General features: G+C 36.5%; 3 protein-coding genes and 1 pseudogene across 18 annotated transcripts; 2 read left to right on the forward strand and 2 right to left on the reverse strand.

Annotated features, from left to right (window-relative positions):
* The first annotated feature begins 1,986 nt into the window (after positions 1-1,986).
* On the forward strand, positions 1,987-2,679 carry LOC120008782 (anti-sigma-I factor RsgI-like). Its single transcript, XM_038859154.1, has 2 exons — positions 1,987-2,124; positions 2,275-2,679. Exons 1-2 carry the CDS (start codon positions 1,987-1,989, stop codon positions 2,677-2,679), a joined length of 543 nt encoding a protein of 180 aa, XP_038715082.1.
* Positions 2,680-11,493: 8,814 nt separating this feature from the next.
* LOC120009647 lies at positions 11,494-22,487 on the reverse strand. Of its 16 annotated transcripts, none has more exons than XR_005470725.1 (5): positions 22,091-22,487; positions 14,416-14,496; positions 14,163-14,308; positions 13,164-13,236; positions 11,494-12,772 (listed from the first exon to the last, which is right to left on the reverse strand). XR_005470725.1 is itself a non-coding variant. In XM_038860303.1 (3 exons), the coding sequence occupies exons 1-3, from the start codon at positions 22,403-22,405 to the stop codon at positions 14,240-14,242; spliced, it is 387 nt and encodes a 128-aa protein (XP_038716231.1). In that variant the 5' UTR covers positions 22,406-22,487; the 3' UTR covers positions 11,494-14,239. The 16 variants fall into 16 exon arrangements, 2 of the variants coding, with proteins under 2 accessions (XP_038716231.1, XP_038716233.1); XR_005470721.1 differs by adding an exon at positions 13,548-13,611 and having other exon boundaries at positions 11,494-13,236; XR_005470723.1 differs by having other exon boundaries at positions 13,548-14,308.
* A 301-nt stretch (positions 22,488-22,788) lies between these two features.
* LOC120009646 (acyltransferase-like protein At1g54570, chloroplastic) lies at positions 22,789-31,924 on the forward strand. The gene is made up of 13 exons (XM_038860302.1): positions 22,789-23,475; positions 23,627-23,678; positions 24,434-24,489; positions 25,321-25,479; positions 25,588-25,692; positions 25,854-25,960; positions 26,434-26,555; positions 27,724-27,832; positions 28,941-29,074; positions 29,955-30,324; positions 30,537-30,650; positions 31,199-31,284; positions 31,402-31,924. The coding sequence occupies exons 1-13, from the start codon at positions 23,052-23,054 to the stop codon at positions 31,700-31,702; spliced, it is 2,139 nt and encodes a 712-aa protein (XP_038716230.1). The 5' UTR covers positions 22,789-23,051; the 3' UTR covers positions 31,703-31,924.
* A 1,021-nt stretch (positions 31,925-32,945) lies between these two features.
* On the reverse strand, positions 32,946-36,266 carry LOC120008783 (annotated as a pseudogene).
* Between the last annotated feature and the right edge of the window lie 35,823 nt (positions 36,267-72,089).

Genomic DNA, 72,089 nt, shown 5'->3' on the forward strand with positions numbered 1-72,089 from the left:
TATTCATTGTGTCTAGACCGAGTTTAGCAAATAAGAACGCAATTAGATCTATGGCAACCTATATAGCGATAACATGAATCATAGCATATTGCGTCTATGTCTACGCAGTCATGGTATTAAAATTGCAAGATGCTCTTCCGAATTTGAGCATGACATATATAAATATGCTTATAACATTGTATTACTATTACAAGTTTTATTCACATTATCATCATAAAAATTAAACTTAGGACATTAGACTTTGGTTTAATTATCAATGAAAAAGAGCATATGCTTGGTTGTTTGTCTAGTAGATTTTGATGTTATGTCCTTGTGATGTTATTAAAGAGTTTAAAGCAGTGTCAAAACAATTTTATTGAGAGTTTAAAAATAGTTTGTCAAGATTTTTTTCACAAATCAAGCATATCATTAATTTAACTACACCACCTATTTAGTTGAAAAGCGTAACAACATCAATCATGATGAAACATGTTTAGCATGAAAGGGTTAGAGGATAAGAAATTTAATAAATAAAACAAAAAACTCAAATATAAATATTGCAGTCATATGTGACATATATATTTCCACAAACTGAGTTCTTTTATTGATTTATTCGAAGCATATAAGCTTACATGTATGTGTGTAACATGTTTATGCAATTTTTTCCCATATCAAACTTTATATATACTTTATCAAACATAGGAGTTTGCTCTTATCCCAAACTTGATCTTGAAAAACATGGGAGCAGCTGAAAAACAACACACTCCCAAACGGACTCATTGTCACCATTTTGTTTGGCCAAACAAGAGATAATGTACTTTGACATGCCCTTCTGTTAGGATTGAGATTGAGTCGGGTTGGTTGATTATCGGCCCGACCTGACCAATCGACCTTTTCCAAATATGAAAATCATTATCGACCCGACCTTTATGGGTCGGGTAATGATTGGCAACTGACAAAGTCGATTGCTCAATGGGTCAATTGATGGTAACAACCGACTTTCAATTCATCATATATACATATATAAAAATTAATAAAATGAGAAAAAAAAAAAAACTAAAAACATAAGTGCAGAACTGTGCTGTGCCACCCGATCACAAATAAGCATAAATATGCAATTATCTATTAATTGTATGAAAAATAAGCATACATGATAATTGATAGCTATCAAAATCAAATCATGGACATCAAAAATTCTGGAGTTCTGAACAATGTGGAACAAACCATGCCGTGAATATCGATACCTCTCCAAATCCAGATCTACAAAGAAGAGCAAGAATCCAAGAAGCCACAATTTTATGAGCTAATATAGTTTTGTTGGACAAAAAAATACATATGGGCCACGTGACAAAATAGTGTCACTTGAATAAAAGAGCAATGATCTGGTAAAACAGCCAGATCTGAACGATAAGTTGATGGCCGAGCCTGAACGAACGAAGAGTCCTGAGTACAGACAGATCGGCCAGTTAATTCCGTAGTGGCCGAAACGCACAGGAGCAGTTATTTAAATACCATATATGTGAGAGAATGTGGGTCATGTAGAAGTAATTGATTAAAGAAACCCAGTAATGACAGGACGTGGGAGATGCGTGTGAGGCAGAGATAAAGCGGTTACTCCACACTACTTCACAATTGATGGGAACATAGGACATGTGGCAAAAATCCAACGGATCCAACTGTAAATATCAGTGTCGACAATTTTGTAGAACATGTATATAAGCCTAGATTTTACATTGTACAAGGTGTTATCAATCAAAGACTCAAATCGAGCATGTAATTTTCCTTTCACAACTTTTAATAGAATTCCTTTTTCTTTTTATTTCCTTACTCATGTGCTTGTGCCCCTTAGACGCTAATCTCTTTCTCGTTTTTGTGCCTCTTTTTGGGACTTTGTTCCAAGAGGTTTGTTCCTGCACACATCGTCTCATCTTATTTGTTTGTAACATTCAAATTCCGTCGTAAACAAATTGGCACACCCGGTGGGACAATTGGTGTAAGAAGCGAGAGATGCCTCCGAAATCAAGCAACGAAGTTGCTGGTAATGTCGGAGAAACTGAGGAGAGCCGATATGACAACATGCAAGTGCTCAATCCAAGAGTGATATGCTGCCTCCTCAGTGATACAACCAATGATGTGGTTGAACAGGTACGTACTCAGAATGTGCACAATGTTGATAGAATTATGCGTAGTAATAATGTGCATTTCGAAGGTTTAGCCAAGCATTTAAATACATTAAATGAAGGAGTGGCTAAATTGGTGAATGTGTTGATAAATTTTCCCATAATTTACCCTTAGGATGGTATAGGAAGTTATCAACACAAAGGAATAGATGCGCCTATAAGCTCATTACCATTAGGTACAATAGGGTCTATATTCGAACATGGCCAAACTAGTAACCAGGTTACTGCAGGCCAAAATACTAGCAACATAGGTCAAAGTGTAGTAGAGCAAAATATAGGCAATCAGGGTCTTACTAACCAGATTGGGCAAGTTGGAGATAGCCTTGTTGGAGTTGACCGAATCGGCCAAGCTAGAGAAAGGCAAAATATAGCTGGCCAAAATGGAAATAGCCAAAGCACAAATGACCAGAATATTAGAAATAATAATGGCCAAAGTCAAAACAATTATGGCCAGGGGTTCGGCCAAAATAGCTATGGTCAAAATCTTGGTCAGAATAATTATGGCCAGGGTCTTGGTTAGAATTACTATGGTCAAGGAATCGGTCTTGGTTAGAATTACTATGGTCAAGGAATCGGCCAAAATCACTACAGTCAATGTAATTATGGTCCTGGGATCGGTCAAAACAATTATGGTCAGAATTTTGGCCAAAATAATTATGGCTTAAATAACACTAGCCAAGGGTCAAGGGTTTGGTCAAGCTAACAATGGCAAAGGTTTTAATGGTACAAACATTCGTCCAATTAACGTAGGAAATCAAAATCAACGCATACCATTAGTTCCACCCGTAGATATCTCGTACCCTCAAGATAATTTTAGGAAACAAGTAACTGAAATTCTATAGGAACAAATCGGCCTAGGATTGAGGCCCACCATTATGCCTATATATAGGAAATTGTATCCTGATTGGATCGACCAAGCATATCCTTCTCCCGGGGGTTTCAAAATACCAGAGTTTACCCTCTATAATGGATCGAAGGAGGTCTCTACGATAGAACATGTAGGACAATTTATATTGCAATGCGGCAAAGTAAATGATAATCATAAACTTAGAATGTTTCATAACTCACTATCAGGTGCTGAATTTTCATGGTATATAAATCTACCTATGAATTCGGTCCAAAATTGGCCATAGATGGAACAGTTGTTCCACACTCAGTTTTATAAGGCAGAATCGGAAGTCACATTGGCATATTTAGCTAACCTTAGACAACTACCAGAAGAATGGGCTGAGGCCTTTTTACAAAGGTTTAAGATAGCTAGATCCAAATGTTTCGTCCCCTTGCCAGAGAGAGAATTCGTTAAGATCGCGTAGAGTTGCTTAAATTTTGATTTGAAAAAGAATTCCAAGATCGAGAGTTCCCCGATCTTTTTCAACTTTGCGCGAATGTGATTAAATATGAGCAATTGCCAAGAGAAGAAGAGCAAATGAAAAATTCAAGTAGAGGGACCTATTATAAGGACCCAAATTATGAAATGAATGAAGTAGATGTAAAAGACGACTTAGAATATGAGAAGGCTTAGGCCGATGTATGTTTGGCCGAATTAGTACAAGGAAAAGCTTATGTTCGTAAAGCTTTAATTAAGAAAGAAGATGTTAATAAAGAAGAAGCGCCAAAAGAAAAGAAAAATAGAACGTTTTCTTTTGACTTGTCAAAAATTGACAAGATATTCGACCAGATGTACAAAGATAAACGGATTAAATTGAGCGATAAACATAAGCTCCCCAATCTTGAACAAATTCATGGGGAGCGATATTGCAAATGATATAATGCATGGTCCCACACTACTAACAGTTGTTTGGTTTTTTGTAATCTCTTATAGGATGCCATTAAGTCTGGATGAATTGCGTTCGACAAAGGGAAAATGAAGGTACACGAAGACCTCTTCCCAAAGACAACTGGGATAAACATGGTCACACCTGATTTGACCAAATTGAGTCTACCGAAGTTCAAGTTAGTATTAGACGAGGAAATGGATGAGAAACGTCGCAGCGTTTCAGACAGGATCAAAGCTAAAGGAAAGACCACATACGATCCTGACAAGGCAGAAGATTTATGCATAAGATACGGCAACAACATAAGATTAATTCAAAAGTTGAACGATGAAATGCGATGTGAAGAAGATTACGAAAAAAGCAGGCAGCCAGTCGATTGGCAGTCAATGGTGATGCAAGAAGAAATTTTTATGCCAAAGAGACAACCAACAATGTGGCATCCAAGAAGCTATTCACCAAGATTCTATGCAGAGCATTCGAACTTCGTGCAGAACGTCAGAACTTTTCAGCCTCAGCTACATAAGGCCGACACATGGCATTCCTACAACGCTCAGACACAAAAGTCAATTCCCTTCGATTAGTGGTAGGTTGGATCACTCATGAATAGATAGTGGGGCAGTTACTGAAACTACTAAAACCACTGCTGAGAATCAAGAAGAAGAGACTGGTATGGAAATAGACGTTCCTCAAAAGTCAACCAGCGGAAAGTATAAGTTCGATAGAAAGAAAGATGATAAAAGCAAAGAAATTACCACTCCAATCACTATACGTTTCGGGATGATGTCGCCTGTAGTAGCCAACAACTACCTCTTGTCTACCAAGTTTAAGAAGACAACATCCTCAGATGAAGAGGACAATGAGGGCAAACATGAGCAAGAAAGAATCGAGGAGGAAACGGTTGCTTTTGTCATAGATTAGCCCACAGTAGAAGATGATGGGATGATTGATGTTGAGGAGGAAATTGATATTGTAGTAGAAGCTCAGAAAAGACAAATATCCACAGATCGATTGCTAAACGAATTGTACAAGTCAGGGAATCGTACTGTAAGACCTTTAGGAGAATCAGGTTATGAGTTCCTCGTTTTGTATGGAGCACCCAAAGTCACAAGGTAGGTGCCAAGGGCTAGTGCAAGGAAGAATGCAACATCAATTAGCCAGTTAGAGCCTACGGGATGAGGAGAAACCGAAGAAGAACCCGCTCACCCAAAATCTTTGGACATCATGGAGATTGGAATGGAAAACAAAAGGCTTGTAGAAGAAGAGGAGAAATAGAAATTAATGAGGCTAAAAAAGTGGTACTTAGCAAACCACCCAGGAAATTGACCAAACACTTATGCCCTCTTTATGTACGAGCTACGGTCAATGGAGTTCCAGTCTCTAGGGTAATGGTGGATAACGTTGCCGCCATCAATGCCATCCCATATTGCATGCTTAAGAAGTTTGCTAAGTTAGAGGTAGACCTAATTCCAACTGAAGTAGTGTTAACCAGCTTTGATGGTGGAGCTTCATCGGCCAAGGGGTAGCGCTGTTGGATATTACCATCGGAAGTGCAACTAGGACGATCGTTTTCTTCGTCATTGATAGACCAACCAACTACAATATATTACTGGAAAGAGATTGGATACATGGCAGTAGATGTATTCCATCATCATTGCATCAATATCTAATCTTTTGGAACCAGAAGGACGAAGCCAAAGTGGTCCAAGCAAACAGGAAGCCCTTTACAGCTGAAGCAAACTTGGTCGAATATCACATGTATGAAGGAAACTAAGGGCCTATTAGATTGACCTAAGATGGGGAAAATTTTATAGTAATGGCTGCAAACGAAGATTACTCAGTTGAACAATTGATGAATTTACTCAATTCAATGAGGCCAAATTTAGTGGCCTTTGAAGGGCCAACCAATGGCTCACAAACTGGAAATATTTTTCAATGATAAGCAACCTAACAGCAAAATAGACCACAGTAACGGCCACCAAAGCCAAATTAATGGCTTATCACCAGGAATGGGAAGGAGAAATATGAGCTGCATAAGAAAAGAAGCTTGCCATGCAAGATTTTAGAGCTAGGCTCATGGCTCATCAAATGGAAGACCAACTCGCAAACTTATGCGAAACAGATTGCTTGAAGGAAGCCAATGTTATGGATGAGATAAATTTGGGGGGTACCATGGATGTGGCAGAGAAACAAGAATTTGCCAAAGCCTAAGACCCGATGATGGAAGTGGAGCTTGGACAAGGAGGAGAACGTTGGCCAACTTTTGTCAACAAACTACTCGGTACAGAGGTCAGAGTTAAACTTAGTGCTTTACTTAAAGAGTATATTGATTGTTTTGCTTGGGAATATGATGAAATGCCCGGGTTAGACAGACAGTTGGTAGAGCATAAGTTACCAATCAGGCCGAATTTCAAACCTCACAAACAACCTCCTAGAAGATTTGCCCCTAACGTAATCCCAAAAATAAAGAAAGAAATTGAACGATTATTAAAGGCCAAATTTATTAGAACTGCAAGATATGTAGAATGGTTGTCTAATATTGTGCCTGTGATGAAAAAGAATGGGAAATTAAGAGTACGCATAGACTTCAGAAATCTTAATTTGGCCATACCCAAAGATGAATATCCTATGCCCATAGTAGATTCTTTAATAGATGCAACTGCAAGATATGAAATTTATTCGTTCATGGATGGATACTCTGGGTATAACCAAATTTTCATTGATGAAAATTATGTGCATAAAACTGCCTCTAGATGCCCAAGGTCATTAGGGTGTTTTGAATGGGTAGTTATGTCATTTGGTTTAAAAAAATGTTAGGGCCATGAACCTAATTTTCCACGATATGATTGGCCAACGCGTGGAAGTATATGTAGATGACATAGTGACCAAATCGGTCAAAGTTGATGACCATTTCGGCAAGTTGCAGGGACTATTTGAACGAATGAGAACTCATAAGTTAAAATTGAATCCGCTCAAGTGCGCATTTGGTGTAAGCGCCAGGAACTTTCTAGGATTCCTCGTGCATCAAAGAGGAATCGAAATAGACCGAAATAAATCAAAAGCCATACTTGAAGCTCAACCACCCAACAACAAGAAAGAGTTACAACGATTTCTAGGGCAGGTGAATTTCCTAAGACAGTTTATTTCTAATTGCGCAGGATGAACAACAGTGTTCTCCCCTTTATTAAAGCTGAAAAGTGAAGACGAATTCATCTGGAATGAAGATCATCAAAAGGCCTTTGAAAGCTTGAAAGACTATTTATCACAACCACCAGTCATGGTCTCACCTGCACGAGGGAAATCATTAAAGCTGTACATATCAGCTGAAGATCAATCCGTAACAGGAATGCTCGCACAAGACAATGCTCAGGGCGAGGAAAAAGCCATTTATTACTTAAGTAGGCAGTTACTCAAATATCAATGTAATTATTCTCCACTGGAGAAATTATGTTTGGCTTTTTTTTTCACATGTACGAAATTAAGGGCTTATATAAGGCATGTGACTGTGTACTTATTTTCTAAACTGAATTTAATAAAGTACATGTTTTCTCGCCCAAGCATACATCAAAGGGTAGGGTACTGGGCGTTAGCCCTGTCTGAATTTGACATTCAATACATACCACAGAAAGCAGTAAAAAATCAAGCTTTGGTTGATCATCCATGTTTAACGACTACCAAAGAATTGGAACAAGATTTGTATATGGTGAATGTTAACCCATGGATTTTGTATTTTGACGGGTCAAAAAAGTCAAAAGGAGCAGGAGCAGGGGCAGGAATTGTTATTATAACACCAGTAGGTCAAATATATTGATTTTGCTTCACACTGGACGAAGTATGTACAAATAACCAGGCCGAATATGAAGCATTAATTATCGGCTTGGAAATCTTAGTAGAAATGGGTGTTAAGAATACAAAAATTAAGGGAGATTCACAACTTGTTGTTTGCCAAATAACAGGAGGTTTTAAGTGTCAAAGTCACTCGTTGCTTGCGTTGCACAAAATGGTACAAAACCTGTTGGATGAATTTGACCAAACTAAGGTACAGTTCATCCCAAGAATGTGCAACGATATGATAAATGATTTAGCACAAATAGAGTCAGGATTCAAGGAAGTTAGTATGCTAACCCATGATGTTGCTAAATTCGGTCAAATTAAATCAGCTTTAAAAAGGAATAGGGTGGAAATCCTAAGCATAGAATGTCAAGACAAAATAGATCAGAGAATAGAGATAGTTACATTCTTCAATAACGCAAGCATAACAATGGGTAGGAAAACAAAGCTGAAAGCTTTGAATTTCTTATTAATAGAAGATGGGTTATACAAAAAGCGTCCAGACAAAGTCTTATTGAAATGCGTTAGTTTACAAGAAGCCAAAATAATAATGGCTGAAGTCAATGAAGGAATATGTGGAGCCTATCAAGCTAGAGTAAAAATGAGATGGTTAATAATTAGGAACGGGTATTTTTGGCCGAAAATGGGGGAAATGTGTGCTCAATATGCCAAAGGTTGTCAGGCTTGTCAAAGACATGGACCTATTCAAAGAGCACCTGCCAAAGAGATTGCACCCATCATCAAACCATGACCATTTAGAGGATGGACGCTAGATTTGATAGGGAAAATATACCCACCTTCGTCCAAACACCACACATTCATTATTGTGGCCACAAATTTTTTCACAAAATGGGTTGAGGCCATACCCTTGAAAGAAATAACTCAAGAGAATGTGATCGAATGTTGAATCCATCAACAAGTAGATAAACTAGATAAGTCTCTACTTGTAGAGACTCAAAGCTCATTCTTTGATCACCTACTTCATATATTCAAAAATTATTTTTTCACAGTTTACAAACTCTCGATTCGATAATAAGGTAATTAAATTTATTTTAAGCTCAGCATTAATTTTTTTCTTTAAAGGTGAAATTTAATTAATAATTATCCAAATGAGATACAAACTACAGCTGTTTTCTTTAAAGGTGAAATTTAATTAATAGGTTGAAACAAAAAAAAAAATACATCTAATACGGGGATTCAATCAAAATCTGAAATTGCTTAACGCTCAAAGAAACAATTACAATCACCAATCATTATATTGAAGCCCAATCGTCGACAATTTGTCCCCCATATCGATTAGACTTTCTAGGCAGCGTACAACCACCAATCATTATTATACAGCTGTCTTTTTTTAGTGAACAGTGACGTGTGTGTACACTGGCATAAGAAATCTTGAAGCGGCAGGACTATTTACACCCCCTCTTTTGGCTAGATAAACCCCTTTGACATTGATAAGTGACAAGACATACTCTCTGTTAGTACTAACTAGCAATTCTTTTACTTTTGTGTCAGTAAAATGTTGGAATTTTGATGTAAATGAAAAGTCTCACAGACATAGACTCTCTCTCTCTCTCCCTTGCGCCCCTACTGCCTTGGAATTTGCCCCGTCCCTCTCTCTCCTCTTGTCTGTTTTGTAACCTCCACTTGGGTGTGTATATATATATATTAAGGTAAGAAATATATATATGTATGTATTAACATAAGAAATATATATTTCATTTTTAATGAAAAATACATCATTTAAATTTGTTATTTGAATATTCGATATGGGTATAAATTTGATACGTTAAACACATGCAAACAAAAATATTTGACGACAACATTTATTTTTTTTTCTTTGAAAAACTATGAACTTCAATATATATCTTAAATGAATATTTTTTAATGACAGAACTCAACACATATCGTTACCTAACAAAACCCAAGTTTATATATTTACTTGTCCGGATTTGGTCTAAACACAGAAATCTTATTTTTATTTGTAGATTATGAATCTAAGAAAACTCTTCCATGCAAAAAAAAAAATGGTAACCCTAAAATGCTCATTAATACATACTAAAGAAGCACTTATTCATGGAATATATTAGTTAATAACATTTTTTGGTAACTAAGAATTCCTCAACCCAACATATCTATCATACATGTTGGTTAACACTAAACTCGGGCCGCCAACTCAACCCACTCCACGCTAGCGACAAATAAGACCGGGCTTTATGGGGAGAACAAGACCGAAGCTCATAAAATCGAGTTATTCCACAAGGTCTCCCATGGGTCTTTGGCTCATTCTTATAATAAAGTATTGTCAAAATAATTCTTATAATAAATTAATAAGTTGTGAGGTGTTTGGTGAAAATTTTACTGTTGTTAGTGGTTAAGCTGTGTAAATTTTTGCTTGATTGTATTAATTATTATTAATGAATAAAAATAATTTATTTCATATATATAAGTTATTACAACTATAAATGAATAAATATTAATTTATTATAAGAATTGTTAATTTATTATTTATAATAGTTATTAATTTACTTTAATATTTATTCAAAATGGATAATTAATTCATTATAATAATTACTAATTTATTATAACAATTATTCATTTATTATAAGATCGTCCATTACTTGCACGTAAAAAAATTTTATGTAAGACTGTCCATTAGTAGCACATAGTTCGAGAGATTTTTATATAACATTTTCATCCAACTTTGACATGCTACTCTTAAGGAGCTTTTCTGGAGCATTTCGAAATTGTTCTCATTATTGTCCCAAATAATTTAATGTTATTCCAAGATTACCCCTCATTTATTGACACGTTTTGGTGATTATAGGACTATCCTACCGGTAGGATACAATATATAGCATAGTGATAGAATACTTAATGTATCCTATCGGTAGGATACGGTATGTATCCTAGTGATAGGATATTTATGTATCCTACCGGTAGGATACATAAATATCCTATCACTAGGATACTTTATGTATCTTACCGGTAGGATACGGTATGTATCCTAGTGATAGGATACTTATGTATCCTACCGGTACGATACAATATGTAGCATAGTGATAGGATACTTCATGTATCCTATCGGTAGGATACGGTATGTATCCTAGTGATAGGATACTTATGTATCCTATCGGTAGGATACAATATGTAGCATAGTGATATGATACTTAATGTATCCTACCGGTAGGAGACGGTATGTATCCTATCACCATGCTACATATTGTATCCTACCGGTAGGATACAATATGTAGCATAGTGATAGGATACTTAATGTATCCTACCGGTAGGATACAATATGTAGCATAGTGATAGGATACTTAATGTATCCTACCGGTAGGATACGGTATGTATCCTAGTGATAGAATACTTATGTATCCTACCGGTAGGATATTGTCATTAGACGATGCTTAGTTGTTCCACGATTGAATTTCTAAGATAAATTAAATAATAAATAAATTGATAATTTATCAAGTTATTTATAATTTATTATTATCTTTAATTAATTTAAAAATCATTATATTATTTTTAATAATTAAATTGTTTACATAGTGGGTATTTCCAGTTATATATATATATATATATATATTAAACAATTGATAATTCACTCTCTCTTGATCTTTCTCTCTCTTAATCACTGTCTGTCAGTCTCCAGTATTGTCTTTCTCCATGATTATTACCTTTACTTTATATTTCTAAATAAGTAACACACAAAAATGAGACAATCAACCATCAACACGGCTCAAATACCAAGAATTATCTAATCAATGGGGGTCTAAATAGCAAAAAGGGCGTTTAAATAGCAGGACCCATCTTGAAGACAGCCTTCTCAGTTCTCAAGTCACAGAGTTCTAATCATTAATGCCTTCTTGCGGTATGCTTGCATAATTCTTGAAAACATTTATACGGTATGCAAGCCCCACATTAAACCCCAACAAAAGAAAAGGACAAATATCAAAGGGTGACTCAAAAGAAGTTGAATCACCTAGAACGTGCCCCTAAACAGGATCAAGGGTGGTTGTTGTTGCCAACGTCACCCCCATTCGTTCAATGACAATGAATGTCTGCAAAGAAGCTGTGTGAAAATTGGTGAATAGACTAGCACTTAGCTGGTGAGAGGGATCAGCCAGTAGCAGTGACAGAAATTTCATGTCATTTTTTTCTTGCATTTATTTATTGCTCGGCTTACACAGGCTCCATGTAGAAAGATAAATCCACCTGTAGAAAAGAGAAGGAAAACAACCAACCGATTTAAGATAATGTACACAAGCACATAGAATGTAACAAATGTGAACTTAAACAAAAGAAACGCCGTTGAAAAATTAAAGTAAATGAAAAGTTTCGATATGTAGCACAATATCATCATTTCAGGAAACAATCTCCAATGGCCGGACACCACTGTATTTAAACAAAAAGGTTACGCTACATGAATCAGTTACTGCTGTTGTGAATGAAAAAAAGATGCAGAACAGGGTAGGGATGTAAAGAGGGATGCTATAAATCAACCTCTTTCCTGGCCTCACAGATTATGGAGGAACATCACAAATCATATTTTGGATATTTTATCGACGAAAAAATTGCAGGCATATCAAATTCAAACAGAGTGAAATAAAATAAAAATATACTCAAGTACCATGTCGGATATCAAAATCACCGCATCACGTCACTTAGATGATCATCTCTTATGGTTAAGATCCATTGCTTCACTACACCATATGAAACCATTCAAATACAAAGATTAAGCTCCATTAGGACATACCTTTATTGGAAGACCATAAGTAACAATCAGCTTATAAAAGAGGTTAATAACCTTAAAAAATTATCAATATTAATCAAACTCCTTACCTACTTCTTCCCCTATTTTAAGATAGGTAACTGAGTGACCACATCATTGAGCTCTTCTCTTTATGTCAATGTTGTGGTTGGAAAATGGTTGTTTCCAAAATATTTGTGTCCCACCAATCATGTTCAAACAAAACGATGTTCCTCACCCCATGGCACTACTCAGGCCCCCTGTAGAAATAAATCCACCAGTACAAAAGAGAAGAGAAATCCCAATCTAAATGTACAAAAGCACAAAGAATGTAACAAATGGAAGGTGATCTATAACAAAATCAGATACAAATCATCCACTATTCTTCATTGCCAACTCAATTTTCAGTCCCTAAACAAAATCCCTATTGCTCACAAATATAATTGCGCCATCACCATGAATCTCACCTAGATCAATAAAATTTCTGTTAAGAAATAACACAATGAAATTCAATTTCAGTGCTGTCAAACAGTAAAATTTATTTTTGCAGCATACCCACATGCCAAATCGTATACAACTATACAATTTTGACATAATAAATTTCAACAATAAGGAACAAAATTCAAGTCAAAATTGAAGGAACCCATTTACCTTTGAGATCTTAGAGTGCATGGATGTTGAACAGGGGTTTGGAATGAAGAGCCTATATTGTCAAAGACCATATCTTTGCCAAACCAAAAGAAGTTCAAAGTTTAGATCGGTTAAGAAGCACTCAAAAAAAAGACTTAGTCACATAGGAAAGCATTCCGTTTCCATATGGTCCATGAGAAGAGGGGATGAATCTAAAACGCAAAAAATTGAACGCAGATTCTGGGAATAACATTGACCACAGATTTAGATGGTCAATGGTGGTTTAAGGCTGCAGAAAAGGGGAAAAATATTGAGCAAATTATAAACCTGAGAACTCAAAATTCACTAAATCACAACAATCAATAAATATATAACCACAACATTTACATATAAACAGTTTATTACGTTTAATTTCGAATTTGCACCCACAATACTTCTATCGTCAGGTCCTTGCAGCGAAAGCCTTGCACTGCATTTAAAATATTGTCAGTAAGTTGGCTAATCAAATTTTGAGCATAACTTTGCAACTTTAAGTGTCATTAAGTCAAATCTTAGTTTAAAAATGTTTTGACAAAAAAAACCTTGCAAAAGTTTGCAATTTTGCATTCTCCACTCATGGGACAGGCATTGCAATTAGGTTTGCTTTTTGTGAAAAAGACCTGCATAATTCTCAATCAGATTTCCGTATCTTAGTTTAGTTCTTCATGATCACTAAGCTAAACAAACATTTGGTAATTGTAGTTCATAACTGTTAGTGACTACTGAATTTGTTACTTACCAAAAAAAAAAAAAGCATACTGAATTTGCTTAATGTACTTTTAAAACCATAATATAAAGGAATTTACAGAACCCAAAAATAAAAGGCACAGAACTTCTATGAGCCGAAAACAACAGTAGGAGTCTTTCAAAAGTCTTAACACAGACTGAGCTTCACAAATGATCGATAAGTTAAAAGAATCCTCAAAAGGGAAGAACACTGTAACTCGAGATACCAACATAATGATGCTTTGTGACACTTACTGAGCTAAAAAAAAGAGAGGACGCCTCCTTTGGTTAAGTTGAAGGGGATCCCACCAACGACATATGTGGAGTGCTTGTCATTGGCGTGCCACGAAGTTTCCTCTGAGATCCCAAGCATTGTCCCTCTCGAATTTATGCTCTGTATTCTTCAACATAGGAAATCCCAAAAGCATATTACTCATTATTTACTCAAGGGCAGAGATCATAAACCTATCAACTTATAGGGGAAATAAATTGTGAAAAAACTCAGAACCTGCAACGGTTATATTGGATAGGCCTTGTCTTTCATAGTTATCCTGTGGGATTTCGCTTATATTCCTCGCAAGTGGCAGGCCTACATCAGTATTCGAGAAAAACTGAGTGAGTGTAAGAATACAACTATCATTGTAGTTTAAGTAAGGGGTCAAAGAATCTGTAAACCATAAGTTTCTAATAACTCACAATTTGCCCAGCTGTGAGTATAATTGCCAGGAAACAAAAGGCCATTACCATTGTTTTCCATGGCAACTTGACCGGACCTCTATTTTGAGGTCCTAATACTATCTAATTAGGAGGTTCTAGTGCTTATAGTAATTCATTTGTGTTTAAATAAAGTAATTTTACCCTTATACATGTTTCCCGTTGGTTCTGCAGGAAATCGGGCTTAAATGACTGAATTGGGCAAGTTGGAGCACTCTTTGGGCACTTTTTGCTGTGAGGTGTCGGGACTTAGATTATGAAGATATTCTTGAAGACTACAAGCTCCAACGGTACACTAATCTATGGCCGAGATTGAATTGTTTTATGAATGGATTAGATTACAACAAGACTTGAAGGGTTAAGACGATCATTTAAAGGTGAATCCAATGGTTGTGCATAAGACAACATTCTTGCTTGCAATTTTTGACTTAAAAGAAGATCTTACTTGATTTTTGGAGTCAAAGATGGCTGCAAGTTGCTACACATTTAAAAGGAAATTGTTGGAGATACCAATGCCAAGATTTGGTGCAAGTTTGATCAAATGGTCAAAGATGACAAAATTGTTGGAGATACCAAGGTCAAGATTTGGTGCAAGTTTAATCAAATGGTCAAAGATGGCTGCAAGTGCACATGACAACTCAAATCTTGCAAAGCTAGACTTGGAAAATAATGCAAGTGCAACGGCTACATATTGCAAGGTTGAGATTTAATGAATTATTCATTGACTTCTCCAAGAGAAAGCCACCATAGGAGTAGTGTAGATCTAGTTTCTCTCTCTAAGTTTTCTTTGTTGTTTTTGGTGCTTTCTCTTGATTTTGTATAAACTCTGATTTAGATGACAATAGATTGGATGTTTATTGCAACAATCATGAGTGGGTAGTTCTCTTTCTAGTTTCTAGTCCCAAACGGTGGGTGCTCGGTTTCGATTACTTAAGGTATGCTCAAAGAATCGTAGCTTCGATTTCTCTCTTTTAATTTCGTGATAGTTGTGTGATTGGATCTATGGGAATGACATATTTGCTTGTATTCTTGGATTGTCTAGTCTAGGGATTGCATCTAATGTGTTCGATTGAGAATTGTTAAACCCATTGCATGATTTCCTTAATTAATTGAGTTTTTCGTTGCATAGCTATTAATTATGTGTATTGATGATGGGGTTTTGGGTTAAATTAGGAATGTGCATGGGAGAGTTATGGTTAATTGATCTTTGAGTGTGAAACTAGGGTGTTAGCCAAGCCAAGCCCCAAGGGGGAATATTAATTCATAATATTAGGTGCTTATCCCTTTGCGTTCATCGTAGATTAAGAGACCCGATGGCCTACATGTATGAATTGAAGTCTTATAACCCAATTCTCTTTGCATATGCATGATTGATAGTATCACACAATGCATTGTGTATGGTTGTGTGTGTTTGCAATAATACCTTGAGTATGAGAACCGAGTAGCCACCGGGACGGACTAGAGACTAGGTTTTTAATTAATTGTTTTAAGTCCAATTTGTGCTTACTTTGATCACAAAATCGCTCATGCTACCGAGTCATTCGGCCCATTTCTTTTACTTGCTTTTATTTGATATTCATTGTGTTTATTAGTGTTAGCTAGTCATTTGCATATCATTCACTTCAAATTTGCATTGCTTCCTCGTGGATCGATACCGGACTCACCGGTTTATTACTTGACGATACCCTACACTTGGGGTAAGTACACACACACACTTTGGTGTCGGTCAAGTTTTTGGCGCCGTTGCCGGGGAAGTGAGTGTCAAAGACGGAGCTGGGTGGCTTGTAGATGCTAGCTTTATGCTATTAAACGTCATCAAATAAGGAAGGAGCACGGTCACGCTTCAAGGGTAACTTCGTTCCTCCCTTTTACTTGCTTTCTAGTGTAGTTGAATTAGTGTAGTTGCTGAAAAAAAAAAAAAAAAAAAAAAAAAAAGAAAGAAAAAATTTGTGAGAAGAACTTGGCGGATGGGGCTAACTTAGATTCCTGTGGGCGATGGATGCCACCTTGTTTGCTGCTTGGTAGTGATACGTTGTTTGAGAGAGCTTTGTGCATTTTTATTTTTATCACTACTTGCTACTTCTTGGTGTGTTATTGTTCCTAAGGTTGATTGTTGCTCTATTCCTATCCTTGCTCTTGTTCTTGCTTAATATTGTTCTTGGTTGTTCATTAATTGAAAAAAAAAAAAAAAATCTTGTGTTACTTGACGTGGTTGATTGCTACTTTTGTGTGTTACTTGCTATTGTTCCTTGCCATCATGTCTCAACCTAGAGATAATGTTAGTGGGCATGGGTCTAATAGAGATGGGATAGGTGGTGATATAAATGTGAGTGATGCGGGGAGTGTACGTGGGGGTGATATGAATCTTGATGCATTGCGTCGTCTTTTGCAACATGTGAATATTGATGAGTTGATGAATCCGGTGCAAGGGCAAGATGTCCAAATTGGCAATGCCCAAAATTTGCAATATGTTCAAGTTGAGCATGCTTTGCAAAATGCACCTCAACCACTTCAACAAGACAATGCGGCGCAATTTGCCCCACAAAATGTCTACCCACCTATGTATTATCAAATGCCACAAGTGCCACAATATGCTCCCTTCGGACAAAATTTACATGCACCTCCTCCTTTTGACTACATTCATGCACATGAGTACCAACCTTTTAGGCAAGCACAATCTTCACACCAATGTATAGCTCCACCATCTTACCAACCATGCACCCCACCCCAAGAGAGATCACTTGAGGATACGCTTCAAATATTCATGGAAGCTCAATTGGAGGTTAATCAAAGGAGATTTGAATTTCGTGAGCAAACCAATAGAGCCTTGGAAGATTTAAGAAGCCAATTGACAAAGATCACTCAAACATTAGAATTTCAATTCGAAACTTCAAGTGAGGGGTTGAATGTGCAAGAACAAGAACAACCCATCATTACCTCAAGGAGTGGGATAGTAATTGACAATACCATGACTCCTAAGGTAAGTGAGGATGAGAAATTAGTGGAAGAAGTGGGTGGTGAGGTGAAAAATGTTATAGTTGGAGATAGATCATGTCGAGACAAGGACAATGCTCAAGTTGAAAAGGTTGAGGAAAAGAGCGAAGATAAGAGAAATGAAGAGAAAGATGAAAATAAAGTGAGAAAAAAGGGGAACAATTTAGACCTTGGGAGGGAAATTGAGTACGTCCCTAAGCTTTATATTCACTCTCATGTTGAGGACAAATTAAAGTTGACACTTGCACATGATTCAATTGAGGTTGTACTAGCATTGGTTGAGAAAGGTAGTAAACTTTTGATTGAGGGAGATGCTATGAAAGGAGTTTTGAAATCCTTAACTATTTACGGTGTGGGATTTTTGTCCTCTCTTTTAGGAGCTTTAGAGCCTTCCCCACTCAAAGTTGAATCATACCAAGTGCATCCTCAAAAACCAAAAAAAATACCTTTACCAAGTGGATTTAAAAAGTCCTCTAAATGCTACTTTGCACAGAAATTTTTTACAGAAATTAAAAAAGTATGGCGTCCCAAATCCCAATTACAATTTTTTCCATGTGAGTTTCGGGAAAAAGGGACCGAATCATGCGTGGTCCGTCATGTTCCTCAACATGGGAGTAGTGATTATGAGGATGTTCTTGGGATCTCAAGGATCCCAATTCTCCCGTGTGTCATGGTTAGACTCCACCCTTGTACCATAGTATGGTTGTGATTAGTTTTGATTTGATTTCAATTTTGGTGTGTTTTTGTATGTTCACAATGCATCTCACAATTTGTTCTTGCCTTGTTTTTTTATTCTTGACATTGGGGACAATGTCTCATTTAAGTTGGGGGGTGAGTGAATTGTGAATTCATTGTGAAACTTGCTTTATTTTGGTGTGCTTTTGTGAATATCAAAAATTTGAAAAAAAAAAAAAATTTCTTGTTGTGTCATGCTTGGATAGTGTGGTTGGTATTAACTTTTTCAGGTTATGCTTCGTTTCTCATGATTCCGATCACTTTTGAAGAGTATGGTATGATTTCCTACCCTCTATCCTATTGTGTTGTGCTTTGTTGTTCATACATGCTAGATAGACTTTAGGAAGGGAATGGTAGATGCTTTGGGGATTCACTACCAATTTGAACGCTAATTTCTTATTCTTGTTCAAATATGCAAGTGTAGAGTAGGTTTCTTGATTTCTTTTGTGAAGTCGAAGCATGTGATTGAGTAGGATGACTATGATCAATCTTTCTTGGGATGATTGGGACCTAGTTTGATATCAAAATTGTGCAGTTGAGCAGACATCTTGGCATTGAAGCATTTGTATGACTGCGTTTTTGGATCCTTTTGTCTGAAAAATTACCTTTTTACCCTTCTCATTCCTTTGAGCCATTCTTCATTGATATACATTGGGTTTTGGGTGATTCTTTTCAATGATATTCATTTGACATCTTAGCGCGTGTTCTTCAATAGCTTTGTAAACATTACATTTGATTACTGAGAAGTGTGATTTTTGTATTTTGCCACTTGCTTGTGAACTTAGGATTGAAAGATTCACTAGATTGAGAGATTTGAGCTTAGCCTATTCATTTGTGAGTGATTATAAGCCCTAAATTTCTTTAAGCCTTTTTAGTTCACTTACAAGCCTTGTGTGAACCACTTCCTTAAATACTTCCCACCTTTGGTTGCAAGGTTGAGTATGAGCTTGAAAAAGATAAGTCGGTAGTGATATTACCCTTTCTTATGTTGAAAAAAAATTGAGGGTTGTTGTATAAATGTTGTTTATTCTAAAAAAAAAAAAAAAAAAAAAAAAAAAAGTGGAAAAACAAAAAGAAAAAAAAATGTATGCAATAAAGAATCTTTTGTGTGTAAAGAAGGAGAAGTCTTTGAAATTGTGGTACAATGGAAGGGGTGACAAAATGAGAATTTAGCTCACATGTTTGAACTTAACCTTGCAACTTGTCACCTAGTTCCAAATTCTTCCTACCTTGTCCCTTAGCCACATTGCAAACCATTTAACCTTTTGATGAATTTGATTCAAGGTAAGCAAGCGAGTTGGCGGATGCATTAATTGTTCTTGTAGGTGATTTCTTTCTCAAAGCTATGCCCATCCAAATTATCTTTTATAAACACATACATTTAATCCAATTGTGTAAGTCATTCACTTAGCACAATGTTTTTACATTTTTGTGTACATTTGGGATTGGGGATTTATGAACACCAAAAGGTTCCGTAACAAGGTTTTACTTGTGTGAATGTGTTGAGTTGTCTTGCTTGATTGCACATATATTTTACATATTATAAAATTTTCTTAGTCATCTTTGAGGGGATTGAGATTGGTTGTCTAAAGATTTTGCATGTTTTCGACTAGCGGGGGAATTGGGGGATTAGCTCTATTTCTTGCATGTGAGAACTTAAGAATAATTTATGGTGCTTTCAAAGTAATAGTGGATCCCTTGGTAAGTGTTTGTGGGTATCGCTCTGATAAGCCCTCACGAGACTACAACTCGTCCACTAGGGTGACCTAGGGGTTTAAAGGCTTGTTGCATGCGCTAAATGCAACCGTGATGCCTACGTCAGTGAGTTAGGATTTTATTTAGCAAATTTTAGTTTTAGAAGTGTTTGCATTGCTAGGGACTAGCAACGTCTAAGTTGGGGGGTGTGACCGGACCTCTATTTTGAGGTCCTAATACTATCTAATTAGGAGGTTCTAGTGCTTATAGTAATTCATTTGTGTTTAAATAAAGTAATTTTACCCTTATACATGTTTCCCGTTGGTTCTGCAGGAAATCGGGCTTAAATGACTGAATTGGGCAAGTTGGAGCACTCTTTGGGCACTTTTTGCTGTGAGGTGTCGGGACTTAGATTATGAAGATATTCTTGAAGACTACAAGCTCCAACGGTACACTAATCTATGGCCGAGATTGAATTGTTTTATGAATGGATTAGATTACAACAAGACTTGAAGGGTTAAGACGATCATTTAAAGGTGAATCCAATGGTTGTGCATAAGACAACATTCTTGCTTGCAATTTTTGACTTAAAAGAAGATCTTACTTGATTTTTGGAGTCAAAGATGGCTGCAAGTTGCTACACATTTAAAAGGAAATTGTTGGAGATACCAATGCCAAGATTTGGTGCAAGTTTGATCAAATGGTCAAAGATGACAAAATTGTTGGAGATACCAAGGTCAAGATTTGGTGCAAGTTTAATCAAATGGTCAAAGATGGCTGCAAGTGCACATGACAACTCAAATCTTGCAAAGCTAGACTTGGAAAATAATGCAAGTGCAACGGCTACATATTGCAAGGTTGAGATTTAATGAATTATTCATTGACTTCTCCAAGAGAAAGCCACCATAGGAGTAGTGTAGATCTAGTTTCTCTCTCTAAGTTTTCTTTGTTGTTTTTGGTGCTTTCTCTTGATTTTGTATAAACTCTGATTTAGATGACAATAGATTGGATGTTTATTGCAACAATCATGAGTGGGTAGTTCTCTTTCTAGTTTCTAGTCCCAAACGGTGGGTGCTCGGTTTCGATTACTTAAGGTATGCTCAAAGAATCGTAGCTTCGATTTCTCTCTTTTAATTTCGTGATAGTTGTGTGATTGGATCTATGGGAATGACATATTTGCTTGTATTCTTGGATTGTCTAGTCTAGGGATTGCATCTAATGTGTTCGATTGAGAATTGTTAAACCCATTGCATGATTTCCTTAATTAATTGAGTTTTTCGTTGCATAGCTATTAATTATGTGTATTGATGATGGGGTTTTGGGTTAAATTAGGAATGTGCATGGGAGAGTTATGGTTAATTGATCTTTGAGTGTGAAACTAGGGTGTTAGCCAAGCCAAGCCCCAAGGGGGAATATTAATTCATAATATTAGGTGCTTATCCCTTTGCGTTCATCGTAGATTAAGAGACCCGATGGCCTACATGTATGAATTGAAGTCTTATAACCCAATTCTCTTTGCATATGCATGATTGATAGTATCACACAATGCATTGTGTATGGTTGTGTGTGTTTGCAATAATACCTTGAGTATGAGAACCGAGTAGCCACCGGGACGGACTAGAGACTAGGTTTTTAATTAATTGTTTTAAGTCCAATTTGTGCTTACTTTGATCACAAAATCGCTCATGCTACCGAGTCATTCGGCCCATTTCTTTTACTTGCTTTTATTTGATATTCATTGTGTTTATTAGTGTTAGCTAGTCATTTGCATATCATTCACTTCAAATTTGCATTGCTTCCTCGTGGATCGATACCGGACTCACCGGTTTATTACTTGACGATACCCTACACTTGGGGTAAGTACACACACACACTTTGGTGTCGGTCACAACTACACAGGGAAAAACATTTTATTTAAAATTTTAAACAAAGAAACACCTATCGGTTAGGCAGGAAAGTAAGTACTAACAAAAGAGGAATGTCAAATTAGGTAGTAGCATATAGACACTTTAAAGGAAATTATAAGAAAATTTAAGACCGTGAACCTTTTAGACCAGAATCTCCAACTTATCGTCACAATCATCAACGATATCATGACAGTGTAGAAGAAGCGTACTGTAGTGTATCATGGATTCGCCAGTAGGATAGATTTTGCTTAATTCATTTGCAGATGAGGAATAGCCAGAGAAGAAACAACCTTGGCAGATGCATGCACCCGAGCCGTCATGTGGAGTCAGTCGAGAAGAGAAGAAGCGGTAGATCGAGATCCGCATTCTGGATTCGCCATTTTCGAACCGTTTTGAAAAAGAGAATTGGCAGATCAAAAACATGTCGAAAATCATGTCAAACTTCCCCGCCATCTCCTACTATCGATGTCTTTGCTGCCACAAAGAAAAAGGTAGCACAGGGTTTTGTTAATCCTAATTGGAACAGGCGTCAACGGTCAATTGAATTGATCTGAATTTTCCTTTTAATTTTTTTCTCGTTGGTTTTTTTCTTTAGATTAACTCAAGTCCAATTTTTTTTTTAAATTTTAAATTCGGCTTAAATGCCACGTGGCAATCATATGCTCCTCATAAAAACCTGAGGTGGACACTCTCAGAACATCAATGGTCCTCCGTTTTTATATGGTAATAAATTTACTTACTTTCCCATTATTGCTTTTTTGTTTTTTTCCTTGCTGCCACTAAATTATTATGTGATAGAGAATGCCAATCGTACATGATTTAAGAACCACTTGTTCAGTTTTTGCTTTATGGGTTTCCTTCAAATTTCTCTTTTGAACATGTTTCTTGGTCTACATTTGTTTGAGGAGAAAATGTGAAGGGTGTGATTTTTTCAGTTAGAGTAGTTCAGGGAACATTCTAGTTGTGTTTCTTGTATTTGCTTTGCGTGATCAAACGGGAAGCACCAAAAACTAGTCAGGGGCTTCTCCAGTCCACTGTTGCTTGGTACTTGAGAAGTGCTAATAGTTTCCAACTGGGTTTACCATTGCTTGGGCAAGCTATGGCATCTGTTGTTAATTTCTGTGTGCCTAATACTCTGGCAACAAATTACAATTGCAGGTCTCGGGGTGCAGTGCAAGTTCATAGTTTGGGTGGTAATGATTCAACAGTTTTGTCATCTGATTCAGTTGTAGTGAATGAAGGGTCTTTAATTGAAGAGAAACAAAGAAGTGATGTTTTGGTTGATGGAGGGAATGGGAGGTTAAAGTCAAAGTCTAGAGTTGAGAAAAAGTGGGTGAAAGATGATATGGTTTCAAAACATTTAGAAGTGTTGTGGGACGATGGGTATGGGACTAGTACTGTGAAGGATTATCTTGAAGGAGCCAAGGAGATGATTAAACCTGATGGGGGGCCGCCCCGTTGGTTTTGCCCCATCGAATGTGGGCAACCTTTGGCAGATTCCCCCATTCTTCTGTTTCTTCCTGGTAATCAAAACTTTTTTATGAGTAAATTGACATGTGAGCTGAAATTTTTGTTACTATTGTGGATGAGGAGGATTAAATTTTCAAAAAATGTGTTCTCTAATGTTCAATTTTATATGGTGCTGAAAACAATTTGAAATCTTGATGTATGCAGGGCTTGATGGTGTTGGGTTGGGCCTTATTTTGCACCATAAACCTCTCGGGAGGTAAGTTGGAATAGTTATATTGTGTGAAATTTATGATTACTTTGGACTGTTCATTTCAGCCTGTAGTGCTATACTGTTAGTTGAAAATGTGGAGTGACATCTAAATTAAAATTAGTCATTATTTGACCAATTTGCAGCAGAATATTTATATTCAGAGGATTTGGCATATGAGCATTAACCTTTTTCCCTCAGGATTTTGACTTTTGAGCCTTTAGCCTTCTCACGGTTCATAATCATCATAGAGGGAACCATACTAGTCGTATCTATGAAGATTCCTTTATCAGTATTGTGTTGTATTTATGCAAACCCTCCTTTTGTTGCCATTGACAAGAACATTGTTGATGACGAAGGTAGAACACCTAAGAGAATTTTGCTTTCAATGTGAAATGTCTATGGTTGTGTTTAGAACACCTAAGAGAGTCCAAACATTTCCACTATAAAATTTAGAAATCCTGCTTTAAATTTGTTGTTAATTTTTTTGTTACAATTTTTTAATTTGAATTCTAGACTTTTCATCATTTGATTATTTTTACTTCTTGATTATGATTTTTGTGCTCGTGTCATTCTTGCATGTGACTTTTTGTTCTAATCATAATGGCTTAACCTTTGCTGCTAATTTTTGGTCTTAGCAATTGCTTGAAATTCATACTCACCCCTCTTTTTTCATTATTATTGGTACTTTTATTATTATTATTATTATTACTACTACTACTTTAAAGGAACACATTTTATTTAGTGAATTCTGCTGAATGCAGGGTGTTTGAGATACGGTGCCTTCATATTCCTGTTCAAGATAGAACACCATTCGAAGGTCCTAATCAATCAACATCTATATATTTATCAAGATTGTTTTGCTGTGTTGTTCAGACATTCTTTTGTGCGGTGGTTGAGTTATGATGATATTCTAGTACTGTACTTGTTTTTACTTTTTAATAATATGAGTACTATCAAACTAGCAACTGACTTGAGCAGTGAATACGATCTTCATTTCCCTTATACCCATTTCTTATGCTGCACCTTCTTAATATGTCGTGCAGACTCATTTATGCTCTTTTGGTTTTTATTTGCAAATGATCGTCCTGAGTATGTGATCATAGTGGCTCTTTAAATAATCCAGTTCTGAGTATGTGCTATTTCGTATGCTCATTCTATTATTTATCATGCTGATATAAGATGAGGTAGAAGAAAAAATTACCTAATTCACAATGCGAACTTGGATATTAAGATTTGAATAAGACACTTGTGTACCTCCTAATTACAAAGGTTTTTTTCGGGATAAGTGATTGATTAAAGGTTTTGAATTTCAAAATTGGATGGTAGGCTAATTGCATAGGGTACCCATTATCTTCTTCACTGTACTGAAGTCTTATTTTTGGCCCAAATAAAATGGTGGATTTTCCCATATTATACAATGCATTAGCTCAGCTACGAAGCAATGGAATCAATTCATATAATAAATCTCTGAAATCATTATTTGTTAAGGATTTCTTTTGAATTTGAGTTGTGGTGGATGGATTGGTCTCTAGTAGGTGTATTGGCATGTCTTTGGTACGTGCGTTATATGCTTACAGACACATGTTTTGCATTCTACTTATAAGGATTACTATTTTCATAAATAATTATGCATTTTCACCATGTATAGGGCTATTGAAATTTGTTGAAGAAACTGTCAGGCTTGAACATGCCTTGTCTCCTAGTAAACCAATCTATTTGGTGGGGGATTCCTTTGGAGGATGTCTGGCTCTTGCTGTTGCTGCTCGTATTCCTACCATTGATCTAATATTGATATTAGCCAATCCAGGTCAGCTTTTGGATTGCGGTTATTTCATTTTCAATGATAAAAATCTTTTCAATGGGCCATTGTGATACTGCTATCATGGTAATGACATCACAAGCTATTCTGTTCTAGCTACATCATTCGACAGGTCACAGCTGCAACCGATTTTACCTCTGTTAGAGGCTTTGCCTGATGAACTACACTTCACAGTCCCGTATCTTCTTTGCTCTGTTATGGGTAACACAGTCTCTTCCTTAAACTCTTACTTGACAATCTGTCCCCTTCTTTTGTTTTATTGGATCTAGTTATTAATTGTGTACCACATTACACATGCTTTCCTTTTTTTAAAGCCAAAAGCATATGCTCTGATCTTGCTAATTTTTCTTTAAATACATTAGGTGACCCAATGAAGATGGCAATGGCTGATATCGAATATAGGCTTCCTCCTAGACTACAAATTGAACAACTGCAGGACAACCTCTTGGGTTTATTACCTCTCCTTTCTGTAAGTAATGCTGTTATTTTGTAGGATTGTGCTTGAAGTACACAACTGTCTTTGATGCATGAAATTATATTGCATAACTTTTTCAGCTAACCTCCAGGGTTTATTATCTACCTTCTTTTTGTTACTGTTACAATCTTTTTGTTCTTCAGCTAAGCTCTATTTCCAATTGAAATTTCTTTTTCATCATCATCATAGTATGTTTAAATCATCATGATGTCTTAGTCTGGGTTTAAATCATCATCATCATAGTATGTTTGGCATAAAATTATATTCGTGTGGGTGTAACAGTATCTTACATGTACACATCCACCCATGAAAGGTAAAGGCTATAGAAGGTGGATACTATACCATGTTTTGCATGATTTGATACCTATCTTTGTTTCTGTGTACTTTAAGCTTATTCCTCCTATTTTTTCTTTTTGATTTATTACTCTTCCGTTATTTGAAATGTTCTGATGATGTTCTGCTGTTAGGGTTTGTCTGACATTATACCAAAGGACACTCTTTTATGGAAGTTGAAGCTCCTTAAAACTGCCGCTGCTTATGCTAATTCCCGTCTCCATGCTGTTAAAGCAGAAGTACTTGTGCTTGCTAGGTCCTTTCCCCTTTAGAATTAATGTCATTATTTTTATGTTCTTCATACATAAGTTTTTGCGATATCACTTTCCTTTTGGTTGTGTGCATAACTGCATATTGAGTTCTCAAATGTCTTTAGACCTTATGTTCTGTTGACGACTATCATCTCTAATTAATACTTTTCGGATATGTTAAGAAAGACGTAAATGAATGAGTTTAAGTAGCATATTAGCATAGGAGAAGCATACATGGTCCTCAAGATAATATTGCAGTAAAGTTGATTGAGATAATTAATAATTTGCATATTGATGACTGGAGTGTATCTATGATGGAAGTTTCACAACCATGCATCTTGTCTGCTTACATCAAGTATGGGAGTGAAATACCACTTATTCAAATTTTCATAACATCTTGCAACATTTTTACCTCAAATGGAGAGGAAAAAGAACTACAACTTGGCATACAAAGGACAATAAGGCATGCTGTGTGGATGCCTTTGTTGTAACTTTTACTTTTAATCATTTCCCGCTATTGATTCTCCTTCCCTCTCTTTAATCTCTCTTGATTTCTTCTTTGAAAAAAAAAAGAGGAGTAAATTCTTCTTTCTCACATGGCTCCTGCCACCATTGCGAGTGAAGCACCTTTGCCAGTGAGCCAAGGTTTGCCCTCTAGAATTATTTTTTGAACTATTCATCAAAAATTAGGTTTTGTACTTGCCATATTGATTTAGTGGGCGAATAAATGAACTTCAATCATTTAAGACTTCACCCTTTGAACTCAGTTTTGCAAAAAATGAACACGATGGGCAGTGGTTAAGATTCATCTACAGTTTTACGTTAGGTTGTATCGTTGGAGTAGTCCATGTCATGGTACCAAGTGCCTCTTAGCACCAGTCTGAACTTCTTACTTTCTAGAAATACTTGGTTAGGAGAATTATTACTCAAACCGGGGAACTTTTGTTCCTTACCAAATATACTATCAACACAGTTAAATTAGAACACCCCCAAGTATGCGTTAGACACCTGCAGATTTTTTTGTAAGCCAAAATCATTTTCCTTTCTTTCTTTTCTTCAGTTATTATTATAACTATAATTACTATTATTTGGATGTCATTTATTTCATGAGACTCTTTTATATTGTTGGTATACCAAAATCATTTGCGGATTTCTGTTTCTTTTGTATTTTAGTGGCAAGGACAACTTGCTTCCAAGTAGAGATGAAGCTCACCGTCTTAAGAATTCATTACAGAATTGCATAGTTCGTAACTTCAAGGAAAATGGACACACATTGTTACTGGTAGGTGTAACCAGAAATATATTGTCTGCATAAGTATGTGTTTCCCGTGCTCTATCTTGATTCAGTAGAACCTCTTGTACTCAGTTCAAACCAGTGTGGTTTTGGTCATATGAAAATCTATCCCTGCCTTTTAAATTTCTGTGTTAATTGTTGGTCATCCATCTTATACAATCAATAAGATTTTGGAGGTGCAATTATATATGGACTATTCCATTCCAAAAAAAATATGTTATAATGCTTATTGTCTTATATTTTTGTTGAAACAATTTGAATGAAAGTTAATGGTGCCATTTACTGGATCTCTCTCAAATTCAGTTCTCTTAAGATCTTTAGGTATTATTTTCATGGTTTCAATGACCTTTGGATGTTTGGATGCAATCTCTTTTAAACATGAGCATAACAGGGGAAATGAGTTTCTAACTGCACCCTTGTTCACACTCATTTAGGGTTCATGGAGTGCATGCTTACTGATTTTAGTGTTCCATTGCAAAAATGATTTACTACTAACTCTCAAATGCATTTGCTTGAAATCCAATTTTATTACCTTAATATTTTCTCAATCCATTTTGATCTGTATAAGCTCTTCAAATAAAAACATTGGTGGAAAGATGATTCTCAGATGACACTTGTGAGGGACACCTGTGAACTTAAACTTATATATATTGTCATATATGGACATGCGTGTTTGTACTTTGTACATAACCGTAGTTTTCTTCTATTGCTTTCTTTTCCCAACAAGTATGATGTGGTATGATTCTTAATGGCCTTGTTCAACTCATCTATTTCACTATCCCAAGGGACTTGGGGTCAGCCTTTGGATTTGTTTTTCATGGTAAAGTTGTGTCTATCTATGCTGACGGTCAATCTAACACACCCCCCTCTTCCTTAACACTTGCATCATTGCATCAAATAATAGATGCATGTGATCTGACTTTTAATTTCCTCACTCTCTCTGTGTCTTTTTCTCTCTAATATGGCATGCATAAGATCCATAATCTTAAGTCAGTCACTAGGTTGACTTACAGCAGAGAACACTTTTTCAACTTTTTTGGTAGCAGTTAGTTTTGGAATACACATTATTAATTACATTTTCCTTGTGATGGTACAGGAACGTAGTATTAGTTTGCTGACCCTTATTAAAGGAACTTGCAAATATCGTCGCTTAAAGAGGCGTGATTATGTCGCAGATTTTCTCCCGCCTAGTATGTCGGAATTCAAATATGGATTCGATGAAGTAGTCGGGTAATGATGACTATTTCTCAGGATGCAAATTAGATTCATGCATGACTCAGCATTAAGGTTGTGTTCGCGTGTAGGACTTGCTTTTGGTTGAGCCATACTAGTGATCATGTTCACCCTCCTCTGGCCTTCCTCTTCAAAAGAACTGATTTTTTGAAAATATCATCTTCACCTTTTATCTTTTCCAATTTTTCTCTTTCAATAGCATCAGAGCTTGTTATGACAGTTTTAAAGGAGCGTTGTTTACTGTGAGAATGTCGGTTGGTTAGACTAATAGTATTTCATGTCTTGGTTGGTTGTACATTTTGATAAACCCATCAGAAAAGAAATCGATGCTTCTAATACCTGGAAGTTATGCTTAGAGATGTCTCACGTTTCTTCTATCTATTTTGATTTTGTTTGGCGAGTCTCTTTTTCCCTTTTCTATTTTGATTGGGTGATGTATTCAAGATATGTGCAAAACAAACTTCATTTCATGATTGATCGAATTTTGGTTTCTTTGATATACTCTAGAACATTGAGGGGAAACAATGCAAAGTGAGAAAGTTTGGGAAGTCAACTATATCCTTGAACTATCTACTTACTAGAAAACTTTATTTAGATTTAATAGAAATCTGTAAAATGTTGTTGATTTTTAACTATTTTTTCTTTGTTTCTAATGGTTTTCTCAAGTATAAGCATTAGCAATCTGAAATGCAGAGGAAAAAAGAAGCATGCCACAATGTAGAAAGCTTATCATTAGGCCTTTTGATATAGTTTCAATAGTTTTAATATGAAGGCTTCTGTATTGTTGGGCTTAGAGCCTAGGCTGTTTAAATTTGTTCTGTGTTATGTACGTTTAAGTGTATGAGCTGAAGAGGTTGCTGCAATACATTAATTTCAGGTTACTGCGCTTTGCTACTGGCTCTACTTTTCTTTCAACTCTGAAAGATGGAAAAATAGTGAAAGGTCTTGCTGGTGTTCCAATTGAAGGTCCTGTAATGCTAGTTGGTTACCACAATTTAATGGGACTTGAACTTTTCTCACTTATCGAAGAATTCTTGAGAGAGAAAAAAATCATGGTTCGTGGTGTAGCACATCCAGTATTATTTTCAGAGAAAGTTGAAAGTTCGTCTTCTGAATTTTTTGCACCTGATTGGATCGCACTTATGGGTGCAGTACCTGTCGCACCCAATAATCTGTTCAAGTTGTTGTCAACTAAATCACATGTTCTTCTCTATCCTGGTGGTGTAAGGGAGGCTCTTCATCACAAGGTGTGTCAAATTCTTTTTTTTAATTAGACTTGTCAACCTATGGCTCCTCATTTGCATGTCGATTTCTGGATATGTTGTGGCTGGTGTCTCGATTCTAACTTTTTCTTTCAAATATCGTAATCTATTCTTACCTTTTTTAATGTGTTATTTACTAACTCCATAATATTCAAAAAAGTTTTGTTCCTCAGCTTGTGTGATTCTGCTATGGCCAGGGTGAAGAATACAAGTTATTTTGGCCGGATCAACCAGAATTCGTGAGAATGGCAGCACGGTTTGGGGCCACAATTGTACCATTTGGGGCTATAGGAGAAGATGATATGTTTGAAGTAAGCCAATGCCCTTCTTTTGTCCCGAGCAACTGGTGTATTGATTAGGTCTTTTTCTAATCGTAGATCATTCTGTGATTATAACCTAGATTCCTAAAATTAATACGGTAGGGGCTATTCTGGATTTGTGGTATTATGCTTGAAAGAAAACCAATGTTGTGTTGATTAGGCTCTGAATTCTAACATTTAAGTGAGACCTTCGGAAGTTGATGGAGTAAATAGCAAAATTGATAGAAATATATCATATCAAGCTAAAATGAAATTTCTCATGATATGGTGTCTGGCTCCTTGGAGGAAAGAAATAACTTGGGTTTAATTTTTAGGTGTCAAACATATTGGTATGGCTAACAATCAATAAAGAGGGTTTGATTAGAAAGATCAAAATTTTCAACTGAAGATTACAAGTAAATGCACCTTCTGTGGTTGGAAGACTTCAACTGTTTCATTTTATTTTATTTTTTTGCTTATTTTAAGCTTAAGATTTTTTATTGACATTACATATGCCTCTAATTTGTATAATATTTTGTCTCTATTGTCTGATATGGCAGTTGGCTCTTGATTACAATGACTATATGAAAATTCCTGTGCTTAATGACTATATCAGGGATGCCAGTCGTAAATCAATGAGAATCAGGTGATTATTCTTCTATGTGTTTTTTCTCACTCGCGTACAAGTAAATACCATGTTAGTCAATTCTTTTTGTGATAGAAAGACTTTGTGCTATTGACATTGTGTAATGTCTAATTATAGAGACGAGAGTTTGGGGGAAGTAGCCAGTCAAGATATATTTGTTCCAGGCATTTTGCCGAAGATACCTGGCCGGTTTTACTATCTCTTCGGGAAGCCTATAGAAACAAAGGGAATGGAAGAGGCACTGAAAGATAAAGAAAACGCGAAACAACTCTACGATCAGATAAAATATGAAGTTGAAAGCAACATTGCTTATCTGTTGAAGAAGCGAGAAGAGGATCCTTACAGAAATATTCTTGACAGAACATTGTACCGAATGTTGCATTCTCCTTTACATGAAGTTCCAGCATTTAAGCCTTGAAAAAGTTTTTTCCTACAGCTACTCTTGTCGGTCTGAACAGTTTATGATTTGAACGCAACAAGGTAGAGACATGCGTTATGCTGAGATCTTCACAAGTTAGTAAATGCCTATACTTTCAAGTTTTTCTTCCATAGAAGATTTGTGATCTTCATCTCTGTATCTATATGTTTTTCTTTGATAGAAGAGAAAATCTTCATATGAAATATGACTTTCTTGCTTTTTGGTTACTGTCAGTATCAAGTCAACCAGATGAATTGCGTGTGTAGAGTTTGGCACATAAATACCACATTGAATGGCTCTTAATGCATATGTGCGGTGTTATATCTATTTATAGGCAAGTTATTGAGTGGTGTTTTGTTTTTTTCACTAGGGTGTCCATGGTTTTGCCCTGAATCATATTACTTGGACACTTGTAAACATATTGGTTACGGGCCTCCCCGGACCTCAAGGGTGGCCTCGTTAGAGGTTTGTGCACGAGAATTGTTTACGTTTTATAGATGCTAGTGGTGTCGAATATTGTTGTACCTATTTTTGGAATATATTGACGGTAAAGGATAACTTTCTAGTGTGACGTTTGCCTCAGTTGTGTTCTTTGGTTTCTTGAAATAGAATTTAGTTTTCATTGGAAATAATTCTCATCCTATTCAAAGAATTACATTACTTTCATTTAGAGTGCAGTGCGTTCAAGGAATTACGTTGCTTTCATTTAGAGTGTGTTTGGATTGAGGGATTTGGAGGGAAATGAAGAAAAAAAGGAATTGGGAATAAAAGGACAACAAACCAAACTACCAATTAAACAGGTTTGAGACCCTATCCGATAGAGGAAAATCACCAACCCATTTTTCATGCCATAAAAGAATCCCATCATCTCTTCCATACAAATGTCCTAATTTTTTATGCTCTATTTTACATATCAAACATCAATGATAAACTTTACCATCTCCCACCAAGGGAAAAAAAACAACAACAAATACAGATAAAAAGATTATCGCGTTGATGAAGAAACCGAAGCATTGCTCGATGAGAAAGTGGAAACAAATGGAGTAAGGAGAGCTGGCTTTCTTCTTCTTCTTCGTCTTGAACTATATCTCTATCAAGATCCAGAATAAATAAATAAAAACCATAACCATCTGACAACCGAGTGTTGCGAAGGCAAATTGTTCAATGTCTGATAAAAACAACAAATTAACCAAATACAGCAGTGAACTGAAGGCAAATTCGAGATGAAAAGGCTGCCAGGACAAAACCTTGTAATTACCCGAGAAAAATGAATAAACAACTGGTAGTAGAATTCAAAAATGAGCCCCAACCCAAATGAGATCAATGCTCACGTCCACTAATACATTATTAAATTTACAGAGTTTCCTTTAAGCATGTACGGGCTCATTCAGTTTCTGCCCTCAAAATAAAGAAAATCTAGAAGTATAGAAGCCAATGAGTTTATCACAGTGTCCAATAAAATGTTACAGAGAGGGAAGATGTATTCAATAGGCCAGAGGCTGCAAAGACGATGCAACACGAACACGATCAGATTCTATCATGGATTTAATATAGAATTCACCTGCTTTGTATGACAACCTGACCTTGGGACCAGAGGCCACATATCGAAATCCCTGTCCCATTCAAAGAATGAAAATGATAAGAAACACAGGCAATTTTATAGTAATTTCAGAAAATTAAAGTGAGCGACATAAAAAATACACTGTTTGACAAGTGATTTTGGTATACAAAAACCAGGATAAAGTTGCATCCAATGCATATACGAAACAGATGATTTTGACATCTTCATGGCATATTCATAGATAATCAGATCTCACATGGATTGTCAAGAGTGTATCAAAGAAAAATTGAAATCAAAGGTAGAGATATTAATGGCAGAAATGCTTAAAAATTTCAGTTTCAAAAAAAAAAATAGTGGCAGAAACATGCTTAAATGGTGATTTATTGGGCTATACAAAAAACTGCAGAATGATGAGGACGGATGGTGCAAATATGCTATTTCTCCTAGGTTTACAAGGAAGTCCTGAACTGAAAAGGAGTTAAAGCGTGACTTTTGATAGAACTGAATATCAAAGTAAAATCAGGCATGTGATGAATTCTTACCAATTTCTTGTATGAATTCATGTAGCTGAACCAAACATTGTTTGGGAAGCTTCAATGATGACGATGTTGATTGAACAACAAAGTAGATTAATCAAGTGTAAAAAGTATATAAAATTTCATTATTCACTTGATAATCAGAATGAGGTAGGGGCTAAGGGGATGCTCCCAATAATTTAGTTGTGGAACTTAATGAATTTGGCAAAATATCAAATGCCAAATTGAGTTTCTTCACTACAACGATCATCCAGCCCCACCAAGATACACATGCATCATGCATGCGCATGCGCTTGGAGGGATAACCTTCCATTACGAATAGTGGCACAAATATGAGGGCATTTACATTACAAACTAAAAAAATATCGATCCATTATAAGAGACCAAAGAATCCACAAATTCCTTCCATTCAATAGAAAATCAAACAAGAAGATAGAACTGCAGTTAACACATACTAGTGCTAGATAACGAGAACAATTAAAGTGAATATGGGACGGAAATGTTAAAGAAGCCTCTTGAAAATTGGTATAAATACTTTAAAAAACATGCTACAAATGCTTTCATCTGATTGAACAGAGAAATAGAACAGAAAAGAGTGTATATCAAACTACAACCACTGCAGTATCGAGTCATCCAATAAATATTTCATCAGTCCTAATGCCAGAAATTAGTGACGTAGAACACATAGATAGATAAAAGGAAAATCATAGACAGAAATTGTGTGCAAACAATTACTGAAGAAGGTAACCAAACAGTCTACACTGTAGGCAAAGGGATCAAATAGTATAAATGAAGCCTTATAAGAAGTTGAAGCATACCATTTCCATGCCATGGATTCTGTACTTCTCAAATGCTTCTGGAGTCACATATTCAGAAACCGGCATATGGCGCTTTGATGACCGCATATACTCACCAAATGTCATCACATTAACACCTGCGGCTGTCACCCTCTCCATTGTTTTTACAATTTGATCAGGTGTTTCCCCACAACCCAGCATGATTGACGTCTTGGTAAGTGTTCCAGCAGGAGCACAGTCTTTGGCCAGCGTCAGAACATCCAAGGATTGCTTAAAATTTGCACGACGATCCCTTACAACATCTTGAAGTTCCTCAACAGTCTCAATATTGTGAGCAAAGACATCTAATCCAGATTTCGCGACTTTCTCCACACAGCTTGGATCTCCCCGAAAATCAGGAACTACAAAATCATAGAGGACAAGCAACGTTACAGAGTAACTCTGTATTTCCCACAGCATTGCCCTCAAATATACCTCAACTCCAGAGTCCAGACCATAAACTCGTTAAAAAGTAGTAATTTTAAGTTCACAAAACAATAAGAAGCTCTTTAAGTAATGGACAAGATTATTTGAAGGTTCAAGCAGCCACCTAGGGACCTTTTAGAGATTAAGTAACACTATTAAATTTTACTAGTCAAAAAAAATAACATTATTAAATTTCAGATGAACATCTAAATATCTAATGCACAACCAGAATTTCAGCCAGCAGGTCATGCCAGTTCTAGCCATAAAATGAGAACTCATAAGTAAACCAAGAATGAAGAAGAAAAATAGCCAAGATGGAAGATTGCCATAGGCAATTGATACTGATATGCTATGTAGAACTATTGTGGACAATTTTCAGTTTAAACTGCTAAAGGATTTTTATATCAATAATAAAGATAAAGAATCTCAGAAAAGATATTCCAATAACCTATCTATGCATTGACAAGATCAACACCACTATATCACTAGTGTGGATCGTGGCTTTTGAAATTATTAATCATAACATCAGAAGCATAATCCCGAAACCAATTCCACACATTATTTTTCAAGCATTCAACTAATGGAGGCGAACTGCAAAGCTATTAACCAAACAAAAAAAAATCTGTGTGAATTATCAGCACCTCAAAGATTGAAACGTAACTCATTTCATATCTAGCTTATTAATCAATCTTAAGACAATTGGAAATCAAAATAAGAATTAAGAACCTGCAACCACGGGTACAGGTATCGCCGAGGATTATGATGGTGGCAGTGGCAGTACCGGTCTCACCACCAGACCAGCATTCACCCAAATTGGGGCATTTGGCCTCCTCACAAACTGTGTGGAGCTTCAATTCCCGGAGCTTCTTCTTGATCTGGACGTATTTCTGGCCGCCGTGGATGGCCTCCCTCATCCATTTGGGTTTGGGGAGAGGTTTCTTCTTGGTGCCAACCTCCACAGAGTAGCCACTGTTGGACTGCAGGTTCATGAAATCCGATAGAGAGGAGGTCTCCGTGGCCAATCGGTCTCTGAGCCCTGCTAGGGTTTGAGGGAATTGAGGGCTGGTAGTTGGTGCGGTAGAGAAGGATCTCCGGGCGGCCTGTACTACGGCGGAGACGCTGCAGCGTTGCATTGTTTTCGATTGGGTGTCTCTCTCGGTCTTCTCGTCGGAGGAAGATAACGAGAGACAGAATCAGGATTTCTAAAATTCATGAAAACGGGGGCCAAATTATTCCCACTCATTATCGAGTTGATCATGGCCTATGGGCCGCTGGGCTCGGCCCGGTCTACCCAATCTCTTTAATTTCAGACAAAATTCGGGCCCAATAACAGGCTAAATGAAAATTTAGTTTGTGTATTAAAATTCGAACACTGGAGTGATTAAAAATTGCCTATAGATTTCGATTCACCGGTTCAACCGGAGTTCACCGCAATTCGACCGGTTTGATTGTTACTTAATCAAGTGGTTGAGAACTTGGCCATGTATAGCGTTGCTCAAGTTCAAACTTCAAACCCCATATACAATACTTTTTTTCTCCTTTATTATTAATAACTAGTAGTGTAACCTGCGCTACGCTCGACATTTATGAATTTCATGTTGTATGAATTATGGATTTGTTTATTGTTTTTTGATAAGCATGAATTTGTTTATATTTGTGGAATTTTCATTATCTATTTGTATTAGTTTACATAATACGTATTCTAACGCCTAATGTGGAACCGCTCATGGCCCTAGTATTCAATCTAAAATATCTCACCCTTTCAAGTTCAAAAAAAAAGAAGAAAGAAATAGTTCTTTCCATGCTACAAATATTTATAGATGAGTACATGAAGTCATGAGATGTATCTGCTTTCTTTAGACCACATGTATTCTTATCACTTCAAGAAAGTCAAATATTTGGTTTGCATATTTCAAAGTAGATTTTCCACTACTTCATTCAAATCCAACTCATTGAAAAAAATTTTGATTCCGATATGAATATCCATGATTATCACTTAGAGAAAGAAAGTCACTCGTACTTCCAAAGTAATAGCATAGTTAAAGTGGTTTACTTGGAAGTTTAAACTTCCATATATTTGAATATCGACACTATTTGTGTTGTACTTGGCCAATACATTTTTGAATTTATTGCTCTGCAATGTTACAACAATTATGAAAAATATCAATAGTCATAATAATGAATTCAAATATGCAACACGGACATTATAGAGGAAAACTAATTTACATTTTATTAAAACCAATGAAGTAGACCTAAGTTCACCATCGACCCAAAAGTTTCTCCTAAGATTGAAGCATTGATTGAGGAAAAAGGAAATCAAAATCGTAATCGAGTAGTAGCTTGTGGTTTGTGACCTAGAATTTCCATTGCAAACAGAAAATCACAGCTGAGAACATTGATTGAATTTCAAGTCGAGGAAATAAAACATTGAATATCCTTCTAATCCAGCGTATATTGTTATAGAAGGAAAAGAAAATTAGTCGTAGAAATTTCATATTCTAGTAATATGCGCCCTTACGAAATCTTTGCAATAAAGCAAAATGGAAGCACTAATTATATTCCATTAAAAATAAACATTATTCTCAATACCAAAAACATGTCATTACCCAAAAAAACAACTTAGAGTGACAGAATACCTCTACATTTAATTTTCTATTGATAAAGTTCAATTTATTAGTTCTACCCAAAAGAAATGCAACTATGGAAGAATATCAAAACATCACTTACTCCACATAGAGAAACAAAAGCAGCACCAGCATGAGGTCATACTAAAGGGACAAATTTTCTCATACATTTCATCGATTCAAAAGGTAGAAAAGTGAAGATTTTCTTTGCTTCGTATAAATAAGAATGGAAATTGCCAAAAGGCAAAAAATTAATATATTGGAAATGATTGTAAAAAAGAGGTTACAATAATAGACATAAAGAGGAGCAAAAGTAAGAAATATGAAACTAAACTACACGCATGCTCGTCTCCGATTAGTGCCGTCTATTTACCTGCAGGAGTTGGGTTATTTGGCAAGCATCAGTACCACTTATTTGCTGGATACGATTGAGTTGCACTATCCAAACTACATGATGAGACAATTTAGACATCTACAGCACATCCCATATTCGGTTGACCGGTGACAATCTCTATGACCTATCATGTAGAGGTAGATCATATGTAAATGGACTACCGAAAATGAGTTGTGAATAGCCTAATGGAATGAATGAGCAGTGCGTATTGTAATAATTCAATCACAGAGTATCAGAAACGAAAAGTATATATAGTGGTATTTATCCATTACGTGTCATCGTATCACGCCACCTAGCATATTACCAAAGCGTTCTCGACAGAAGTATGAGCCTCAAATGAACAAGCTTTAGAGAGTTGTAACTATCTAAACCTGACATATATTTGAAAACCAATGCAAATAGGCTATTACTTTTAATATAGGTTGATGTAGTCTTACATGAGACTAGGAGAGCAGTTGCTGCTATAGATGACATTGTGAATGATGATACATCCACCATAGAGACTAATTAGTTGTCGTCTTGTCAAAACATCATGGAAGAGCTCTGTAAGAGAAATCAATTGGATGATATGGTAGTCAATCCAATAAGAAACAAGCCAGTGAGAGTACGAGGACCCTAGGGAACACGTGGACATGGAACGATCTAATGTGGAACGATCTACTATGTTCCAAGAGCTAGCCATAGGGGGCGTGCTCTTGTAGTCAATTATTCAATTAATGGGCATAACTACACAATAGGATATTACCTAGCAGATGACATGTATCCTACTTCGGTTACGTTCGTGAAAGCAATTCATGCACCACCAACAGGCAAAATTAAGCATTTCATCAAATGTCAAGAATATGCAAGAAAGGACATTAAATGTGCATTTTGAGTCCTTCAAGCACAATTTGCAATTAAGCATGCTCCTGCTGGATTTTTTAAGATCGATACACTAAATGACATCATGATTGCATGTATCATATTGTATAACATAATTGTCAAAGATGAGAGAGAGATTGATATATGCAGGTTCATATCTCTACTTACGAACAAATCAATAAAAGTCATATTTTAGCAGTAATGTCAAATGACATGCCTGAAGTTATGAACTTTGTCACGCCCCTCTCACCAAAGGTATACCGAAATGTACCTAAACCCACAAAGACGTGACCGACAGGGGACACCCCATTCCCCGAACCAATTCCCAACCCAATAATTAAACTCAATAAACAAATATAATAATAATAACAATAATAATAATAATAATAATAATAACCCCTAAAACACGATGCTAAACAGTTTTCGTATCCGAAATACTATATAAACAACCACCTAAATCACCAGAGTACATGTACAATAGCGGAACAGTCAAACGTATCTACCCAATGCCACACCCAGTAATATACACAAAAATACAATACCAAAATCCCACGCTCTGCTAGAAGAGTTAGCTTGAGGCTACACATCAGCTCATGCAACTCGTCACCGACCACCATCACTCACACCAAACTCACCTGAAAGGGAATAAAGAAGAGGGGTGAGCCACAAAGCTCAGTAGGGCATAGAAAGGAAACACCAATATCCAAAAATAAGAAATCCAGGAATATGATGCAAAATATGTAGTACAATAAATATATACAATCATTGGCAATCCAATCAAGTAATATGGTAGCCGATAAGGCTATACAACACTGTAACCACAAACCCCCGACCTCCGAAAATCCATAATCCGTACACCAAAAAACCACCCCTGGACCCACCCTAATCCCCGTAGGGTGTCTCCCAGTCTAGGTCCACACCGAAACTGGATGAGAATCAGATATCTCGATAGCATAGCCTACACCAGAGGGCGTCCCCTGCGATGCACCTCATCTCAGACGATCTACAAGTACATACTCGGTCCATATATATATATATATATATATATATATATATATCATCCATCATAAATCCATATCCCATTGATTGGGCTCCTATATGGGCCCCATAGTCTACATCAACCACCTCCAATCACCCCACTCCCAAAAACAAACCAACAGTGATAATCAACAGTGAATATAAATCAAACATGCAAACAGGTCGTGTCTCCACCCTCGAAAACAGACAAAACCACAATATAATAAGAGTCCGTGATACCGAAACTCTAGAGTCACACGCAAGAATAAGGAAACCCCTATCTGGAAATCAAAAAGCAAATACCACACCAACGTCCCCGATAAACCCCTAACTTCTAAAGTCAACTCACTCCGAATTTCAATCGGGATCACCATCTACATCGAAAAACACAATATACGAAAATACAGTTCAAATACGTTCAGTCAACTATGGTCAATGGTCAAAGTCAACGGTCAAACAGTATGGAACCGATCAAATAGTGTATAACCGGGTCAAACTGGGTGAAATGGGTAAAACCGGGTCAAATAGGTTCAACCGGGTCAGACCGGTCAACACACCAGTCAATCAAGTCAACTCTGCCTGACTCTGTCAACTCGGTCGAAACCCATTCAACACCACCGTCGGTGATCCGGTCACCCAAACCTGCCAAATCTTATATCAAATCGAAGAGCTCGATGAGATGAACTCATAGGTACCTGAAACAAGCCAAACCGTCACCGGAATCGGCCGGATCGACCAAAGGAAGTTCACGGTGGCGGAACTTCAATCCCGTATTTCTCCCAAACCGGAGCTTCGTTTGATGTAATTCAAGTTAGGTTACATTCTTCTCGTCAATATGCTTCTTTTGGTACCAACCACGACCACCACCGTCGTCGGAATCACGAAATCGCTGTTGAACCCGTTTAAGAGAGAGAGAAAATCGTGAAACAAGAGGGTTATTTTTGAAAACTTTAAAAAGTTTTGGTATTTAATTAATTAATTCATCTTTGCACTGTAGTCCCTAGAGTTTTACGAAAATGCCACTCACAAACATGGAAAAATCCTATTAACTTTAAAAATTCATAATAAATCCAATTTAAATCCGATTTGAGTGATTCTTGCGCCAAAAATTTTCTTTTTAAAACCCCCATTTATGAAAAATATTTCCAGATTTGTATCTTGATTTAATTTTTATTCTACCCAAATCTCGGTTCACAATCACCGAGATTCACTATGAATAGTGTAAAAATCAAGTCAGGATATTACAAACTTCATTGGTTGTCACCCTCTTGTAAGAGATACAAAAGTTCACTCTCAACTCCAACGTGACCTTATCGATCATCTTTGGAATCTTCACAATGAAGAATGAAGTGTTTCTATGTCAACTAGTCTTTTTTAATAACTATTAGTGTACTTGCTTGTTTTTATCTATTAAATAAAAAAAGACATTAAGTTAATGAATTCTAGAAATAACATATAGCATTTCATAAGTTATATAATTCATAAACTTAAGAAATATATTAAAAAAACCCAAATCAACTTTAACATTTAGCGAAGATCTCGGATTGTAATGATTTCACGTATTCGTACTATATCTCATTCAATGTAATCATATCAGTAATCATTATCTGAAATTCCTTATCTCTCTTTTGTTGCTCCACCTTCTCTAGCTTTGCAAAAGCCCTATGACTCTCAACTTCTACTCTATGCATCTCAATTGCTACTCTGACTTTCTCAACTTAAAACTTCTCGTTTTCAATGGATAAATGGTCTTGCCACTCTTTCTCAACTCTCACCCTATCAACTTTAGCCAATGCCTGTCACGCCCCTCTCTCCTAAGGTATACCGAAGTGTACCTATACCCACAGAGACGTGACCGGCAGGGGACACCCCATCCCCCGAACCAATTCCCATACCGATAATTAAACCCAATAAACAGATGTAACAATAATAATAATGATAACCACCTAAACCACCGGAGTAAATATACAACAGCGGATCCGTAAAATATATCCACTCGATACCAAACCGTGTAATATACACAAAATACAATACCAAAATCCACGCCCTGCTAGAATAATCGGATCCAGGCTACACATCAGCTCACGCAACCCGTCACTGACCACCCTCTCTCGTACCGAACTCACCTGAAAGGGAATAAAGAAGAGGGGTGAGCTACAAAGCTCAGTAGGGCGTAGAAAGGAAATACCGATATAAAAAAAAACAAGAAATCCAGGAATATGATGCACAATAAGCAATACAATAAATAAGCAATCATCGACAATCCAATCAGGGAATATAGTAGCCGATAAGGCTATATAACACTGTAACCACGAACCCCGGCCACCAGAAATCCATAATCCACTCCAAAATCCATAATGCATAGTCCGTAATCCATAATCCACCCCTGGACACACCCTAATCCCCGTAGGGTGTCTCCCAGTCCAGGTCCACACCGAAACTGAATGAGGATCAGATATCCCGATAGCATAGCCTACACCAGAGAGCGTCCCCTGTGATGCACCTCATCTCAGAAGGTCTACATGTACGTACCTGGTCTATATATATATCATCCATCGTAAATCCATATCCAATAAATTGGGCTCCTATATGGGCTCCACAGTCTACATCAACCACCTCCAATCACCTCCAACCACCCCACTCTAAAAAAACAATCCAATAATCATAATCAACCAGGAATATAAATAAATATATAACAAGCTGTATTTCCACCCCCGGAAACCGACGAAACCACCATATAATAAGAGTCCGTGAAACCGGAACTCCAGAATCACAAGTAAGAGTAAGGAAACCCCTACCTGAAAATCGGAATACCAATACCAAGCACGCGTCCCTGATTAACCCCTGACTCCGAAAGTCAACTCGCTCCGAATCTCAATCTGGGTCACCGTCTACACCGGAAAACATAAAATACGAAAATCCAGTGAAAATACCTTCGGTCAACTATAAAAGTCAACGGTCAAACAGTATCGAACCGGGTCAAACTGTGTAAAACCGATCAAACAGGGTCAAACAGTGTAAAACCGGGTCAAACCGGTCAACACACCAGTCAACCGAGTCAACTCGCCTGACTTGGTCAACTCGGCCGAAACCCATTCAACACAACCGTCGGCGATCCGGCCACCAAAACCGACCAAACCACACACCAAATTGAAGAGCTCGAAGAGATGAACTCATAGGTACCTGAATCAAGCCAAACCGTCGCAGGAATCGGCCGGATCGACCAAAGAAACCCACGGTGGCCGGAAACTTCAAACTCTGATATCTCCCTAACCACAGCTCCGATCGATGTGATTCCACTTGGGTTATACTCGTCTCACTCCTACGCTTCTTTTGGTACCAGCCCTGACCGTCATCGTCGTCGAAATCACAAAATCACTGTCAAACCCGTTTAAGAGAGAGAAAGAGGAGAGAGAGAGTGAAAATCGTGAAAACAAGAGGGTGTTTTTGAAAAATTTAAAAAGTTTTGGTATTTAATTAATTAATCATCTTTTCACTGTAGTCCCTACAGTTTTTTTACCGAAATGGCATTGTACCTTTATAAGACATATACACGTATTAAACTTAAAAAAATCATAACTAATTCCATTTAACTCCGATTAAGGTGATTCTTGTCCCAAAAATTTTCCTTTTAAATCCCCCACTTATGAAAAATATTTCCAGATTTTTATCTTCATTCAATTTTTATTCTCCCCAAATCCCGATTCCCGATCATCGAGGTTCACTGCACCTCGATCAACGCGTCAAAAAAAACTATGAATAGTGTAAAAAATCAGGTCAGGATATTACAATGCCACTTTATATTCATGCTCCTGTTTCTTATTGATCATCAATTGCCCTACAATCTCCATAAGGTATATGTGATCGGTCTTCCCTTTCTTTCGTCTCTCTTTTTATGCTTTTCAACCAATTGGTCTCTCTAGGTCAACAGAAAATGATCTTGAGATGTTATCCTCATCCAAGTTTATTGTATCTTGGGTCTTGTTTGACTTGCAACCAGTTTGTTTTCTTTTTGATGAAGCTTATCCCATATGCAAGTTCCACTTTGGTTGGTGCCTCAACAAATTTCAACAATGATCAAAAAGGAAGTGTGTTTTTGTCCCATGGGCTTATCATTGTCAATGCTAGTACTTTCCATGAAATTAAATTAGGAATCCATCACATTGCACTTTCCAGATACACAATTATGACGTAAGTATGTCACTACATAAAAGAAAAATCTTATTTCAATTACACTTATTTTGCAATCTAAATCAAATTTTAAGGCATCAAAGAAAGTATTTACTTATGAACACATCATATAGATTTCCAACACTATGTCAAGTTTTCAATTAGTCATTACTTTTATCAATATCATAATCTAACAAGTAAACAAGACTACAATTGAAATGGCCAAAAAGGCAAAACTCTCATAGTTCTTTACCTTGTCAATCTCTATGGTATTGGATGGTTGAAAATCCTCTACTTGTCTTAGGAATCCACAAAACTTGTTGACAGCAAGTTAGATGGCTACCCATCGGATACTTATGGATCACTTCGTATGCTCGTTATGATTAGGGCCTCTTGTCACATTGTATAATGTTGAAATTATTTGTCAAAACGTCTTACCCTTTTGATCTGTATCTATGCTTGTATTTAGCCAAGCTGAGACTACATTTTTGTCCTCTTCAATCAAGAAGTTACCAGTACGATTGATGGCAGTTTGCCATCTCCTTTTAGGAGATGTTACTTCTTCATGAGAACTTAGATTTTGAACATTACTTTAGGTATGGTATGATGCTCCATCAAGCAATGGCTCAAAATCCTCTTGAAATTGGGCTTCCATTCCTATTCCATTCAAAATGAACAAGAATAAAAATAATTAAAACCAGGGCATATACAAGTTCATTTGAGTTGATACTCACTGATATTGATGAGGTAAACAAGCAACAACACACCACGAAATAGACTTAACCTCAAGGATTAAGCATATATATACATATTATTGACATCTAAATACAATAGCCTGCAAAAGTGAAGCTACAAATTGCATCTAGATTTTTTTTGATCCTTTTCTTATGCAAACCTGAGTGAGTGATAGTAGACATAATTGCATACAAAACACTTTGCATCATTGGATATTGATACACCATGACCCTTATTCTTCAAGAATTTCACGATATTGATACATCATGACTCAACTCGTCCCTCACCGAGGGCAAAAAGCGACCCAAAACAGAATAAATTGAGCATAAATTTGATCATTTCAATTATGTTCAACATACCATTACACCAACCCCATAATTTCAATGAAGAAATTTGACAATTTTTTTCTCATAACTACAAAAGCTGCCCACCCTACAACAGGCTCTCATTGGGAGCTTGTTTTTGTTGGGCAATACCGCTAAACTTATATGGGTTGTTTGGTGGGTGGGTTGGGAAAACAGACCCGCTAGCGGGCCTGCCCGAACCAACTTCCCCACCAAACAGAGCCGTCACAAAATTTTAAAAAAATAACTATAGAATAATACAATAATTATTTCCGGTGTTATCAAATCCGGCCCGCACATATACCCATGAAGGTAAGTTTTGAAGGTTCAACCGGTTGGTCCGAAGTGTCAAGGGGTTAACCGTATATTATTTAAACTATTTAATTTATTTATAAATAATAATATTAGTATAATAAATAGAAAAATTTAACTTAGATATCAAATAGTTCAACATAAATAATTAATTAATTTAAGATGGAAAAGAAAAATGTGTAATAATATAAATAACATATCTCATGGGTGAATAAAATTAAACATAAAAATAGTTGTAAGATTTTAGAAAAGAGATAAAATGACGATTTTGAAATTTTAATTAATTAAAACATTAAGAGAAAAAACAAAAGATATGAATAAATGATTGATAGTGTACAACAATACACTGATTTTTCTTTTAAAACAAGGGACCCACCCCACACAAGCTCTCTTTGTTTTTTGTCACCCGTCTCTCTTTGCCTTTTTCTTAAGGTCCCACATAGAAACAAGAAGCAAATTTGCTTTGAGAATGTCTATTTAAAGCCAACAAGTGTAATGAGGTGAGTTTCATCAACGTGATTTTGTAAAAAGAGTAAGGCCCGCAAAACCGGGCAAGCCTTCCAAACCGTGGTTGAACTCACTGGTTTGAACAATCAATGCGGGTCAAATGCTTGTTCGGACTAACAATAGAACTGGCCTGACACTATAAAAAATAGGGGTTGAATCGGTCAGATTGGTGGGCTGGGTCGGGTTTGATAACATTGATTATTTCTTTATAAACTTCGTATAATATTATGTAGATAATAAATTTTTAAACATGTTCTTTCTTATACAATCTTATATGGGTTTAGGTACGTAATATCGCCGAATTTCCCGAAGAGTGTCTAGATTGTCTGTCGAATGTCGATATATATTTTGACTGCACATATAGATAAAATAGAATAGTTTTTCAGATTTACTCATAGATTTATCTTAAAGTGTCTAAGTTAAGAGAACATAAGAAAAACACATAAAAAAAGATATTCAAATAAGAGATATCTGATACCTTCCAAGAGTATTTATTAAGAAAAAATAGATTTTTAAGTGTGTATTTTATGAGGCCATGCAATAGTTCAAGCGTGGAGTAATTTATGAAAAAATGTAATTAGCTTTTTATTGATATGAATAATATATACACACATGTATATAGCTATGCAGGGTTTCCACAAGCAGAATTTACAATTCTCTTATAAGGAAGTATTGGGTGAAGGGTCAACTTTATGGTTAGCATATAAATAAATGAATTTAAGAGTTATTAAAATGTTAAAATATGTGTTAAATCTTCTCCCTCAATTTAAATCTTCAACCTTTTAATAAACAATAATCGAATCTTAAAATGATTATAATTTTGTAAACAAATATTTGTAAAAATAAGATTTCAAAAAAAATAGTTTAACATTAAGGATTTCATTAGAATAAGACAATTAAATATAAACCTTCATTTATATCCACATTCGCTCTTTTTAATTTTATAGCTGGAAATTGTTTTCCAAGTCTTACAACTCATGGTGTCAAATAAGATTTCTTCACTAACATCCCCATAAATTTAGTATATTTACCACCTTCATCACTAAATTGTTGTCCTAAGTTATTAAATTCGACATCAATCTTTTATCCGAGTTCAGGGCGATTCCAAATTTTTGAAACATTTAGCAACGCTAGTGTTTTGCTTCCTGATATGAATTAACTAATAAATAGCGAACACATACAGGTTAATATTAATACAAATATTCGACATCTACCACCTAGCTATAGGCATGTCTACATCAATTCCGTGTGACCTCAATCCCCTATTGTAATGATAAAAAAAAAAAAGAAACCCTTGGTAAACAGTAGTATTGAACAATAAATAGAAGAAACAAACTTTTATTAGAATGAAAGACAAATTAAAGAAAAATCATCACGGGTTAATATTAAGTGCATTCAAGAAAACAAACAGAGAAAGTAACCCATTTTCATGTCGCTTTACATTATCATAGATACACCATTTATAGTCAGCCTGCAACCTTTATAAGCGGCATATACATTTATATGAGACAAAATAATAAAATAATTTTAGATACTGACTTTATTGGGTGAAATACATGCAAAGATATATCAATCAAATTAACAATTTACATTTAACTACTTACCTTATTATGTGAGATAAAATTTGACTTCACAAACATATTTCGACTATATAAAATTGATAAAATCAATAAATTAGCTACCTTATTAGTGATAAAAAATTTGACTTTATAGACCTACTTTGGCTATATATATATATGCATATATAAAATTTCAAACCTTTAGATTTTTTTTAAATCTCCATGCTATATGTACGTCTGTGTATATATTTATACATAATAACCAAATGAGTATATTTTCTATTTTGATGGAAGATTTACTCTATCAATCATGTCATACATTAATATATTATTGTTATTAGAAATCATTTATGAATAAAATGTTTATTCTTTTCATATCAATCTATAACTAGCTTTTTTATATATGAATATTAATATACTTTATTCATTTTAATTACATTAAAAATAAGTAAAATTATAATATTAACATGCATGTGTGTATATAGATAATATAAATAGCTTGTCTTATCACATTAGTAACGCTTTGTCCGCTAGGGTCAGCTCATTGGGCCCACAGGACTTTGTCCCCTCAGGTCCAATACCATCTCATACTATCTTGAAATTAGAAAAACTAATTGTTATTAGTCTCGAAATTCCAAATATTATATTATTTACTTTCCTTCTCTCTGTGTGAATTGAGATTTAGAGTCTCGCCCTTGTCCCCTCACTAAGGCTCACGTCCTCACGATTCCCACACAATGAGTACTATGGCCTCGACTTTGATATTAAATGTAACAACCCAGCTCTCCTTACTAGTTATGTGAGATCTCGATTTTTCATTGTACAATTAAATCTAAGATCCAATTTGAAATATTGAGGGGCTAAATTCAAATTTTGTAAAACCTAAAAAACAAAGTGCAAATAATCTTGCTATTCTCTCTCACAAAACAATAATTTTCTCAATCCCTGATAGCAGTCGCTCGATTTGACTATCCCAAAAGCACCCGAAGATGACAAGGAGATTGTTGAAATTATGGAGCAACCTGGAAACACTGCCTCAAAAGAGAAAAAATGAGGCGGAACGTTATAATGGAAAGCCAGTATCACGGAGCAATCCAACATCACTACAATCATTGTTGGAGTCATAAGGAACATGGGTGTTATGAGCTTCTCTACACTCTCTCTCTCTAACTGACATGATAGCCAAGTCAGTGGCTATGTGATTCTAATATAGAAGTAACGACGTGGGGGAAAGGTGGTGATTGAGTCTAACCCAAACGATAGCCAAGCCAGTGGCTTGATTGTCCGTGTAATCTTACAAATATTTGGCCTAAATTGACAAACTACGTCAATTGAGATAATTCGCCCTAATGACGTGAATCGACACAGTTTGCCATTGATCCATTGTCCAACTGCTTGAGAAACATGGGAGTTTGCGCTTGTCCCACACATGACATTTGATCATAATTTGGTTTTTGACCCAATTAATTATTTCGGCCATGACCTACTTAAGTTATCTTGGCTCCTGGCCCAATAATAAAATTTCATTATCCTGAATTTTTATTCAACAAAAAGGTGTGGTCTAGTACCCGATTTCGTTCGGCTCAAATAATGACCCAAAGGACAAATCTTACACGGACTAAAATTCATTCAGTTTATTAATTTGACTTAGTGTAATATTGATAATATAACATATCATGTAGATAGGTTAGGATAGGAACATGAATGAGTCAAAATGATAATTTTATTAAATAGAATACTTACCACAAGACTCATTCAAAGACCCACCAAAAGACAAACCTCTTAGCCTACACTCCAATAATTCTTCTTCCAACACCCTTTAGTATTGTTTGGACGTGGAGTGGTGTTTCTATGAACCTGATTAAACATCCGCATTGATGTAAGATTTTGAACCATTAATATTATAGGAATTCCAAACTCAATTTATACTCACAATTGCACGAATAAATACTAGTAGAAATTTGCAAAGACCCACCAAAAGAGCAAATGCTTGGTTGTTTGTCTAGTAGATTTTGATGTTATGTCTTTCTGAGGTTATTAAAGAGTTTAAAGCAGTGTGAAGACAATTTTATTGAGAGTTTAAAAATAGTTTGTCAAGATTTTTTTCACAAATCAAGCATATCATTAATTTAACTGCACCACCTATTTAGTTGAAAAGCATAACGACATCAATCACGACGAAACATGTTTAGCATGAAAGGGTTAGAGGATAAGAAATTTAATAAATAAAACAAAAAACTCGAATATAAATATTTCAGTCATATGTGACATATATATTCACACAAACCGAGTTTTTCTATTGATTTATTCGAAGCATATAAACATACATGCATGTGTGTAGCATGTTTATGTAATTTTTTCCAATATCAAACTTTATAGAAGCATAAGCACTCAACAAATGGTTTTAGGGCGATTTCACAAGACCCTTCGCCTTTGTATTTTTGCTTACAATCAATTTCACAATTTTTGTTGCAAGTGTCGTTGTCGTCGTACGACCAAATTGCATATTTTTCTTTGGTCGCGATATTACCTTTTCGTCTGCAAAATTTATCAATGCGTATTGCAAAGTTAGAAAAATAAATTCACACATATAATGATTGATGGTAGGAAAAAATAGTAATTATCAATAAAAATTTAACAAGCTAAATTATTTTAAAGATTTATTACATCATGTAATTCACTATATATTAAAAAAAAGTTATCTCACATACCAAGGGCAACCAACAAAATTAGGAGAACAAATATGGTAGCAGTGAATTTGGTCATATCTTCAATTTTTTTCTAATCACTTTATGCTTTCAAGTATGTAATTTGAAAGGAGTTTGTTTTGCTCTATATATAAGAGGCACACACATCTATATGAGACAAAATAATAAAATAATTTTAGATACTTACTTTATTGGGTGCAATACATGCACATATATATCAATCAAATTAACAAATTACATTTAACTACTTACCTTATTATGTGAGATAAAATTTGACTTCACAAACATATTTTGACTTCACAAACATATTAAACAATGTCTCAAAAGAGAAAAAATGAGGCGGAACGTTGTAATGGAAAGCCGGTATCATAGAGCAATCCAGCATCACTACAATCATTGTTGGAGTCATAAGTAACATGGGTGTTGTGAGCTTCTCTATAATCTCTCTCTAACCGACATGATAGCCAAGTCAGTGGCTATGTGGTTCTAACATAGAAGTAACGACGTGGGGGAAAGGTGGTGATTGAGTCTAACCCAAACGACAGCCAAGCCAGTGGCTTGATTGTCCGTGTAATCTTACAAATATTTGGCCTAAATGGACAAACTACGTCAATTGAGATAATTCACCCTAATGACGGGAATCGACACATTTTGCCATTGATCCTTTGTCCAATGGCGACTGCTTGAGAAACATGGGAGTTTGTGCTTGTCCCAAACATGACATTTGATCATAATTTGGTTTTTGACCCAGTTAATTATTTCGGCCATAACCTACTTAAGTTATCTTGGCTCTTGGCCCAATAATAAAATTTCATTATCCTGAATTTTTATTCAACAAAAAGGTGTGGTCTAGTACCCGATTTCATTCGGCTCGAATAAGGACCCAAAGGGCAAGTCTTACACCGACTAAAATTCATTCAGTTTTATTCATTTGACTTAGTGTAATATTGATGACATAACATATCATGTAGATAGGTTGGGATAGGAATATGAATGAGTGAAAATGATAATTTTATTAAATAGAAGATTTACCACAAGACTCATTCAAAGACCCACCAAAAGACAAACCTCCTAGCCTACACTCCAATAATTCTTCTTCCAACACCCTTTAGTATTGTTTGTACATGGAGTGGTGTTGCTATGAACCTGATTAAACATCCGCATTGATGTAAGATTTTGAACCATTAATATTATACGAATTCCAAACTCAATTTATACTCACAATTGTACGAATCAATACTAGCACAAATTAGCAAAGACCCACCAAAGGAGCATATGCTTGGTTGTTTGTCTAGTAGATTTTGATGTTACGTCTTTATGATGTTATTAAAGAGTTTAAAGCAGTGTGAAAATAATTTTATTGAGAGTCTAAAAATAGTTTGTCAAGATTTTTTTTCACAAATCAAGCATATCATTAATTTAACTACACGACCTATTTAGTTGAAAAGCGTAATGACATCAATCACGACGAAACATGTTTAGCATGAAAGGGTGAGAGGATAAGAAATCTAATAAATTAAACAAAAAACTCGAATATAAATATTTCAGTCATATGTGACATATATATTTACACAAACCAAGTTTTTTTATTGATTTATTCGAAGCATATAAACTTACATGCATGTGTGTAGCATGTTTATGTAATTTTTTCCAATATCAAACTTTATAGAAGCATAAGCACTCAACAAATGGCTTTAGGGCGATTTCACAAGACCCTTCGCCTTTGTATTTTTGCTTACAATCAATTTCACAATTTTTGTAGCAAGTGTCGTTGTCGTCGTACGGCCAAATTGCATATTTTTCCTTTGTTGCGGATATTATCTTTTCGTCTGCAAAATTTATCAATGCGTATTGCAAAGTTAGAAAAATAATTTACACATATAGTGATTGATGGTAGGAAAAAAATAGTAATTATCAATAAAAATTTAACAAGCTAAATTATTTTAAAGATTTATTACATCATGTAATTCACTATATATTAAAAAAAAGTTATCTCACATACCAAGTGCAACCAACAAAATGAGGAGAACAAATATTATAGCAGTGAATTTGATCATATCTTCAATTTTTTCTAATCACTTTATGCTTTCAAGTATGTAATTTGAAAAAAGTTTGTTTTGCTCTATATATAAGAGGCACATACATCTATATGAGACAAAATAATAAAATAATTTTAGATACTTACTTTATTGGGTGAAATACATGCACAAATATATCAATCAAATTAACACATTACATTTAACTACTTACCTTATTATGTGAGATAAAATTTGACTTCAGAAACATATTTTGACTCTATAAAATTGGTAAAATCAATAAATTAGTTACCTTATTAGTGATAAAAAATTTGACCTTATAGACCTAATTTGGCTATATATATATATATATATATGCATATATAAAATGTCAAACCTTTAGATTTTTTTCAAATCTCCATGCTATTTGTACGTCTGTGTATATATTTATATATAATAACAAAATGAGTATATTTTCGATTTTGATGGAAGATTTACTCTATCAATCATGTCATACATTAATGTATTATTGATATTAGAAATCTTTTATAAATAAAATGTTTATTCTTTTCATATCAATCTATAATTAGCCTTTTCATATATGAATATTAATATACCTTATTCATTTTAATTACATTAAAAAGAAGTAAAATTATAATATTAACACGCATGTGAGTATATAGATAATATAAATAGTTTGTCTTCTCACATTAGTAACACTTTGTCGGCTAGGACCAGCTTATAGGGCCCACATGACTTTGTCCCCTCACGCCCAATACCATCTCATACTATCTTGAAATTAGAAAAACTAATTGTTATTAGTCTCAAAATTTCAGATATTATATTATTTACTTTCCTTCTCTCTGTGTGAATTGAGATCTAGAGTCTCGCCCTTGTCCCCTCACTAAGGCTCACGTCCTCACGAATCCCACACAATGAGTATTATGGCCTCGACTTTGATATTAAATGTAACAACCCACCTCTCCTTACTAGTTATGTGAGATCTCGATTTTTCATGGTACAATTAAATCTAAGATCCAATCTGAAATATTGAGGGGCAAAATTCGAATTTTGTAAAACCTAAAAAATAACGTGCAAATCATCTTACTATTCTCTCTCACAAAACAATAATTTTCTCAATCTCTGATAGCAGTCGCTCGATTTGACTATCCCAAAAGCACCCGAAGATGACAAGGAGATTGTTGAAAGTATGGAGCAACATGGAAACACTGTCTCAAAAGAGAAAAAATGAGGCGGAACGTTGTAATGGAAAGCCAGTATCATAGAGCAATCCAACATCACTACAATCATTGTTGGAGTCATAAGGAACATGGGTGTTGTGAGCTTCTCTATACTCTCTCTCTAACCGACATGATAGCCAAGTCAATAGCTATGTGGTTCTAATATAGAAGTAACGACGTGGGGGAAAGGTGGTGATTGAGTCTAACCCAAACGATAGCCAAGCCAGTGGCTTGATTGTCCGTGTAATCTTACAAATATTTGGCCTAAATGGACAAACTACGTCAATTGAGATAATTCACCCTAATGACGGGAATCGACACATTTTGCCATTGATCCATTGTCCAATGACGACTGCGTGAGAAACATTGGAGTTTGCGCTTGTCCCAAACATGACATTTGATCATAATTTGGTTTTTGACCCAGTTAATTATTTCGGCCATAACCTACTTAAGTTATCTTGGCTCTTGGCCCAATAATAAAATTTCATTATCCTGAATTTTTGTTAAACAAAAAGGTGTGGTCTAGAACCCGATTTCATTCGGCTCGAATAAGGACCCAAAGGCCAAGTCTTACACCGACTAAAATTCATTCAGTTCATTTGACTTAGTGTAATATTGATGACATAACATATCATGTAGATAGGTTGGGATAGGAACATGAATGAGTGAAAATGATAATTTTATTAAATAGAAGATTTACCACAAGACTCATTCAAAGACCCACCAAAATACAAACCTCCTAGCCTACACTCCAATAATTCTTCTTCCAACACCCTTTAGTATTGTTTGGACATGGAGTGGTGTTGCTATGAACCTGATTAAACATCCGTATTGATGTAAGATTTTGAACCATTAATATTATACAAATTCCAAACTCAATTTATACTCACAATTGTACGAATCAATACTAGTACAAATTAGCAAAGACCCACCAAAGTAGCATATGCTTGGTTGTTTGTCTAGTAGATTTTGATGTTACGTCTTTATGATGTTATTAAAGAGTTTAAAGCAGTGTGAAAACAATTTTATTGAGAGTCTAAAAATAGTTTGTCAAGATTTTTTTTCACAAATCAAGCATATCATTAATTTAACTACACGACCTATTTAGTTGAAAAGCGTAATGACATCAATCACGACGAAACATGTTTAGCATGAAAGGGTGAGAGGATAAGAAATGTAATAAATAAAACAAAAAACTCGAATATAAATATTTCAGTCATATGTAACATATATATTTCCACAAACCAAGTTTTTTTATTGATTTATTCGAAGCATATAAACTTACATGCATGTGTGTAGCATGTTTATGTAATATTTTCCAATATCAAACTTTATAGAAGCATAAGCACTCAACAAATGGCTTTAGGGCGATTTCACAAGACCCTTCGCCTTTGTATTTTTGCTTACAATCAATTTCACAATTTTTGTCGCAAGTGTCGTTGTCGTCGTACGGCCAAATTGCATATTTTTCTTTTGTTGCGGATATTATCTTTTCGTCTGCAAAATTTATCAATGCGTATTGCAAAGTTAGAAAAATAATTTACACATATAGTGATTGATGGTAGGAAAAAAATAGTAATTATCAATAAAAATTTAACAAGCTAAATTATTTTAAAGATTTATTAGATCATGTAATTCACTATATATTAAAAAAAAGTTATCTCACATACCAAGTGCAACCAACAAAATGAGGAGAACAACTATGGTAGCAGTGAATTTGGTCATATCTTCAATTTTTTCTAATCACTTTATGCTTTCAAGTATGTAATTTGAAAAAAGTTTGTTTTGCTCTATATATAAGAGGCACATACATCTATATGAGACAAAATAATAAAATAATTTTAGATACTTACTTTATTGGGTGAAATACATTCACAGATATATCAATCAAATTAACAAATTACATTTAACTACTTACCTTATTATGTGAGATAAAATTTGACTTCAGAAACATATTTTGACTCTATAAAATTGGTAAAATCAATAAATTAGTTACCTTATTAGTGATAAAAAATTTGACCTTATAGACCTAATTTGGCTATATATATATATATATATATATGCATATATAAAATGTCAAACCTTTAGATTTTTTTCAAATCTCCATGCTATTTGTACGTCTGTGTATATATTTATATATAATAACAAAATGAGTATATTTTCGATTTTGATGGAAGATTTACTCTATCAATCATATCATACATTAATGTATTATTGATATTAGAAATCTTTTATAAATAAAATGTTTATTTTTTTCATATCAATCTATAATTAGCCTTTTCATATATGAATATTAATATACCTTATTCATTTTAATTACATTAAAAAGAAGTAAAATTATAATATTAACACGCATGTGAGTATATAGATAATATAAATAGTTTGTCTTCTCACATTAGTAACGCTTTGTCGGCTAGGACCAGCTTATAGGGCCCACATGACTTTGTCCCCTCAGGCCCAATACCATCTCATACTATCTTGAAATTAGAAAAACTAATTGTTATTAGTCTCGAAATTCCAAATATTATATTATTTACTTTCCTTCTCTCTGTGTGAATTGAGATTTAGAGTCTCGCCCTTGTCCCCTCACTAAGGCTCACGTCCTCACGATTCCCACACAATGAGTACTATGGCCTCGACTTTGATATTAAATGTAACAACCCACCTCTCCTTACTAGTTATGTGAGATCTCGATTTTTCATGGTACAATTAAATCTAAGATCCAATCTGAAATATTGAGGGGCAAAATTCGAATTTTGTAAAACCTAAAAACCAACGTGCAAATAATCTTACTATTCTCTCTCACAAAACAATAATTTTCTCAATCTCTGATAGCAGTCGCTCGATTTGACTATCCCAAAAGCACCCGAAGATGACAAGGAGATTGTTGAAATTATGGAGCAACATGGAAACACTGTCTCAAAAGAGAAAAAATGAGGCGGAACGTTGTAATGGAAAGCCAGTATCATAGAGCAATCCAACATCACTACAATCATTGTTGGAGTCATAAGGAACATGGGTGTTGTGAGCTTCTCTATACTCTCTCTCTAACCGACATGATAGCCAAGTCAATAGCTATGTGGTTCTAATATAGAAGTAACGACGTGGGGGAAAGGTGGTGATTGAGTCTAACCCAAACGATAGCCAAGCCAGTGGCTTGATTGTCCGTGTAATCTTACAAATATTTGGCCTAAATGGACAAACTACGTCAATTGAGATAATTCACCCTAATGACGGGAATCGACACATTTTGCCATTGATCCATTGTCCAATGACGACTGCGTGAGAAACATTGGAGTTTGCGCTTGTCCCAAACATGACATTTGATCATAATTTGGTTTTTGACCCAGTTAATTATTTCGGCCATAACCTACTTAAGTTATCTTGGCTCTTGGCCCAATAATAAAATTTCATTATCCTGATTTTTTATTCAACAAAAAGGTGTGGTCTAGAACCCGATTTCATTCGGCTCGAATAAGGACCCAAAGGGCAAGTCTTACACCGACTAAAATTCATTCAGTTTTATTCATTTGACTTAGTGTAATATTGATGACATAACATATCATGTAGATAGGTTGGGATAGGAACATGAATGAGTGAAAATGATAATTTTATTAAATAGAAGATTTACCACAAGACTCATTCAAAGACCCACCAAAAGACAAACCTCCTAGCCTACACTCCAATAATTCTTCTTCCAACACCCTTTAGTATTGTTTGGACATGGAGTGGTGTTGCTATGAACTTGATTAAACATCCGCATTGATGTAAGATTTTGAACCATTAATATTATACGAATTCCAAACTCAATTTATACTCACAATTGTACGAATCAATACTAGTACAAATTAGCAAAGACCCACCAAAGTAGCATATGCTTGGTTGTTTGTCTAGTAGATTTTGATGTTACGTATTGATGATGTTATTAAAGAGTTTAAAGCAGTGTGAAAACAATTTTATTGAGAGTCTAAAAATACTTTGTCAAGATTTTTTTTCACAAATCAAGCATATCATTAATTTAACTACACGACCTATTTAGTTGAAAAGCGTAATGACATCAATCACGAGGAAACATGTTTAGCATGAAAGGGTGAGAGGATAAGAAATGTAATAAATAAAACAAAAAACTCGAATATAAATATTTCAGTTATATGTGACATATATATTTCCACAAACCAAGTTTTTTTATTGATTTATTCGAAGCATATAAACTTACATGCATGTGTGTAGCATGTTTATGTAATTTTTTCCAATATCAAACTTTATAGAAGCATAAGCACTCAACAAATGGCTTTAGGGCGATTTCACAAGACCCTTCGCCTTTGTATTTTTGCTTACAATCAATTTCACAATTTTTGTCGCAAGTGTCGTTGTCGTCGTACGGCCAAATTGCATATTTTTCTTTTGTTGCGGATATTATCTTTTCGTCTGCAAAATTTATCAATGCGTATTGCAAAGTTAGAAAAATAATTTACACATATAGTGATTGATGGTAGGAAAAAAATAGTAATTATCAATAAAAATTTAACAAGCTAAATTATTTTAAAGATTTATTAGATCATGTAATTCACTATATATTAAAAAAAAGTTATCTCACATACCAAGTGCAACCAACAAAATGAGGAGAACAAATATGGTAGCAGTGAATTTGGTCATATCTTCAATTTTTTCTAATCACTTTATGCTTTCAAGTATGTAATTTGAAAGGAGTTTGTTTTGCTCTATATATACGAGGCACATACATCTATATGAGACAAAATAATAAAATAATTTTAGATACTTACTTTATTGGGTGAAATACATGCACAGATATATCAATCAAATGAACAAATTACATTTAACTACTTACCTTATTATGTGAGATAAAATTTGACTTCAGAAACATATTTTCACTCTATAAAATTGATAAAATCAATAAATTAGTTACCTTATTAGTGATAAAAAATTTGACTTTATAGACCTAATTTGGCTATATATATATATATATATGCATATATAAAATGTCAAACCTTTAGATTTTTTTCAAATCTCCATGCTATATGTACGTCTGTGTATATATTTATATATAATAACAAAATGAGTATATTTTCGATTTTGATGGAAGATTTACTCTATCAATCATGTCATACATTAATGTATTATTGTTATTAGAAATCTTTTATGAATAAAATGTTTATTCTTTTCATATCAATCTATAATTAGCTTTTTCATATATGAATATTAATATACCTTATTCACTTTAATTACATTAAAAAGAAGTAAAATTATAATATTAACACGCATGTGAGTATATAGATAATATAAATAGCTTGTCTTCTCACATTAGTAACGCTTTGTCCGGTAGGGCCAGCTTATAGGGCCAGCATGACTTTGTCCCCTCAGGCCCAATACCATCTCATACTATCTTGAAATTAGAAAAACTAATTGTTATTAGTCTCAAAATTTCAGATATTATATTATTTACTTTCCTTCTCTCTGTGTGAATTGAGATCTAGAGTCTCGCCCTTGTCCCCTCACTAAGGCTCACGTCCTCACGAATCCCACACAATGAGTACTATGGCCTCGACTTTGATATTAAATGTAACAACCCACCTCTACTTACTAGTTATGTGAGATCTCGATTTTTCATGGTACAATTAAATCTAAGATCCAATCTGAAATATTGAGGGGCTAAATTCGAATTTTGTAAAACCTAAAAAACAACGTGCAAATCATCTTACTGTTCTCTCTCACGAAACAATAGTTTTCTCAATCTCTGATAGCAGTCGCTCGATTTGACTATCCCAAAAGCACTCGAAGATGACAAGGAGATTTTTGAAATTATGGAGCAACATGGAAACACTGCCTCAAAAGAGAAAAAATGAGGCGGAACGTTGTAATGGAAAGCCGGTACCATAGAGCAATCCAGCATCACTACAATCATTGTTGGAGTCATAAGGAACGTGGGTGCTGTGAGCTTCTCTATACTCTCTCTCTAACCGACATGATAGCCAAGTCAGTGACTATGTGGTTCTAATATAGAAGTAATGACGTGGGGGAAAGGTGGTGATTGAGTCTAACCCAAACGATAGCCAAGCCAGTGGCTTGATTGTCCGTGTAATCTTACAAATATTTGGCCTAAATGGACAAACTACGTCAATTGAGATAATTAACCCTAATGACGGGAATCGACACATTTTGCTATTGATCCATTGTCCAATGGCGACTGCTTGAGAAACATGGCAGTTTGCGCTTGTCCCAAACATGACATTTGATCATAACTTGGTTTTTGACCCAGTTAATTATTTCGGCCATAACCTACTTAAATTATCTTGGCTCCTGGCCCAATAATAAAATTTCATTATCCTGAATTTTTATTCAACAAAAAGGTTTGGTCTAGTACCCGATTTCATTCGGCTCGAATAAGGACCCAAAGGGCAAGTCTTACACCGACTAAAATTCATTCAGTTTTATTCATTTGACTTAGTGTAATGTCACGCCCCTCTCTCCTAAGGTAAACCGAAGTGTACCTAAACCCATAAGAACGTGACCGGCAGGGGACCCCATCCCCCGAACCAACCCTTAATCCAATATACCTAAATCAATATATAAAATATATAAATTAGTAACAACTCCTGAAATATAACATGAGCATAGTCTCTCCAGAATAGCACATATATACACCTATCGAAAACGTCGGAGTATCTATACAATAGCGGAAATAAGAAGACTTATCTACCCGAGATCAGACTGAGCAAATAAGTAACATATATACAAATACAAAACCCCAAATCCTCAAAACTTGCTAAAGAAACAGCTCGAGGCTACACACCAGCTCATGCGTCCCGCCGCTGACCAGCATCACCTAAATCCAACTCACCTGAAAGGGAAACAAGAAGAGGGGTGAGCCAAGAAGCTCAGTAGGGCATAGAAAGGGAACACTGATATCAAAAAAAATAAGAAATCCAGGGATATGACGCATAATATGCAGCACAATAAATATACAATCATTGGCAATTCAACCAAGTAACATGGTAGCCGATAAGGCTATACAGCACCGTAACCACAAACACTAATCTCCGGTAATCCATAATCAATAATCCACCCCTGGACCCACCCTAATCCCCGTAGGGTGTCTCCCAGTCCAGGTCCACACCGAAACTAGATGAGGATCGGATATCCCGATAGCATAGCCTACACCAGAAAGCGTCCCCTGTGATGCACCTCACCACAGACGGTCTATAGGTACGTACCCCGTTTATTGTATAATCCATCATAATCCAATATATTGGGCTCCTATATGGGCCCCACAGTGTACCTCAACCACCTCCAATCACCCCACTCCCAAAGACGTACCAATAATGATAATTAACATAGAATACGTATAAATTATACAAACAGGTCGTATTTTCACCCCCGGAAATCGACAGAACCACAATATAGTAAGAGTCCGTGAAACCGGAACCCTAGAATCACACGCAAGATACATAGAAAACCACTACCTGAAAATCAGAAACCGAATACCCCGCACACGTCCCCAATAAACCCCTAACTCTGAAAGTCAACCTGCTTCAAATCTCAACCGGGATCACCGTCTACATCGAAAAACACATTATACGAAAATACAGTTAAAATACGTTCGGTCAACTATGGTCAACGGGCAAACCGGGTCAAATGGGTCAAAATCGGGTCAAACCGGGTGAACCGGGTCAAATGGGTCAAACCAGGTTAAATCGGGTCAAACTGGGTTGAACCGGTCAACACTTCAGTCAACCGAGTCAACTCGGCCTGACTCGGTCAACTCGGTCGTAACCCATTCAACGTCACCGCCGGCGATCCGACCACCCAAACCTGCCAAATCTTATATCAAATTGAAGAGCTCGATGAAATGAACTCATAGGTACCTGAATCAAGCCAAACCGTCGCCGGAATCGGCCGGATCGACCAAATAAAGTTCACGGTGGCCGGAACTTCAATCTCAGATTTCTCCCAAACCGGAGCTCCGATCGACGTGATTCAAGTTGGGTTACACTCGTCTCGTCCGTACGCTTCTTTTGATACCAGCCTTGACCGTCACCGTCGCCGGAATCATGAAATCACAGTTGAACCCGTTTTAGAGAGAGAAAGAGGAGAGAGAGAGAGAGAGAAAATCGTGAGAGAAGAGGGTATTTTTGAAATTTTTTTATTTTCTTTAATTTTTCTTTTATACAATATTTTACTTTCAAAAACACCCATCTTTCAAAAACACCCCTAACTAAAATGTTCAATTTAACTTCAAAAATTTATAATAAATCCAATTTACATCCGATTCGAGTAATTCTTGCGCCAATAATTTTCTCTTTAAATCCCCCATTTATTAAAAATATTTTCATAGTTTTTTCTTGATTTAATTTTTATTCTCCCTAATCCCGATTCACGATTACCGAGGTTCACTCCACCTCGATCAACGTGTCAAAATACCATAAATAGTGTATAATCGGGTCAGGATATTACATCCTTCCCCCCTTAAGAAAATAATTTCGTCCCCGAAATTAAAATCGTACCTAGGTAGTGAATAACTCCGGAAATCTAGCTCGCATGTCAGACTCCAACTCCCAGGTCGCCTCCTCAGCACCATAGTGCTGCCATATCACCTTGACTAAGGGTATGGTCTTCGATCGTAGCTGCCTCTCCTGTCTATCCGCAATCCTAATAGGAGGTGTCTCAAAAGTAACGTCCTCACCAATCTCCAAGGTAGACCAATCCAATATATGAGAAGGGTCCCTATGATATCTCCGTAACATAGACACATGAAACACACCATGTACCCCTGACAACTATGGGGGTAAAGCTAATCGATAAGCTACTGTCCCCACTCGCTCCAAAATCTCAAATGGTCCTATAAACCTCGGAGCTAACTTCCCCGCTCTCCCAAATCTTTGGACCCCTCGCTTCGGACTAACCCTCAGAAACACGTGATCCCCCACCTGAAACTCTAGAGGTCTACGTCTCCTATCTGCGTAACTCTTCTGACGTGACTGAGCTGTCAGAAGTCGCCGCCGGATCACTGTCACTACCTCAGTAGTCTGCTGCATCATATCTGGACCCAATAATGGTCTGTCACCAACCTCTGACCAGCATAATGGTGATCTACAAGGTCTCCCATATAATGCCTCATATGGTGCCATCTGTATACTGCTCTGGTAGCTATTATTATACACAAACTCCACCAGAGGAATATGAGTCTCCCAATCTCCTCGGAAGTCTACCACACAAGTCCGAAGCATATCCTCCAAAATCTGAATGGTACGCTCACTCTGCCCATCAGTCTGAGGATGAAAAGCTGTATCGAAGTTCAGTTTCGTTCCTAGAACATCCTGAAAACTGCCCCAAAACCGTGAAGTAAATCTGGGATCCCGATCAGATACAATACTCAATGGTACGCCATGCAGTCGGACTATCTCTCGTACATACAACCTGGTCAACGACTCTATCGAATCTGTCTGTCGAATAGGCATAAAATGAGATGTCTTTGTCAACCGATCAACAACCACCCAAACCGCATCATGCCTCCGTGGAGTCATAGGTAAACCCATCACAAAATCCATAGTAAGATGCTCCCACTTCCACTCAGGTAATGGAAGCGGCTGTAACAATCCTGCGGGTCGTCGATGCTCTGCCTTTACCTGCTGACAGGTAAGACATTGAGTCACGATCTGTGCAACATCTCTCTTCATGCCACTCCACCAATACTGTCTCCGTAAATCTCGATACATCTTAGTAGCACCAGGATGCATCGCAAATTGTGAATGGTGTGCCTCTCGAAGTATCTCCTCCCGTAACTCGGTATCCTCTGGGACCACTAACCGACCCCGGAATCTAACTCCACCATCGGTACCTCTGACCCACCCCTCAATATCCTCAACGTCATCAAATAGTGTATCCCCCAACTGTGCATCCAACACCTGTTGTACAAGTGTCGGACGAGCAATCAAACTCCGTAAACTCAATGAGTCTCCACGCTCCTCCATATCCAGTCGATACTGACTAAGCGTATCCACTAACTCAAATTCACGGATAGCCAATCGAGCTACAACCAATCTCCTACTCAAGGCATCAGCCACCACATTGGCCTTGCCTGGATGATACTGTAAAGTAAAATCAAAGTCCTCAAGGTACTCCATCCATCTACGCTGTCTCTGGTTCAGATCTCTCTGAGTAAACAAATACCGGAGACTCCTATGATCTGAGAATACCTCGAATCTCTCTCCATAAAGATAATATCTCCACTGCTTTAATGCGAACACAACAGCAGCTAACTCCAAATCATGCACCGGATAATTCCTCTCATGCGGCTTCAGTAGACGTGAAGCATACTCAACCACTCTGTCCTGCTGCATCAGCACACAACCCAATCCAACTCCTGAAGCATCACAATATACCTGATAACCAATACCTCTGTCTGGTATCACCAACACTGGTGGAGACGTGAGTCGAGTCTTTAACTCCAGAAAAGCTTGCTCACACTCGTCTGACCATACAAACGGAGTATCCTTTCGGGTCAACTGCGTCATCGGTGCTGCAAGTCGCGAGAACCCCTCGATAAAACGCCGATAGTACCCTGCTAACCCCAAGAAACTGCGAATTTCTCCTACATTCTTCGGTCTCCTCCATGCTATCACTGCCTCCACCTTAGCTGGATCCACTGCTATCCCCTCCTGGGATATCACATGCCCTAAAAATTTCACCTGAGTCACCCAAAAATTCACATTTGCTCAACTTGGCATATAATCTATGCTCCCTAAGCGTCTGCAGCACAATCCCCAGATGTCTAACGTGCTCCTCCTCAGTGGCTGAATAAATCAATATGTCATCAATGAACACAATCACAAACTGATCCAGATATGGCCTGAATACCCTATGCATCAAATCCATAAACGCTGCAGGTGCATTGGTTAGCCCAAATGGCATAACCAAGTACTCATAATGGCCAAACCGTGTACGGAAAGCTGTCTTCGGAATATCCTCCTCCCGGATCCTCAGCTGGTGATATCCTGACCTGAGATCAATCTTGGAGTAATAGTGGCTACCCCTCAATTGATCAAACAGATCATTAATCCTCGGCAATGGATATTTATTCTTCACTGTCACCCGATTCAGCTGTCGGTAATCCACACACATCCGCATCGTACCATCCTTCTTTTTCACAAACAGAACAGGTGCTTCCCAAGGTGAAGTGCTCAGTCTAATAAAACCCAACTTCTGTAAACCTGTCAACTGAGCGTCTAACTCCTTCAGCTCTGCTGGTGCCATGCTGTACGGTGGTATAGAAATAGGATCTGTACCCGGATACAACTCAATCACAAAGTCAATCTCCCTCTGCGGTGGCAACCCCGGTAAATCATCAGGAAAAACATCCATATAGTAATCCACCACAGGTATAGGAGTCAAAGACTCCTCCTTAGACTCTGAGGTAATCAAACCTGCTACAATACAATCGGTGTACTGAGGATTATCTAAAAAATGTGGACACGGAAGAAGTCTCGTCCCACGAAATCTAACCCTCCCCGCAGGTGTGGTCAGTGTAATCCTCCTCTCAGCACACTCTATAATTGCCTCATACTCAGTCAACCAATCCAATCCGAGAATAACATCAAAATCAGTAAATGGCATCACAAACAAATCCGCTCTAAACTCATGGTTTGCAAAACTAAATATACAGTCCCTAAAGATACCACTAATCACGGTACCTGATCCTAGGGGCGAATCAACTATAAATCTCCTTGCCACTCCTGTAATCCCTAAACCCAATGCCTCAGCAAATGATGCAGAAATAAATGAATGCATAGCACCAGTATCAAACAAGACACATACCCAAGAACTGAATAAGAGAAACCTACCTCCCAAATGATCTCGCTCTGCTGGTACTGCATCAGGCCTGAGTGCATACACTCCACCTCTCTGGACCTGCTGCTGTTGCTGAGCTAATGGTCTACCATGTCCTGCAGGACCTCTCGGTGCTGGAATCGGTGCTGGTGCTGGTGCTGGTGCTGGTGCTGGAACTGGAGCTCTCTGACCTCGAGGTGCTGGCGGAGCAGGTCCTCCACCCTGTGGGCAATCTCTCCGAGTATGTCCTGGCAAGCCACACTGAAAACATAACGGGTTGTTTGCCATAGGACAATCCCAACGCATATGGCCCACGTGACCACATGCATAGCAATGCTGGGGCTGCTGATCCCGTCTCAGAGCCTGACCCTGCTGATCCAATCTCTGCCTCTGCTGACCCTGTCTCTGCCCCTGCTGACCCTGTCTAGGACCCTGCTGTCCCTGCCTAGGTCCCCGATAACTCTGTCTCTGACTCTGAGAACTCTGCCCCTGACTCTGCTGCTGCACACGGGTATCAGTCCTCTATCTGCGCTGACTACTCTCACCAGTAGTAGATGTAGAACTCTCAAGCTTCCTCTTATGAATCTCCCAATAATCCTTAATCTCCACTAAAGTCCTCTCAACTCCGAGTGCCTTATCAATACACTCGCGATAGGTGGTGATAGTTTGAGCCGCCAAGTGAGGTGAAATCTTTGGAGACAATCCTCTCCGAAATCTCAGTATCTTCTTTTCCTCAGTAGAAATATACTCCTCCCCATATCTCCCTAACTCCTCAAAGCGAGCCTGATACTGAGTCACTGTCATGTTTAGGGACTGAATCAACTCAAGGAACTCCTTAGCTTTAGCTACACGCACTGTCTGTGGTACATACTGTGCCAGAAAAACTGTCTCAAACTCCGCCCATGGCATACCCTCTCTGCCCCTGCTAACTGTCATCACCTCCCACCATGTAAAAGCATCACCCTCTAAAAACTCTGCAGCCAATAAAGCTCTCCTCTCCTCAGGAATCCGCAAGGAAGTCATCTTCCTGCGTAGCTGGCGAAGCCACTCTTCTGCTGCCACAGGATCTATCACTCCCCTATAAACTGGAGGGTTCGTCTTTCGTAACTCAGCTAGCTCCTTGATCGAAGTATCGATCGCCAAAGGAGCTGCCTGCGCCTCAATAATCTGTCCTGCACCCTCCTGTAACCCACCTAAAATAGGAACCTGTGCTGGAACCTCAGCAGGAGCCTGTAATGCAACTGGGGCTGGAGCGGCAATCTGTGTCACAAGTCCGGTAACAGTCTGCCCAAGTGCTCGCACCAACTCAGTAACATCACGGACCTCCTGCCGTAAAGTAGTCACTACTGCCTCTACCCCCTGTGGTGCTGGCTGTACCAGTGGTACCTCCCCAATATCGTCTACTGGAGCTACATACGCTCCAAGCCTGCCCCCGCCCCTCCCACGTCTCACACCCCTACCACGTCTCGCACCCCTACCTCTCCGTCCCCGCCCACGCTCCAATGGAACCACCTCGGGCATACCCGCCTCACCTACCCCCTGAGGCTCATCTGCCTCATGTCGTCCCCTACCCCCTCCATGTCCTCGCACCCGAGTATTACTTGTGTCAACCATATCTACAAAATGTAACACACGTATACATAAATCTAAAAGCAAGAAACACAAAAATAAAAACTCACCAGGTCAGCCGGGAAGCGCATGATGTGTAGCTAACGACATAACTTAGGTAGTCTAACCCCATAAATATCTAAACCTACGGCTCCGATACCAAACTGTCACGCCCCTCTCTCCTAAGGTAAACCGAAGTGTACCTAAACCCGTAAGAACGTGACCGGCAGGGGACCCCATCCCCCGAACCAACCCTTAATCCAATATACCTAAATCAATATATAAAATATATAAAATATTAACAACTCCTGAAATATAACATGAGCATAGTCTCTCCAGAATACCACATATATACACCTATCGAAAACATCGGAGTATCTATACAACAGCGGAAATAAGAAGACTTATCTACCCGAGATCAGACTGAGCAAATAAGTAACATATATACAAATACAAAACCCCAAATCCTCAAAACTTGCTAAAGAAACAGCTCGAGGCTACACACCAGCTCATGCGTCCCGCCGCTGACCAGCATCACCTAAATCCAACTCACCTGAAAGGGAAACAAGAAGAGGGGTGAGCCAAGAAGCTCAGTAGGGCATAGAAAGGGAACACTGATATCAAAAAAAATAAGAAATCCAGGGATATGACGCATAATATGCAGCACAGTAAATATACAATCATTGGCAATTCAACCAAGTAACATGGTAGCCGATAAGGCTATACAGCACCGTAACCACAAACACTAATCTCCGGTAATCCATAATCCATAATGCACCCCTGGACCCACCCTAATCCCCGTAGGGTGTCTCCCAGTCTAGGTCCACACCGAAACTGGATGAGGATCGGATATCCCGATAGCATAGCCTACACCAGAAAGCGTCCCCTGTGATGCACCTCACCACAGACGGTCTATAGCTACGTACCCCGTTTATTGTATAATCCATCATAATCCAATATATTGGGCTCCTATATGGGCCCCACAGTGTACCTCAACCACCTCCAATCACCCCACTCCCAAAGACGTACCAATAATGATAATCAACATAGAATACGTATAAATTATACAAACAGGTCGTATTTTCACCCCCGGAAACCGACAGAACCACAATATAGTAAGAGTCCGTGAAACCGGAACCCTAGAATCACACGCAAGATACATAGAAAACCCCTACCTGAAAATCAGAAACCGAATACCCCGCACACGTCCCCAATAAACCCCTAACTCTGAAAGTCAACCTGCTTCAAATCTCAACCGGGATCACCGTCTACATCGAAAAACACATTATACGAAAATACAGTTAAAATACGTTCGGTCAACTATGGTCAACGGTCAAAGTCAACGGGCAAACCGGGTCAAATGGGTCAAAATCGGGTCAAACCGGGTGAAATGGGTCAAAACCGGGTCAAATGGGTCAAACCGGGTTAAATCGGGTCAAACTGGGTTGAACCGGTCAATACATCAGTCAACCGAGTCAACTCGGCCTGACTCGGTCAACTTGGCCGGAACCCATTCAACGTCACCACCGGCGATCCGGTCACCCAAACCTGCCAAATCTTATATCAAATTGAAGAGCTCGATGAAATGAACTCATAGGTACCTGAATCAAGCCAAACCGTCGCCGGAATCGGCCGGATCGACCAAAGAAAGTTCACGATGGCCTGAACTTCAATCTCAGATTTCTCCCAAACCGGAGCTCCGATCGACGTGATTCAAGTTGGGTTACACTCGTCTCGTCCGTACGCTTCTTTTGATACCAGCCTTGACCGTCACCGTCGCCGGAATCATGAAATCACAGTTGAACCCGTTTTAGAGAGAGAAAGAGGAGAGAGAGAGAGAAAATCGTGAGAGAAGAGGGTATTTTTGAAATTTTTTTATTTTCTTTAATTTTTCTTTTATACAATATTTTACTTTCAAAACACTCATCTTTCAAAAACACCCCTAACTAAAATGTTCAAATTAACTTCAAAAATTTATAATAAATCCAATTTACATCCGATTCGAGTAATTCTTGCGCCAATAATTTTCTTTTTAAATCCCCCATTTATTAAAAATATTTTCATAGTTTTTTCTTGATTTAATTTTTATTCTCCCTAATCCCGATTCACGATTACCGAGATTCACTCCACCTCGATCAACGTGTCAAAATACCATAAATAGTGTATAATCGGGTCAGGATATTACATGTAATATTGATGACATAACACATCATTTAGATAGGTTGGGATAGGAACATGAATGAGTGAAAATGATAATTTTATTAAATAGAAGATTTACCACAATACTCATTCAAAGACCCACCAAAAGACAAACCTCCTAGCCTACACTCCAATAATTCTTCTTCCAACACCCTTTAGTATTGTTTGGACATGGAGTGGTGTTGCTAAGAACCTGATTAAACATCCGCATTGATGTAAGATTTTGAACCATTAATATTATAGGAATTCCAAACTCAATTTATACTCACAATTGTACGAATCAATACTAGCACAAATTAGCAAAGACCGACCAAAGGAGCATATGCTTGGTTGTTTGTCTAGTAGATTTTGATGTTACGTCTTTATGATGTTATTAAAGAGTTTAAAGCAGTGTGAAAACAACTTTATTGAGAGTCTAAAAATAGTTTGTCAAGATTTTTTTTCACAAATCAAGCATATCATTAATTTAACTACACGACCTATTTAGTTGAAAAGCCTAATGACATTAATCACGACGAAACATGTTTAGCATGAAAGGGTTAGAGGATAAGAAATGTAATAAATAAAACAAAAAACTCGAATATAAATATTTCAGTCATATGTGACATATATATTTCGACAAACCAAGTTTTTTTATTGATTTATTCGAAGCATATAAACTTACATGCATGTGTGTAGCATGTTTATGGAATTTTTTCCAATATCAAACTTTATAGAAGCATAAGCACTCAACAAATGGCTTTAGGGCGATTTCACAAGACCCTTCGCCTTTGTATTTTTGCTTACAATCAATTTCACAATTTTTGTCGCAAGTGTCGTTGTCGTCGTACGGCCAAATTGCATATTTTTCTTTGGTCGCGGATATTATCTTTTCGTCTGCAAAATTTATCAATGCGTATTGCAAAGTTAGAAAAATAAATTCACACATATAGTGATTGATGGTAGGAAAAAAATAGTAATTATCAATAAAAATTTAACAAGCTAAATTATTTTAAAGATTTATTAGATCATGTAATTCACTATATATTAAAAAAAAGTTATCTCACATACCAAGTGCAACCAACAAAATGAGCAGAACAAATATGGTAGCAGTGAATTTGGTCATCTCTTCAATTTTTTCTAATCACTTTACGCTTTCAAGTATGTAATTTGAAAGGAGTTTGTTTTGCTCTATATATAAGAGACACATACATCTATATGAGACAAAATAATAACATAATTTTAGATACTTACTTTATTGGGTGAAATACATGCACAAATATATCAATCAAATTAACAAATTACATTTAACTACTTACCTTATTATGTGAGATAAAATTTGACTTCAGAAACATATTTTCACTCTATAAAATTGATAAAATCAATAAATTAGTTACCTTATTAGTGATAAAAAATTTGACTTTATAGACCTAATTTGGCTATATATATATATATATATGCATATATAAAATGTCAAACCTTTAGATTTTTTTCAAATCTCCATGCTATATGTACGTCTGTGTATATATTTATATATAATAACAAAATGAGTGTATTTTCGATTTTGATGGAAGATTTACTCTATCAATCATGTCATACATTAATGTATTATTGTTATTAGAAATCTTTTATGAATAAAATGTTTATTCTTTTCATATCAATCTATAATTAGCTTTTTCATATATGAATATTAATATACCTTATTCACTTTAATTACATTAAAAAGAAGTAAAATTATAATATTAACACGCATGTGAGTATATAGATAATATAAATAGCTTGTCTTCTCACATTAGTAACGCTTTGTCTGCTAGTGCCAGCTTATAGGGCCAGCATGACTTTGTCCCCTCAGGCCCAATACCATCTCATACTATCCTGAAATTAGAAAAACTAATTGTTATTAGTCTCAAAATTTCAGATATTATATTATTTACTTTCCTTCTCTCTGTGTGAATTGAGATCTAGAGTCTCGCCCTTGTCCCCTCACTAAGGCTCACGTCCTCACGAATCCCACGCAATGAGTACTATGGCCTCGACTTTGATATTAAATGTAACAACCCACCTCTCCTTACTAGTTATGTGAGATCTCGATTTTTCATGGTACAATTAAATCTAAGATCCACTCTGAAATATTGAGGGGCTAAATTCGAATTTTGTAAAACCTAAAAAACAACGTGCAAATCATCTTACTGTTCTCTCTCACGAAACAATAGTTTTCTCAATCTCTGATAGCAGTCGCTCGATTTGACTATCCCAAAAGCACTCGAAGATGACAAGGAGATTGTTGAAATTATGGAGCAACATGGAAACACTGCCTCAAAAGAGAAAAAATGAAGCGGAACGTTGTAATGGAAAGCCGGTATCATAGAGCAATCCAGCATCACTACAATCATTGTTGGAGTCATAAGGAACGTGGGTGCTGTGAGCTTCTCTATACTCTCTCTCTAACCGACATGATAGCCAAGTCAGTGGCTATGTGGTTCTAATATAGAAGTAATGACGTGGGCGAAAGGTGGTGATTGAGTCTAACCCAAACGATAGCCAAGCTAGTGGCTTGATTGTCCGTGTAATCTTACAAATATTTGGCCTAAATGGACAAACTACGTCAATTGAGATAATTAACCCTAATGACGGGAATCGACACATTTTGCCATTGATCCATTGTCCAATGGAGACTGCTTGAGAAACATGGTAGTTTGCGCTTGTCCCAAACATGACATTTGATCATAACTTGGTTTTTGACCCAGTCAATTATTTCGGCCATAACCTACTTAAGTTATCTTGGCTCTTGGCCCAATAATAAAATTTCATTATCCTGAATTTTTATTCAACAAAAAGGTGTGGTCTAGTACCCGATTTCATTCGGCTCGAATAAGGACCCAAAGGACAAGTCTCACACCGACTAAAATTC

Source organism: Tripterygium wilfordii, chromosome 11, assembly GCF_013401445.1.
Source record: "Tripterygium wilfordii isolate XIE 37 chromosome 11, ASM1340144v1, whole genome shotgun sequence".
NCBI classification, from domain to species: domain Eukaryota; kingdom Viridiplantae; phylum Streptophyta; class Magnoliopsida; order Celastrales; family Celastraceae; genus Tripterygium; species Tripterygium wilfordii.

Bases quoted from the DNA above. Each gene is read 5' to 3' on its own strand.
- LOC120008782 (XM_038859154.1), top strand. From the start codon at position 1,987: ATGCCTCCGAAATCAAGCAACGAAGTTGCTGGTAATGTCGGAGAAACT. The intron at 2,125-2,274 runs GTACGTACTCAG...ATTTACCCTTAG, and splicing joins CCAATGATGTGGTTGAACAG to GATGGTATAGGAAGTTATCA.
- LOC120009647 (XM_038860303.1), bottom strand. From the start codon at position 22,405: ATGGCGGGGAAGTTTGACATGATTTTCGACATGTTTTTGATCTGCCAA. The intron at 14,497-22,161 runs GTACGCTTCTTC...ATACTGATGTAG, and splicing joins CGAATCCATGATACACTACA to GCCTGCCACTTGCGAGGAAT. The intron at 14,302-14,415 runs GTTCTGAGTTTT...TGAAGAATACAG, and splicing joins ATCCAATATAACCGTTGCAG to AGCATAAATTCGAGAGGGAC.
- LOC120009646 (XM_038860302.1), top strand. From the start codon at position 23,052: ATGGCATCTGTTGTTAATTTCTGTGTGCCTAATACTCTGGCAACAAAT. The intron at 25,693-25,853 runs GTAACACAGTCT...TAAATACATTAG, and splicing joins TCTTCTTTGCTCTGTTATGG to GTGACCCAATGAAGATGGCA. The intron at 26,556-27,723 runs GTCCTTTCCCCT...TTTGTATTTTAG, and splicing joins GAAGTACTTGTGCTTGCTAG to TGGCAAGGACAACTTGCTTC.